Source organism: Amblyraja radiata, chromosome 4 (genome assembly GCF_010909765.2).
Source record: "Amblyraja radiata isolate CabotCenter1 chromosome 4, sAmbRad1.1.pri, whole genome shotgun sequence".
Classification (NCBI taxonomy): Eukaryota; Metazoa; Chordata; class Chondrichthyes; order Rajiformes; family Rajidae; genus Amblyraja; species Amblyraja radiata.
In genome coordinates this window covers 113,347,795-113,419,883 of record NC_045959.1, presented here as the reverse complement: position 1 = coordinate 113,419,883, position 72,089 = coordinate 113,347,795, and the positions used below count along the sequence as shown (strand labels likewise).

The following is a 72,089-nucleotide window of genomic DNA, read 5'->3' as shown; positions in this document are numbered from 1 at the left end:
GCCCAGCCGCTCCATTCACTCAGCATATGACAGTCCTGCCATCTCGAGAATTAACCTTGTAAATCTATGACACAATGCTGGGTGGAAGTGTGAACTGTGAGGATACTATGGTCCCCTAATTTGAGGAAGGAAATTCTTGTGCTGAGGGACTGCAGCATAGATTTACAAGGTTAATTCCCGGGATGGCGGGATTGTCATATGCTGAGAGAATGGAGCGGCTGGGATTGTATGCTCTGTAGTTTAGAAGGATGAGAGTGGATCTTATTGAAACATATAAGATTATTAAAGGTTTGGACACGCTAGAGGCAGGAAACATGTTCCCGATATTGGGGGAGTCCAGAACCAGTGGCCACAGTTTAAGAATAAGGAGTAAGCCATTTAGAACGGAGACAAGGAAACACTATTTCTCAGAGAGTTGTGAGTCTGTGGAATTCTCTGCCTCAGAGGACGATGGAGATGGTTCTCTGAATTCTTTCAAGAGAGAGCTAGATAGGGCTCTTAAAGTTAGCAGTCATGTGATATGGGGAGAAGGCAGGAACAGGGTACTGATTGGGGTTGAACAGCCTTGATCACATTGAATGGCAGTGCTGGCTCAAAGGGCCGAATGGCCTACTCCTGCACTTATTGTCTATTGTCTCAGCAGGATAGACAGCATTTCTGGAGGGAAGGAATTGGTTACGTTTCAGCTCGAGACCCTTCTTCACACATATCAAGAGTCAAGAGTGTTTTATTGTCATATGTCCCAGATAGGACAATGAAATTCTTACTTGCTGCAGCACAACAGAATATGTAAACACAATACATAACGGGAGAAGAAGAAAAGATTCAGTGTGTGTATGCACATGCACACATACTCAATAAATAGCGAATATAGTGCAATAATAGTAATAGTTTGTTGCAGTTCAGAGCTTATTTGTTGTTGTGTTTAATAGCCTGATGGCTGTAGGGAAGAAGCTAACTAGAACTAGGGGACATAGTTGCAGAATAAGGGGGGGCTCTTTTAAAACTGAGATGAGGAAGAACTTCTTCACCCAGAGGGTGGTTAATTTATGGAATTCACTGCCCCAGGGAGCAGTGGAAGCAGAAACATTAAATATATTTAAGTCTAAAATAGATGTTTTTTTAGCTGCCAAGGGGATAAGGGGCTACGGGGAGAGGGCAGGGATATGGACCTAGGTATGGTTAGTATAGTAAGACCTGAGTGATCTCCTGGACAAGTGTCGATCGCCTGGATTGGGGTCGGAGAGGAATTTCCCGGATTTTTTTCCCGAATTGGACCTGGGTTTTTATCCGTTTTTTTGCCTCCCCCAGGAGATCACGCGGTTCTTGGGGTGGAGAGGGGTGATAGCGGTATAAAGGGGAGGGTAGTGTCTTGTGTTCTGTGTCTTGTGTCTACTGTTTGTGGGTAAGGGTGTCTGTTTAGTGTTCAGCCATGAGCGAATGGCGGTGCGGGCTCGACGGACCTGGTGGTCTACTCTCGCACCTACTTTCTATGAAGCTGTTCCTGAACTTGGACCTTAGTTTTCAGGCTCCTGTACCTTCTTCCCGATAGCAATGGTGAAATGAGTGTGTGGCCAGGATGGGTCTTTGATGATGTTGGCTGCCTTTCTGTGGCAGTGACCTCGATAGATCCCTTCGATGGTGCGGAGGTCAGAGTCGGCGATGGCCTGGGCAGTGTTTACAACTTTTTGATTTCCTCTCCTGACAATCACTGCCATGAAGGCCACGCCCCTTCTGGTGGGAGGGACTATAAAACCCGGAAGTGTGGGCGTGGCTCAGTCTATCTGCAAGATGGCGAGGGAGAGGTCACAACTCTCTGTCTGAGCTGGGAAACTACAGAACACTGTAAGTCTGCAATGTACTTGAATAAATGATTTGTTATCCCTTAATGAAAATGAAATGAGTTGTTTGGCCTGTCCTGTGCTTGAAACGGCAATGGCAATGGAAATGAAGTGAAAATGCAATCAGCTGTTTAGCTTGAGCCTGCCCTGTGCTTGAAAGTGCAATGGCAATGGAAATGAAGTGAAAATGCAATCAGCTATTTGGCTTGGGCCTGCCCTGTGCTTGAAACTACAATGGCAATGGAAATGAAGTGAAAATGCCATCAATTGTTTGTCTTCGCCTGCCCTGTGCTTGAAACTGCAATGGCAATGGAAATGAAGTGAAAATGCAATGAGCTGTTTGGCTTGAGCCTGTCCTGTGCTTGAAAGTGCAGTGGCAATGGAAATGAAGTGAAAAAGCAATCGACTATTTGGCTTGAGCCTGCCCTGTGTTGAATGTGCAATGGCAATGGAAGTGAAGTGAAAATGCAATCAGCTGTTTAGCTTGAGCCTGCCCAGCGCTTGAAACTGCAATGGCAATGGAAATGAAGTGAAAATGCAATCAGCTGTTTGGCTTAGGCCTGGCCTGTGCTTGAAACTGCAATGGCAATGGAAATGAAGTGAAAATGCAATCAGGTGTTTGGCTTGGGCCTGCCCTGTGCTTGAAACTACAATGGCAATGGAAATGAAATGAAAATGCAATGAGCTATTCAGCCTGCCCTGAGCTTGAATCTGCAATGCAATTGGAAATGAAATGAAGGTAGTTGTTTGCCCTGCCTGAAGCCATTAATTTCGGCCCACAAGGCCCCTATTAGTCGAGAAACTAGTCCCTTTAGCCCCAAATGCCCTTATTAGCCCAGGAGGAGCATTTTGGCCCAAAAGGCCCGTGCCAGGCCAGGAAAAGTCCAGAAAAATTGCCTTTCACTGAGAATCTGCTCAGATCTTTTTTAAAGAGCTCATTCGGCCCATCAGGCATGTACTAGCCCAGGCTCATCAGTAAGTATTCTCCCTGCAAGTATTAAACCTCACCCCAGTATTTTTCTCCCTCCCTTCATTTGCTCCCCGTGAGATCCAGGGCAGGATATCGTTTCCTCCTTCATTGCTGTGATTAATATTAAAGTTCTGATCTTGAGAATATCACATTTTTGAATTTTTAAAGCAGTCTGGGTGTTTATTACTATTTCCGTCACAACGGTTAATTTTGTAATTAGCTACTTAATTAGGTAATTAAATAATTATATACTTTAATTTCAGTCCATCAAAGTAAGATGCATCATATTTGTTTCAGGATGCTTCAATCTATAATAACTGAACATTTTATTCAGTTCTCTTAATTTTTATTAAAGTTATGGGCTTTTATGTCAATTGACTGTCCTTGATCACAGCTTTTGTGTTAAATGAATGGAAAAGCAATAGGGAACAAGATGCTAATTTCTGAGTATGGAAATGACCATAACTTTTTTAATACTGAAGATACGAAAGTGAATTAGGTATCAAGTTTTTTTGTGCTTTATCTGATGAGATAAATTACAGGCTTGATTTTTAAAATCTCAAAATGTTGTAACATTCCTACTGACTGACTGACCCTAATCCTAATCCTAACCCCAGCTCTACATTTGTTATTTATCATTTTTATTTAACAGTTCACATCATAACTTTATAAAGATAAATCAATTCTAAAACAAAATTATCAGCAAGGTTAGCATTACCTTTATTCCTTGGAAACCTTGCTATTGTTTTGATGTAATTCGGAGGCAGCCATGATCTCAGAGTGCTCGCTACCTAGCGACCATGAAACAAAGCGAGTGAATGGTCAATTGGCGTCTGATCTCAATGTCAAAGGTGCTTTGATTGGACAATTACTACTCGGAAAACTGGAGGTTTTTCTCATATTTTTTAAATGTGCAGGTTTTGTTCTTGACGAGTTTCAGGTATGAATTCTATAATATTTTTACACAATATGTTAAAAATTCAGGTAGTTACGTGATTTGGGTCACAAACTTAAACAAAAAAGCACTTTGGCCCACAGCCTAAAACAGGGAATTATAGACCAGTAGTGGGGAAGATGTTATAGCAGTGCATCTGGAAAGCAGTAACAGGATCGGTCAAAGCCAGCATGGATTTATGAAGGGGAAATCTTCCTTGACTAATCTTCTGGAATTTTTGAGGATGTAACAAGTAGAATGGATAAGGGAGAGCCAGTGGATGTGGCGCATTTGGACTTTCAAAAAGTCTTTGATAAGGTCCCACACAAGAGATTAGTATGCAAAATAAGAGCACATGCTATTGGGGGTAGGGTATTGACATGGATAGAGAACTGGTTCGCAGACAGAATGCAAAGAGTAGGAATTACCAGGTCCTTTACATAATGACACACAGTGACTAAAACTCAGTGCTGGGACCCAAGTTATTTACAATATAAATGATTTAGATAGATAGATAGATAGATAAATACTTTATTAATCCCCTTATTCAGGGGAAATTCTGATGTCCATGCAGCACACTAATAAAAATACAACACAGTATTCAAAGAAATTCAACACCAAAACATCCCCCCACAGTGATTCCCACTGTGGGGGAAGGCACAAAGTCCTTCCACAAGATAATTAAATGTGACATCTCCAAGTTTGCGGATGACACAAAGCTGGGTGGCAGCATGAGCTGCGATGAGGATGCTATGAGGCTGCAGGGTGACTTGGATTGGTTGGGTGAGTGGGCAGATGCATGGTAGATGCAGTATAATGTGGATAAATGTGAGGCCATCCTTTTTGGTGGCAAGAACAGAATGGCAGATAATTACCTGAATAGTATCAGATTAGGAAAAAGGGAGGTGCAACGAGACCTGGGTGTGCTTGTACACGGGGCCTCTGAGAGGAATTTTATCAGTGGGTACAAAGTTTCTTTCGGGCCCCGTCCCTTCTCCATTAGTCATCCTGTTTTTATCCACTGCCGGTTTACGCCATAAGCTGTAGGCTGAAAGGCAAAAAGGGGTATGAAAGATGAGAGGGGTGGAATGGAGCGCTCTGTTGATTTTCTGCATTTCATGCTCCTGTACTCCCTCCATGATGAATATAAATAAAATAAAATGATCAGAAAGAAGAAAGCACATTTGTTTTGAACATCTTTTTTTATGCTACAATACTGATAAGGAGGAAGAATTCACACAAAAAAATCTGTATTTCAAAGCAGATCAGATCATGAAAAGACATCATTATTTACTTTAATTAAAGAGCTTTCCTGGCCTTTTTTTGTGAACATTTTTGATCACAGCACAAACATGTATTGTTCTGGCAATGATTGATTCAATACTTAGCCTGGCTAAATCCACAAGACATTTCTGAGACATTGTAGAAACATAGAAACATAGAAAATAGATGCAGGAGTAGGCCATTCGGCCCTTCGAGGCTGATCATCCAACTCAGTATCCTGTACCTGCCTTCTCTCCATACCCCCTGATCCTTTTAGCCACAAGGGCCACATCTAACTCCTTCTTAAATATAGCCAATGAACTGGCCTCAACTTCCTTTGGTGGCAGAGAATTCCACAGATTCACCACTCTCTGTGTAAAAAATGTTTTTCTCATCTCGGTCCTAAAAGATTTCCCCCTTATCCTTAAACTGTGACCCCTTGTTCTGGACTTCCCCAACATCGGGAACAATCTTCCTGCATCTAGCCTGTCCAACCCCTTAAGAATTTTGTAAGTTTCTATAAGATCCCCCCTCAATCTTCTAAATGCTAGCGAGTACAAGCCGAGTCTATCCAGTCTTTCTTCATATGAAATCCTGACATCCCTGGAATCAGTCTAGTGAACCTTCTTTGGACTCCCTCTATGGCAAGAATTGCTTTCCTCAGATTAGGAGACCAAAACTGTACGCAATACTCCAGGTGTGGTCTCACCAAGACCCTGTACAACTACAGTAGAACCTCGAAGGTACACAAAATTGCTGGGGAAACTCAGCGGGTGCAGCAGCATCTATGGAGCGAAGGAAATAGGCGACGTTTCGGGCCGAAACCCTTCTTCAGACTGAGGCGACGTTTCGGGCCGAAACCCTTCTTCAGACTGAAGAAGGGTTTCGGCCCGAAACGTCGCCTATTTCCTTCGCTCCATAGATGCTGCTGCACCCGCTGAGTTTCCCCAGCAATTTTGTGTACCTTCGATATTCCAGCATCTGCAGTTCCCTTTTGAATACAGTAGAACCTCCCTGTACTCCTATACTCAAATCCTTTTGCTATGAATGCTAACATACCATTCGCTTTGTAGACCTTAATTGTAGACCTTAAATAATTCTTAGTCAGCTTGAGGTTGCTAAATGACCTCTCTGCAGAAGCTACTGTGGCTGGAATTGTTAAGAGTATTATTAAGCTAACACAAACATTTGGAAACAGGTCACCAAGTGTATACTCTGTTAACAAGTTCAACAGATCTAATGTTTTAACAGTGCATTTACAAAATTCACCCTACCACTAACACACACACTCAGACACACACTCAGACACATATTCACTCACCCACACACACCCACTCACACTCACACCCACTCCCTACTCACCCACACCCACTCCAGAACAAGGGGTCACAGTTTAAGGATCCAGAACAAGGGGTCACAGTTAAAGGATCCAGAACAAGGGGTCACAGTTTAAGGATAAGGTGGAAATCTTTTAGGACCAATATGAGAAAACTCACTCCCAAACCCATTTACACCCACTCACCCACACCCTCACAGCCACTCACAAACACACCCACACACTCACAACCACACTAAATCACCCACACCCACTCACTAACACCCACTCACTAACACACACTAACACACACACACTAACACACACACACTCCCACACACCCACACACTCACTCACACCCACTCACTCCCACTCACTAACACCCACTCACTAACACACACACACACCCTTGCACACACCCACACTCACTCCCACACACTAACACACCCACTCACTAACACACACACACACCCTTGCACACACCCACACACACTCCCACACACTAACACACACACTGACACACCCACACACTGACACACCCACTCACCCACACACCCCCCCCGGGCCCGGGCCACTACAACTCACCATCTCCCCGGGCGAAGCCACCATCGCCGACCTTCAGCATCTTCAGAAAGCCACCGATGCTTCATCCCGTTTCTCTACTCCAGCCCCCACGGTCCCTCCCTCCCTCCCTCCACCAGCGACTCCACCCACCGACCCTCCCTCGTCTCTCCCTCCACCGGCCCCCAGCGCAGGGCCCAGAGCCGTCACCTCACCACAGGTCCAGGCTCAGCACGAGGCCCACAACCTGCACCATGTAGACAGGCAACACGTGGCCTGATGCTGCTGGGTCCTAGTGCCCCCCCCCCCTACAGGGAAGACCCAACAGTAGTGATGATGCTGCTGGGTCCTAGTGCCCCCCCCCCCCTACAGGGAAGACCCATCAGTAGTGATCCTTGGTTCTTGGTTTCTTGGTCCTCCAAAATATTCCAAATCCGATTCAGATTCAACTTTAATTGTCATTGTCAGTGTACAGTACAGTGTACAGTACAGAGACAACGAAATGCAGTTAGCATCTCCCTGGAAGAGCGACATAGAAATGGAATTTAAACTGGAGGTGGTGGACTTAAGCCAGAAAGGGTTATTGGGAAGAAAGAGCTACTTTAAATTTAGTTGCATCTGGTTGGGTAACTATAGTTGGGTGGAGATTATTCCATGCTTTAATTGTGCGGGGGAAGAACGAATTGCTGTACACATCTGTCTTTGTAGCTGGGATCACAAATTGGATCGAATGCCCTCGTCTGCTCCTAATTGGTTTGGGTTTGGTGTAGGTCTTGTAATCTATGTCGAGCTGACCATTTAACATTTTGTAAAAACAAGTCAAACGGTGAGCTTCACGTCTGTCTTGGAGAGGGTTCCACCCCAGAGAATTCAGAAGTTTGGTGACACTCGCTTCTCTCTCATAGATGACTCTGCTGGGTCCCTAATTCTATGAATTACGATATATAAAACTATATAGGCTCATACAAAATGTGAATGCTAAAATTCACAAAATATTTGCAAACATTTTCTGAGATTTCAGGAAATTCCGGGCCCGCTTTTGGACTCTGGGCCCGGGTACGATGTACCCTTGCACCCCGCTCTCATAGGCCTTGCTTGTACATCAGTCACTGAAAGTAAGCATGCAGGTAGAGCAGGCAGTTCATGCAGGAGATGCCACTTTTAATGCCTTCCCTCACCCAGATCTGCCAACTCTCACACATTGAGCGTGAGACTCACGCAGTTCGCCCAATTCTCACGCTCTCACGCTGATCACAGAATTTCTCACACTCGTGAGAAATTCTGTGATCAATGAGAATTTCAAAACTAATATCAACTGCTTGTGTGCGCGTCTGTTGACATGACAGCAGCATTCTTATTCTCCGTTATTCTCACTTGACCGAACTGTCACACACCTCCAAAGCATGTCCCCCATGCAAATTTACATTGAAAGACACGGACTGGGCAGTGAATGAGTGTCACCCAGCGCAGCAAGTGAGGCCAAGTCCTGTTCCCGGTGGCAGTCGGAATTTAAGGATTTGCGGGGGGCTACAGCCCCCCTCCTAAGAATTAAGGGGCTGTAGCCCACTTTGGCTAGACATATTTTAATATCTCCGGTTTTGGACAAGGCGCTGCTGTGCTCTGAGCAACCTGGTCATGGGTGTTGGAGAGCTGGGGCAGAGGGAAGGATGGAAGCAGAAACAGCAGCGGGGGCAAATGTGGACGGGGTGCCGGCGCTGGCGTGTGTTTGCGGGGCCCTCCCACACCCTCCTCCCACTCGGTCGCTCCACTCTCTCGCCGGGTACCCCCAAGGCCAGTGATTAGTGATCGCTCAGCCCTCCCACTTTCAAAAATGCCCCGTGGCCCCTGGTTCAGATGGAGAGCACTGCCAGATGTGAGCGGGGAACTGAGGCCAATTGTCCGTGATAACTGGATCCCAATGCACAGCGCTTGATGTTTTGGAGTTGGCTAATGTTATTGATTTTTAATTAGCCTGATTTGTAATTAGTTGACAATTCCCGTAATTTATTAATCGGGAATATCCAGGGGGATGGGATAAGTGTAATATTAAAATTCCACGCAAGGTGGAATTTCCCCAATCGCGTCGTTTTATTAATTGAACACGCAGATGAACATCCTCGAAGAGTGTAATCAGATGTAAACTGATTCAGATGCGATGTTATCAGCTTATTCAAAGAAGGGGCATATTTTAAAGGAGTATCAGAGATACTTGCAGGGAAATGTGTGAGGAGGTTATTATTTGTCTTTAGTTTTAGCTTGAACCTGGACATCTGAAGATTCAAAGTTTAATATAGTATTTGTGCTGATACTTGACTCCAACCAACCACGTAATGAATATCATCCATTCCGGAGGTTTTATTTTTCTAATGCCATTTGAACTTCACTTGGATTTCAATCACTTCAATGCAAAAGTAATTTTTGAAAGGGGAGCATTGGAACAAAAATTTGCCCTCGGTACACATTAACTCTAATATAACAATGTATGCATGTTGGTAGGTGCAATCAAAATAAAGATCTTTTTATCATTGGTACACAAAAAAGCTGGAGAAACTCAGCGGGTGCAGCAGCATCTATGGAGCAAAGGAAATAGGCAATGTTTCGGGCCGAAACCGTTCTTCAGACTGATCGGGGGTGTGGGGGCGGGGAGAAGAAAGGAAAAAACCCCGCAAGGCACTGGAACAGTGGGCGCATGACAACTGCCGCTGATGGCACGAATCGGTGGAAAAAATTTACCATACCGATGAATTCTTGGAGGCCTTTGATGGTCAGCGGCCGAGGCAACCGGCAGATGGTGTCGACCTTCTCGGGCAGCGGCTGAGAGCGTTGGGGGGTGACTCTGTGCCCTAAGAAGGAAATGCAGCGCAATCTGAACTGGCACTTCACAGGATTAATCACCAAGCCGTGTTTGCGCAACCGCTCAAACAAAAGGCGAAGATGCTTAACGTGCTCTGCCTGCAAACCGCTGACCACCAGAATATCATCCAGATAGATGAAAATGAAAGGTAAACCCCGCCCAACCTGATCCATGTGCCGTTGGAACGCTTGAGCTGCGTTCTTCAGGCCAAACGGCATTCATAGCCACTCGAAAAGGCCGAACGAGGTAATGGTGGCTGTCTTGGGGACGTCGTCAGGATCGACCGGGATCTGGTTATAACCCCGGACCAGGTCAGGACAAGAGGATTTTTCCCATTGATGAAAAATAAAAGATTTATTAATGTTTAAAAAACGTTGAGTTTCTTTCTCCTGAAGGCCACGCCCCTTCCGGTGAGACTATAAAACCAGGAAGTGTGGAGGTGCCTCAGTTCTCTGCAAGATGGGGGAGCAAGAGGTCGCAATTCTCAGTCTGAGCTGTGAATAACACTGAACACATGTCTACTAAGTGAGTGGTTTTACTGACCTGTCAATGCCCTTAATGTGGTTTGAAAATGTAGTTTGAAAATCCAAAAATGTTTTTTGGTTTGAGAATGCAAAAGTTGCCTTGCCTAATTGAAAAGTTGGTTTGAGAATGCTAAAGATGCCTTGCCGCCGATATTATTAAAAGTCTAATCTTTTATGTCCAATTTTACATTTACAGCAAGCCAATTAACTTACTAACCTGTATGTCTTTGAAGTGTGGAAGGAAACCGAAGATCTCAGGGAAAACCCCTGCAGTTCCCGGGAGGAACATACAAACTCTGTACCGACAAGCACCCGTAGTCAGGATCGAACCTGGGTCACTGGCGCTGTAAGGCTGTAGCTCTACCACTGCGCCACCTAATAGCCCTGTCCCACGGTGTGAGTTCATTCCAAGAGCTCTCCCGAGTTTAAAAAAAATCAAACTCGTGGTAGGCACGGTGAATGAACGTAGCGGGTATGTCGGAGCTCGGGGACGTCTCTTAGCGCTAACGGCGGGTACTCGGGAAGACTCGCTAACGGCAGGTAAGCACAGGAAGACTCGTGAAGATTTTTCAACATGATGAAAAATGTCCACGAGAGCCCCGAGTACCGACGATTGGCCAGTATCGTATATCTCCGAGTTCGAATCAGGGCAAACTCGGGAGAACTCATGTTATTTGTTATTTGCACTTTATCAGTTTATTTATTCATGTGTTTTGTAGTAAATGCCTATTATGTTCTGTGTGCTGAAGCAAAGCAAGAATTTCATTGTCCTATCAGGGACACATGACAATAAACTTGAACTTGAAGTTGAACGCCGACCAGCGATCCCCGCACACTAACACTCTACTACTCACACTAGGGACTATTAACAATTATACCAAGCCAATTAACCTACATACATGTATGTCTTTGGAATACCTTTATTCAGACCGATGAAAAGTAAAGTCAATGAAATCAACAAGTCTTGCACGGGTGCAGAAGACAGCTCTGATGCAGCCATCAACTGAGTGGAGAACGAGTTGGGCTCTGGTTTGGGGGTATATTTGGAACAAGGGCTGTTCAACGTAAGCAACAAAATGACAGCCATAGCTCCGTGCTGGTGACTACTGCTTTGACGTGGAGAAAATGAGTGAAGTCGAAAGAGAAGTTGTAATGGGTGTGGCCAAGTTCCGTCAGGCGGAGGAGAGAATTGGTCGAGGAGAACTGAACGGTCACTGTTCAAGGAAGAACCAGAGGGCCTTGAGGAGTAGGGATTGAGATGCAAAGGTACTTGCCATCCATGGAAAAGATGAGGTGATGGGGGCCCAGGAATTAAACCTATGTCCTCTGGTCCACAATTCACCTACTCTGGGCAAGAGACTCTGTGCGTCTATCTGATCCATCCCTCACCCAAGTTCACCCCACACTTTGTTTGTTGTTCCATATTACAACATCTACAGTCTCTTGTGTCCCCAATCTGGAAGGATATAATCCCGTCAATGCTTTTGGAGGTTAAATCCCAGAGTGAGTTCACCATCCACAGAGCGTCTTAAACAAAGTACCTCTGTTGATTCATGTGGACAGATCTAATCCCAACCATCTGTGTGGTCCCAGATGTCTCTGTCTCTGTCCCTCTTGCCTCCAAGGCATGTCTGTTATCAATTCAGATAAAGAGCTCATGATGTCAAACTGGTCCTAATTAGTACAACCAGGAATCGTTGGTCAACTTCGACTGTGGAGATGCACTAAAGATAAACCGTGTTATTGTCCCAAGTAAAGATCTTTCCATCAGAACCTGCCCAGAATAATTTAGTTAGAGCTGAACCAGGGAAAGCAGATGCAGAGCAGGAGCATTGAAACAGACCACCCTCGGACTATCTTTGATTGGACTTTACTGACGTTAAATTGCACTAAACGTTATTCCCTCATCATGTATCCATACACTGTAAATGGCGCGATTGTAATCATGTATTAACCATATAACAATTATAGCACGGAAACAGGCCATCTCGGCCCTACAAGTCCGTGCCGAACAACTTTTTTCCCTTAGTCCCACCTGCCTGCACTCATACCATAACCCTCCATTCCCTTCTCATCCATATGCCTATCCAATTTATTTTTAAATGATACCAACGAACCTGCCTCCACCACTTCCACTGGAAGCTCATTCCACACCGCTACCACTCTCTGAGTAAAGAAGTTCCCCCTCATGTTACCCCTAAACTTCTGTCCCTTAATTCTGAAGTCATGTCCTCTTGTTTGAATCTTCCCTTTTCTCAAAGGGAAAAGCTGATCCACATCAACTCTGTCTATCTCTCTCATCATTTTAAAGACCTTTATCATGTCCCCCCTTAACCTTCTGCGCTCCAGAGAATAAAGACCTAACTTATTCAACCTTTCTCTGCAACTTAGTTGTTGAAACCCAGGCAACATTCTAGTAAATCTCCTCTGTACTCTCTCTATTTTGTTGACATCCTTCCTATAATTGGGCGACCAAAATTGTACACCATACTCCAGATTTGGTCTCACCAATGCCTTGTACAATTTTAACATTACATCCCAGCTTCTATACTCAATGCTCTGATTTATAAAGGCTAGCATACCAAAAGCTTTCTTTACCACCCTATCTATATGAGATTCCACCTTCAAGGAACTATGCACGGTTATTCCCAGATCCCTCTGTTCAACTGTATTCTTCAATTCCCTACCATTTACCATGTACGTCCTATTTTGATTTGTCCTGCCAAGGTGTAGCACCTCACATTTATCAGCATTAAACTCCATCTGCCATCTTTCAGCCCATTCTTCCAAATGGCCTAAATCACTCTGTAGACTTTGGAAATCCTCTTCATTATCCACAACATCCCCTATCTTGGTATCATCTGCATACTTACTAATCCAATTTACCACACCATCATCCAGATCATTGATGTACATGACAAACAACAAAGGACCCAACACCGATCCCTGAGGCACCCCACTAGTCACCTGCCTCCAACCCGACAAACAACCATCCACCATTACCCTCTGGCTTCTCCCATTCAGCCACTGTTGAATCCATCTTGCTACTCCTGCATTTATACCCAACAGTTGAACCTTCTTAACCAACCTTCCATGAGGAACCTTGTCAAAGGCCTTACTAAAGTCCATATAGACAACATCCACTGCTTTACCCTCGTCAATTTCCCTAGTAACCTCTTCAAAAAATTCAAGAAGATTAGTCAAACATGACCTTCCAGGCACAAATCCATGCTAACTGTTCCTAATCAGACCCTGTTTATCCAGATGCTTATATATATTATCTCTAAGTATCTTTTCCATTAATTTGCCCACCACTGAAGTCAAACTAACAGGCCTATAATTGCTAGGTTTACTCTTAGAACCCTTTTTAAACAATGGAACAACATGCGCAGTACGCGAATCCTCGGGGACTATTCCCGTTTCTAATGACATTTGAAATATTTCTGTCATAGCCCCGGCTATTTCTACACTAACTTCCCTCAATGTCCTAGAGAATATCCTGTCAGGACCTGGAGACTTATCTACTTTTATATTTTTCAAAAGTGTCAGTACTTCTTTTACTTTGAAACTCATAGTATCCATAGCTACTCTACTAGTTTCCCTAACCTCACATAATTCAATATCCTTCTCCTTGGTGAATACCGAAGAAAAGAAATTGTTCAATATCTCCCCCATCTCTTTTGGCTCTGCAGATAGCTGTCCACTCCGTCTCTCCAATGGACCAATTTTATCCCTCGTTATCCTTTTGCTATTAATATAGCTGTAGAAACCCTTTGGATTTACTTTCACCTTACTTGCCAAAGCAACCTCATGTCTTCTTTTAGCTTTTCTAATTTCTTTCTTAAGATTCTTTTTACATTCCTTATACTCCTCAAGCACGTCATTTACTTCATGCTGCCTATAATTATTGTAGATCTCCCTCTTTTTCCGAACATGTCCAATTTCCCTTGAAAACCAGGGCTCTTTCCACTTTTTACTGTTTCCTTTCAACCGAACAGGAACATAAAGATTCTGTACTCTTAAAATTCCCCCTTTAAATGTCCTCCATTTCTCTTCTACATCCTTCCCATAAAACAAAATGTCCCAGTTCACTCCTTTTAAATCATTTCGCATCTCATCAAAGTTAGCCTTTCTCCAATCAAAAATCTCAACCCTAGGTCCAGTTCTGACCCTCTCCATAATTATATTGAAATTAATGGTATTGTGATCACTGGACCCGAAGTGTTCCCCAACGCATACCTCCGCCACCTGTCCCGTCTCATTTCCTAACAGGAGGTCCAACACTGCCCCTCCTCTAGTAGGTACCTCTATGTATTGCTGCAAAAAACTATCCTGCACACATTTTACAAACTCCAAACCATCCAGCCCATTTACCGAATGTGTTTCCCAGTCTATGTGTGGAAAGTTGAAATCTCCCACAATCACTACTTTGTGCTTACTACTAATATCTGCTATCTCCTTACATATTTGCTCTTCCAATTCCCGATCCCCATTTGGCGGTCTATAATACACCCCTATAAGTGTTGCTACCCCTTTCCCATTTCTCAGTTCCACCCAAATAGCCTCCCTAGATGAGCCCTCCAATCTATCCTGCCAAAGCACTGCTGTAATATCTTCCCTGACTAGTAATGCAACACCTCAACCTCTTGCCCCTCCAATTCTATCACACCTGAAGCAACGAAATCCTGGAATATTTAGTTTACAATCACAGCCCTTCTGCAACCATGTTTCACTGATCACCACAACATCATACTTCCAGGTGTCTATCCAGACTCTAAGCTCATCCACCTTTTACAATGCTCCTAGCATTAAAATATGCACATTTAAGAAACCCCCCGCCTGTTATTCTGTTTATTTCCTTTTTTTTCTTTCTCCTCTTGTGCCCGAGTGCTTCCCTTTTCTGCTTCCTGCCTCCCATTCTGTCTACTAGCTTTCTCTATTTGAGTCCCTCGCCCCAACCGTTCTAGTTTAAAGTCTCCCCAGTAGCCTTTGCGAATTTCCCCGCCAGGATATTGGTCCCCCTCGGGTTCAAGTGCAATCCATCCTTTCTGTACAGGTCCCACAAATGTATTGCCTTTCTGCTGAATGGTTAGCAGTGAACAAAAGCTTTTCACTCCACCTCAGTACATGGGACAATAAACTAAACTGAACAGTTTTAATTCCAGACTAATTAAATTAAAATCCTATGTATCCACGATGGGTTTTGAACCCTTGCCTCCAGCTCGATAAACCAATAAACTTGCGGTAAAGTGAAGCTGCGGTCTCAATTAATAAGCGGCCGATTCGCGAACGCGGAGCCGCGGATCATCTCCGCGGGCGGGGGGGAGGCTGTACATAGTGCCATCTGTAGCGGTCGTTTTCAGACCCCGATAACGGGAGAAAAACGGAGGGATATCGATCGCTATTTACCGCGAGTACCTAGGCCCCGCGATCGGAGCACTTTTTCCCGGTAAGTTTTCGCAGGCAGCTCCGAGATTAGCTGTTAAAGACTTATTACTCTACAACAGGCTGGCATTAGTGACAATGTTTAATTGACTGTGTTATAGTTTAGGCCCTCAATTTCATGAATGAATGAATACGTGAGTGAATGAATGAATAAGGAATGAATGAATGAATTTATTCACATTATAAAATGGTGCAATTAAATTAATTAAAGTCCATACAGATAGATTTTCATAAATTCAGACTTTAATCTTACCTTTCAGTTAGTTGATTCATGGGGGCCTTCTTTGTGTTCCAGCACATCAGCTGGGACTTTGAAGGCTTTCTTGCACTTTAATTCACTTCGCAGCACTTTCTTCAGCCTTTTTAATGCTTTTCCCACTAAATACAATTAACCTGCTGCAAGTTTCCACAACATTTATTCCACAGAACAACAAATCGGAATCTCCAGTAAAACAGGCATCTGTGAAGCCCCCTCAGCCATTTTGTGTGCTAGCCTGAAACAAAGCACGTGATTGGCCAACTGGCAGACAACTCGATGTTAAACGTGCTTTGATTGGACTAAAAAATACCCAACATTTTTCCGGTTTTTCTCTAATTTAATAAAAAAATGTGCAAATCTTCTTCATATCGAGTTTCAGGAGTGATTTATATAAATATTTTTACACAATATGTGAAAATTTCATGTAGTTTGGTGACTTGGGTCACGAAACTGCAGAATAAAGCTCCTCGGCCCACAGCCTATTTACATTTGTTATAAGAATAGCACAACAAAACAGACTACATACATATATACATGTAGCCCTCACTCAGAGGACGTCAGGAAAGGCTTGGGAGTATAGATAAGTCTTTAGTCTTGACTTAAAAGAGTCGATGGAGGGGGTAGTTCTGATGGGAAAGGGGAGCAAAATTAGGAGCAGAATGAGGCCATTCGGCCCATCAAGTCTGCCCATGGATCATCTATCTCTCCCTGCCTTCTCCCCCCAAAACCCTTGCCACCCGTACGAAGCAAGAATCTGTCAACTTCTGCTTTAAAAATATCTGAAGAAGGGTTTCGGCCCGAAACGTTTCCTATTTCCTTCGCTCCATAGATGCTGCTGCACCGGCTGAGTTTCTCCAGCATTTTTGTCTACTTTAAAAATATCCACTGACTTGCCCTCCAGTCTCCTGTGGCAAAGAATTCCACAGATTCACCACCTGCTGGCTAAAGAAACGTCAAGTGTTGCAGAGTTATTGAGTCATACATATATACATGTCCCACCTACATTAGTCCCTCTGTTACGTAAACTCTTCTAGTCTGATCTGTTTTGATAACATCCAAAACATAGAAAATAGGTGCAAGAATAGGCCATTCAATATGATCATGGCTGATCATCCAGATCAGTACCCCATTCCAGAAACAGCTTTTCATTGCACCTCAGTGCACGTGACAATAATAATAAACCCAAATTTAGCTATTGCAGATGCCCTTTTTTAAATATACTGCCTGCGTTTGGTCCATATCCCTCTAATCCTGTCCCAAATCCCACTAAACCTGTCCCATCCATGTACCTGTCCAAATGTCTTTTAACGTTGCGATAGTGTCTGCCTCAACTACCTCCTCTGGCAGCTCGTTCCATACACCCACTGCCCTCTGTGTGGACGTTTCCTCAGATTTATCTATCCCCTCTCATCTTAAGCACATGCCCTCTAGTTCTTAATTCTCCTACTCTGGATCAGACTGTGCATTCCTCTACTCTCTGAGTCACCTGCTCTGAATAAAAGACTGCGCATTTACCCATCTCCATCCCTTTTTGCCTTCTGCAGGGACAGCTCCCTCCGCAATTTCATGGTTCACTCGTCCTTTCCCATCCAAACCACCTTGTCCACCTGTGCTTTCCCCTGCAATTGCAGAAGATACCACACCTGTCCTTATACCTCCTCCCTCGACTCCATCCAGGCCGCTATAAATTGCCCCTAATTTGTAGGGAGTGGATGAAAAAGTGGTTTTAACATAGAAATAGACTGAGGGGTGATCAATGGTCAGTATGGACTGGAACCCATTTCTATGCTGTATCTCTGAACTGAAACTAAATTTTGTTATTCTATCTGCCTTAAGTATCTCCTCTGGCATCTCGTTCCCTATACCTACCACCATGTGTGTGAAGAAGGTACACAAAATGCTGGAGAAACTCAGCGGGTGCAGCAGCATCTATGGAGCGAAGGAAATAGGCGACGTTTCGGGCCGAAACCCTTCTTCAGACGTGAAGACGTTGCCACTCAGATTCTAAATAAGACCAATCTAGGTGGTCCTACCCCCACCCTCCCCCAGAGTGCAGCATTAGGCAGTCAGCCACAAAAAGATTATTAATGCTGCATTTTATTCATAGACCTCAGTACAGAAATAGAAAACTACCATCTTGAATTATCTAATAATCTGAGGAACATCAAAAAATATATCTTGTACCAAAACAATTGATTAAAGACACATAGCACATTATTTCTTACATAAACGTAAACATTGCCCCACAGAACATTCAGACATGATTTACATTTACTCAACATGTATCATCGGGCAGTTTTGTTTCTTATACAATGATTTTTTGTAATTAGTTTGGCTACAGTCCACGGTTACTCCTACATCTACCTCTGGGAATTAAAAAATAGCAACTTAATTTTGCATTGTATTTGTAAACCACAAATTAAATGTTAGAAGCAAACATTCTCTCTAAAAACTGTCCTATTTATTAAAAACTGGAATGGAGATCTGGCAAGTTACAGGTGTGTAGCTTAAACAACTGTTATAACATCAGTCTGCAGTCTAGCTCAGTGAAGAATAATACTGGCAAGAGTTTTACAACAGAGCAGATTACAAATTCCAGCCCCCAGAGTACAATGTACAACAAATGGGGTTAAGATGCAATACAGTGAGAGGGCACTATATTCTTAGCAGCAAGGTGTGTTGAGAATGATTGCAAAGTAGCTGTGACACGTTATACCCAATTATTTTCTACTGTTTCTAACAAAATCTCATTCATCCCATTCACAGCACAACAATAGAGTCTAAATTCTGGAATATCCAGCCCATTTTCAACAATAGCAGTTAAAAATAAAAGGACTACCGCCACTTTCTCAAGGAAAAATAGGAATGAGCAATAAAAGGTAGCCTGATATCCATATTGTGAGAATGAACAGCTAGCAGGAACACATTGGCTGCCTATGCTGCTGGTCTTTGATTCATACAGATATATATATTTTGAAAACAATAGATTGGAGAAGGCAGAATTGGAAATATTAAAACATTATTTTGATCTGTAGTCCCCAAAATGTATCTAATAAATAATCATTTGGTCCAAATGAAAATGCCAGGTTTAGCATTTATCTATGATGACAATTAAATGTGTCAAAAGAGGCTTTAAGATTATGTTCAACAAACAAATGTTTGCGATTTACCAGAAGTATATTCAGCTTTGTGTTATAAATTTGATAGTGTTCAGTACCATAAATACTCTCGTCACCCCCCACACTCTAAACAACTAGAAAATGTAGACAATTAAACCTTGCACAACCATAAATCTATAGCTAGACACAAATTGCTGGAGTAACTCAGCGGGTCAGGCAGCGTCTCTGGAGAAAAGGATTAAGTGACGTTTCGAGTCCTCAGTCTGAAGAAGGGTTCCGACCCGAAACGTCACCTATTTCAGAGATCTTGCCTGACCGGCTGAGTTACTCTAGCATTTAGCGTCTATCTTTGGTGTAAACCAGCATCTGCTGCTCCTTCGTACACCATAAATCTATACCCGCATTAGGTCTATGGTCGTGGTTTTGAAGGGACTATTCAAAATGTGCATTTATCCTACCCGTTTCATTGTATTAAATGGTTCACTAAATATTATAATTATGCACTGGTCTAAATTAAACCATACAATTAAAGAATTATCAATGCTAAAATAACTGATTACATTTGAATCTGGAGTGGGCTTTCAATAACCAATGAGATTGTGTTACTTCATAAAACTGACGATTACCTATGCAGAAACTGTCCCATTCTTCATCACAACTCCAATCAAAATTATCTAAATTTTAATCTCTCAGCACTTAGGTTTGATATATGCAGGCAGTACTAAATAACTCGTGCTGTTATTTATTTTGATATAATTTTGCAGAATTGCTGCATTTTTGTCTTTATTGAAGTGGAAATTATTTTCTTTCCAGTCACATCTGATGGAAAATTAATGTTCAGGGATAATGTCATTTGATGTTTCTTTGAATTAATTTGATTTTCACTACGGAATTATATTCAAAATGTCTGCAGCGACTGAGAGCCAACTGTGATTCATCCAAACATTAGTTAGTAATGAACAAAAGCTGTAGCCAATGGCAGTTAGATTTTTCTTCTATCTAAGGGAAGTGTTGAACAACCTTGCCTATACCTCTAGGCAATTCTCACTCTTCTCTACATACTCACTTTTTAAGTACAGAATGATGTGTTAATCAACTTAATCATATGTGCATGGCAGAATATAACTGCAAAATCAGACATTTTCTCATTATTTTCTCTACATTCTCCAGGAATTCTGTCATGGATAAAATTAAATAAACTGGTCAAAATGCCAATCAAAAATTTCAAATGTTCAACCAAATTTTGTTTTGTAATTCAGCAGCAAGTTCAGGGTTACAACGTCAGCAACGAAATAAGAAACAAATCTATACCATGTCTAAAAATGGAGAAAGAACTCAAGTTGCCCAGTCAACCTATAAATCAGGTTCACCATTTGGGAAGGACTAAGATATATCATGGAACATGTTCTCTTTAAAAAAATAAATACCAAGTAGAATGCTTTCGCATAGGGGCATAAGGGAAGCACAATCCAGTGAATCTCTGCACCATAAGCGATAGAAATGATATTATAATATTGGATCCTCATTAAGTTCGTTTTGACATTAGATGGACCTCTGTCTCAACATAATTATGGACAGAATAACTGCTTTTGGCTGTGCTATTAATTACTTTACATGAAATTTGCTGTCAAGTTTACAATCTAAAGCATTAACTATCTAAATGTTTGCAGAAATAACAAAATATATCCCATTTTAAAAAATAACATGAAAAAATGTCAGTAGATTGTTATGAAAAGACTGAAACAATGCTGTTTGAGGTTTAAAGTCTTCCATGGTTTGAGGTTTAAAGTCTTCCAATCCTGCTCAAGTCAGAACAACCATCATTAATTTAGGCATAATTTTTAAAGACAATCTTGAATTGTCTAAAAGTACTATTTTGTCCTTTAAATAAAATCTATATCAAACTGAGAGCATAGGATCAATTCTACCAAGCCAAACCTTGCAAGGTTTCCCAGTGCAGCTTGTATTTGTCAGTAAGTGGTGGGAGGGAGTAAACAATAGTGTTTCTGGATCTTAAAGTGCAAATTTTGTGAATGAAGTTAAAAGTGAGACATAATAAAGGAAATTCAATATGGGGGCAGAAAGTAATGCAGGGATGTAGGGGATGAGAGAGGTTTTGCAATGTTGGATCCAGTACTAAAACAGGTTAATGATACTATTTTAATGTAAAGAATATAGTCTTTTGATCATTTGCTTGTTAGATCTTCAGCAACTTGTGAAAATGAATCATTACAAATGTAAGGAAAGTTTTGCTCTTGATTGGCTTGAAATGAACCAAAGATCCATCACAATGACAGGTACGAAGAGTATCTCATCCTGAAGCAGCAGGTTCAGAATAGTCATTCATTAATTATTAACCACAAATGCTTTGTAAATTCTCATAGAGTGAATGAAAAACAAACCCAGAGATGCACCTTGAGAAAGGCAATGTCATGGACATAATGGACAAAGGATGTATTTCCGTACCAGTGTCCCTGTTCTGTCAGTGTTTTCAGTGGAAGCCTGTAGCAAATCAGGCATGGAGAACTCTTCCATTTCACCTCACTGGTATCAGTGAATGATACTGAAACCAAGTCCATTTTTGCACCGCACTTTACCTTGACACTGTTTTTCTATCACACCACCTGTGGTTTCCACAAATGAGGCTTTGAATAAAAGTATCCACAGGGTTTTAAATTCTAGTGTGCATAATTGACAAGGTTCTGAGTGAAATGAACTTCTATACCACTGCTCTGTACTCAGACTTGTGATGGCTATGTTTGTGAAACTGATGAATATTTTCCATAGACAGAACTGATAATACTCTTCAGTAAAATGATCCATCATCTGTCACGGCACTGAATGGTACGCTGTGAGTGCTGCCATCCTTGTTTGTATTTTTCCTCTTGTTCCAGGTTGTCAGCAAACCTGAACCCTTACTAGAATCAGCAATTTTCCTGCTGTTCTCTTTATCACTCCCGGAGAAGATGCTTGCCGAGGACATTGTACCAAGAAGTGATTTCCTGTCAGCCTGGAAGAAAGAGAAAGCAGAATGATGATAACCAACTCTGGCAAACAATTAAATGAGATGTCTGTCAGAGAGTACGGGCTGAAGAAGTCCAGGTACCAAAGTGCTTAAGTTATTTTGAATGGTACACTACAGACTCACAATTTAACACTGCAACCAAATCCCAGAAAAGAGCTTTGAAACTAGATAGAAAGGTTTTCATGTTACAAGGTACGATACTGCCTAGGACATTAATGTGTCCCTTTGATATTGTGCACAATCTGCTACTGATTTTATCTACATCAACATTAGAAAATGGGGGCTGGTGGGCTACCTGGCCCCACAATTCAATATGATCACAGCTGATAGGCCCAGACTGAGCACAATGCAGCACTGTGTCACAACTCAAACATCCCAGTTAAGATCATCTAACAATTATTTGACATTGTTTTGGAAGTTATCACAAATTTAAAGAAAGACATCAACTGCAGATGAGGCTTCGAGTGTTAGGCAGCAGTGCAGCACTAGGGGGATGACCCGCATCTAGATTTGCAACCAGACTGTGGTGAAGACATACGATTGATTATGATGGGGCTAATGTTAAAGATTCTTGTTTGGATGCTGCTGACGGGGCGTGGGGATGGTGCAAACACAACCAAGTGGCTTGGATAGAGTGGATGATTCCACTAGTGGTTGAGTCCAGGATTAGAGGGCACAGCCTCAGTATAAAAGGACGTACCTTTAGAACGATGAGCAGGAGTTTCTTTAGCCAGAAGGTGGTGAATCTGTGGAATTCATTGCCTCATACAGCTGTGGAGGCCAAGTCAGTGGGGATTTTTAAAGCCAACATTTGACAGATTCTTGATTAGCAAGGGTGTCAAAGGCCACGGGGAGAAGGCAGGAGAATGGGGTTGAAAGGGAATGATAGATCAGCCATGATCGAATGGTGAAGTAGATCAATGGGCTGAATGGCCCAATTCTGTTCCTATGACTTAAGCGCTCATGAAGTGATGATGGGGATATTTTTGGATAAGTGTTTAGGTGGCAGTTTTGGGAAGGTGGGAAAGAAATGGTAGTGGAGGTTAATTAGACATGCAGCTAGCTCTAGGACCAGGGGTAGTGGGGAGAGATCAGATAGACAAGCAAGCAGGGGAATTAGAGATACCCCCTGCAAGTGAATAACAAGGAGTATACTATGTTAAGGAAACCAATACAGCAAGGCAAGAGACACTTCAGATTTCACTTCAATTAAGCAGATTTGCATTGTATTAGAAATGTTCTCTGGTTTTAGTTTTATTTGCTGCGAGGAAATATGTATTTAACTTGAATTGGTATATGCTAGCAGAAGCTATTTGTACAGAGATTAGCTCTCAATACACACTATTCCAGGAACCTCAGTAGGCAGAGTTGCTGCACGTTTCCCATGAAGTAATTAACGTTAGATTGTTTATTGTGGCGATATCCTAATTGATCTATTGACTTTACACAACCACTTGTCATTAAATGTCACACCTGAATATTCAACACTCACATTATTCTGATGTTCAGTAGTATTTAGTGTTATCACCCCAATCTTGATGCTTTCTGTGCTGACAATTTTCAGTAGCTGAACTACTTCTGAATGCTTGGACCACTTGCAATCCTGTTCATTCACGGACACAATATATTCTCCTTCTCCGAGACCGGCTTTCTGAGAAAATAAACAAGTCACATCAATTCCAATTAATTTATCATTATAACACTGTAGTACAAGTTTAAAAAAATCACAAAAAATACACACACACACACACACACTCTCTCTCCAAATGGGGGGACTATGTATAAACACTGCTGTAATTTCTACATGGTGAAACCAAAATGTATAAAAATGGCCTTTAATAAAATCTGACAATGTTCACTTTAACCACATGAGATTTTTTCTATTACAAATCTCAAATTGTGGAGTACAGAGGAAAATAAATAAATGATGGGTCTTTGTCCCAAACATTATGGAGGGCACTGTAGATTTTTATAAAGTACGTTTAAAAAAAGGAAATATTCCATCTTGTTACTTAATGTATTTCTATTATCTTCAAACCTGCTTTTGAAAAGATTTTCTGTTGAAAAGTAACAAAAGCAGGAATATAAATTTAAAAAAATGATACATCACTAATGATTTGGTGTAAGGTGTACTTACATCTGCAGAGCCATCAGGGACTACTCCTGCAATAAGGACAGGAGAATCACCACGCAGTGTGAATCCAAATCCTTTCTCACTTTTCTCAAGATCAACGTCTCTGACGGAGCTCCATCGGTTCTTAGCGGAGAAAACCGACAAAGGGCCCTGCAAAGGGAGGAAGAGGAAATGAATGAAACGGCAAGACACAAGAGTAAGGTACTCACAGTGTGATCTCCAATTACTGTTTTGACAGGTAACATATGAGATGAAGTTGCTCTCAGATGGCCTTTTTCTAACTAGTTATGCTATAAAATCAAACAAGGCCTCCAGTTTCACCCCAATGGAAATGTTTCACTGCTGGATAATGGAGAGGGTAAATCAAAGTGTTGGAGTAACTCAGCGGGTCAGGCAACATCTCCGAAGAACATGGACAGCTGACATTTCGGGTCAGGGAACCTTGCTCAGACTGATTGTGGTGGTGGGGTCAAGACAAAGCCTGGTAAGTGATTGGTGGATATAGGTGAGGGAGGTTTTGGTTAGGATGAGGCAGGAACGGGGTACTGATTGTGGATGATCAGCCATGATCACAGATCAAAGGGCCGAATGGCCTACTCCGGCACCTATTGCCTATTGTCTAAAGGCTAGGGATTAAAAGATTAAAGATGTGAGAATGTGAGATAAGGACAGAAGAGTTGCAAATTGCGAAGCCAGAGGTAGGAATTTTGGTAAAAAGGAGAAATGGGTGCGAGTCCAAGTGGGACACAGGGAGGAGTGAGGGGAGGAGAGTGGGGGGGGGAGGGGGGAGAAGATGTGGAGGGGGTATATTATCTAAAATTGGAGAATTTAACATTCTTATTGTTGGGTTGTAAACAAAGGTGAGTATTGAAATGGGAAAAGGTGGTTAGCAACCAGGTGGACTGAGCAGGGAACATCGGAAGTGGAGGTGCCGTTAGTGGAGGTGGTTATGAAATTCTCTCACCTGGAAGGACTGCTGAAGTCCCTGGATGGAGGAGATAGAGGGACAGTTGCAGGGGAAGGTACCTGGGGAGGGGATGGTTTGGGTGTGAAGGGATCAGTGAACCAAGGAGTTATGGAGGGAGCAGTTTTTGCAGAAGGCGGAAAGGGGTGGAGGTGGGAAGATGTGATGGGTGGTGCAATCACGTTCGAGGTGCTGGAAATGTTGGAGGTTGATGTGTAGGATGAGGAGGCTGGTGGGATGAAAAGCAAGGTCCATGGGAACTCAATCCTTGTTCTGTCTCGGGTGAGAAGGGAGTGAGAGCAGAAATATGGGGCACATACGAAACATACAAGGGGCCCATCTATGACAGCAGGGGTGAAAACACGTTTACTACAGAAAGAGGAGATTTTGGATGTCCTAGAAGGGAAAGCCTCATCTAGGGAGCAGATGTGGCGGAGATGGTAAAATGATAAAGACCTTGTTGTAAATTTAGTCATGGAATAAACCAGGTATAGAAAATGATATATTCTTTAAGTATTATTTTCTCTACTTGGGTTATTCCATAACCATAATCAGGAAAATAAACTATAGTCAATTTATTTCACATAATTCTCAAAGGAAGCTGACCATTTGCTTTCTAGAGCAGCACCTTAGCACGGCTGCCTCACAGCACCAGAGACCTGGGTTCAATCCTGACCTCAGGTGCTGTCTGTACAGAGTTTGTACATTCTCCCTGTGACTGCATGAGTTTCCTCTAGGTGCTCTGGTTTCCTCCCACATCTCATCCACTCCCCGAGTGCATAGGGAACCAAGGAAGGCAAATTGGATGCAAATTAAATCTCTAAAGTCAGAAATGATAAAGATACAAAGTGACTTTCTTGAGAAGGTAGATGAAGTAGTGCAAACAGATTCAAGAATCAACTCAATCAATTCCTCAAAACAAATGGAAAAGAATGATAAGAGAAACATTCCATGAGATCCATTAAAAATGTAGTCTTTGGCGGCAACTAAGCTTTCTCTATCCTTCTAACTCTGAATAATGTGATCAAACAAAATGCCATTTTAAGTTTTCACTTATTTCAAAGTTGATCAAACTGAAACAAAAAGAAAAGTAGAATTCAAATGATGATGAATTACCAATATGCTTACCAATCTGTGAAAAATATCTGTGACTTTCACTTTGGAAAAGTTTGGAGTTTTAATTTCTGGTTTCTGCTGTGTTTTTGCTGCAAAGAGAAAGTGACATCCATAAATGTATGTGCTACAGATAGTCAGAGGACTGAGACCATCTCCTCTCATGTAGGAAAGTGTTCAGAGATCTGGATGATGCTCATACACAATCCCAGAGGCTGAGGCTCAGTTCTGCCGGTCAACGCTGCTTGGAGAAATGCAACCCATCACACTGCATCGGTTCAATCCAAAATGTAACCCTTCCCAACCCATGCTAAAAGAATGCAGAACCTGCCATTTTTCAATACTGAATTTACTATTAAATGCTTCAAGAAATGTGGATGGAAAAAATGGTGTAATTAGCTATGGTGGAACAGATTAAAAAGAAAGAGATTGAGTCCAATCCCTCATGAAATCCCTGCATTAGTGAGAGAAGCAGAATTAGGCCATTTGGCCCTTCAAGTCTACTCCACCATTCAATCATGGCTGATCTATCTTTCCCTTCTAACCCCATTCTCCTGCCTTCTCCCCATAACCTCTGACAATCAAGAATCGATCTATCTCTCCATAAAAATATCCACCGACGGCCTCCACAGCCTTCTGTAGCAAAGAATTCTACAGATTCACCACCCTCTGACTAAAGAAATTCCTCCTCATTTTCCTTCCTAAAAGAGCGTCCTTTAATTCTGAGGTTATGAGCTCTAGTACTAAACTCTCCCACTAGTGGAAATATCCTCTCCACATCCAAACTTCCACTATTCTGTACATTTCAATGAGGTGCCAAATGCAATATTGGGACCCAGAGTGGTCAGGTGCAGGTCGTATTCTTTGGCAGCTGATAATAGCAGCTCACCATCAATATTAAAAGACTCTTGACTTACGATGAATGTCTGGAGCTTCAACTGTTTCAAAAAAGTCATCTTCACGATCAATCTCAGAGTACTTCTTCAATGATCGTTTGTGGGCAACAGCGAGCACCTCCTGCAGGATATCCATCTTGCGCAGGATCCGACACAAGCTGTGAATCCTCATCGCTTCTTCATGCTTAATTATTGCTTTCTTTAAATGAGCCTTGCCTTTAGAAATCAAGGGGAAAATAAAGGATAGAAAAGGATTTGTTATATTAATTACTTAAAATAAACCATAATTCTGGAGAAAGTTAGTGGTGACTGGGTTCACTTGCATTTTGCATACTGCAATTCTAATTCTAACTGATGGAATGCAATTCTCTTCAAAGTTCAAAACAAATGAATTAGCTTTAACAAAATGACCTTTGATCACTTGAATCAGTTCATCATTATCACAAACCTATCATTTAGTATATATTTTGGAATTTTGTTTGGCAAGGCCAGATTTGGTGCTGGATACGGGAAGTTGCTTCAGCACAGTTTCACATTATAGCCCTAACTATGCAGAGCTCTCTGCGTTAGTACTACCACAATGGGAAGGGAAGGAGAATAGATCCCATTAATGTGTTATCAGTGACATAATCAAGTTGTCCTACAACTTTAGGCTGTGCATGCCATACGCAAGAAGAAAAAGAAGTAGCAATGTTACAAAATTTTGAGATTTTAAAAATCAAGTCTGTAATTTATCCCATCAGATAAAGCATAAAAATAAGTTTAATTTGACACCTAATTCACTTTCATATCTCAAGTATTTAAAAAGTTATGGCCATTTTCATACTGGGAAATTAGCATCTTGTTCCCTATTGATTTTCTATGGACATAACAAAAAAGCTGTGATCGTGAACAGTCAAAAGCCCATAACTTTCTTAAAAATTAAGAGAACTGAATGAAATTTTCAGTTATCATAGATTGAAGCATTCTGAAACAAATATAAAATAATCTTACTTGGATGACCTGAAATTAAAGCATATAATTAGTTAGTTACCTAATTGTAGCTAATTTCAGACTTCAATTACTAGATCTAAACATCTATCCATTTCTTAATAAATGATTAACATTTTTAAATAGCCTAAATGTCCAAATAATATTCACAAATAATTCACAATAAAACATGATTTTTAAATCTCATTTACATTAATTTATAGGCCAAATGGAAGGAATTTAGTGTTTAATTGCTGTAAATAAATGCCCATTTAAATCAGCTTTCCAGTGGGTCCCTGTGGAACGCGCTGGTTTAGAATGTTCACATTGCGGTAGATTTGTGCCCCAAATGCCGAGAAAAATACTGCGGGATATAATGGGCCCAAATTGAGCTACTCGCAATATTAAACTTTGTATAAAGGGATCTTTAGAAGCCCTTTTTAATGTAAAAATATACAACCTAACTTCTGCTATTTGCTTTATGAAACCCTGCGGTTGCTGGCGGTCGCGGGTTTAGAGATTGATTTTTAAACTACTATAACTATTATTCAAGGCCTTTAAACCTAATAATAGCTTTTGCGACGGGGTCTTCCAGCGATTTTTCGTTAATAATTAACTAGGCTGAACATTTTCGATTGGAACAGCTTAGAGAAAATCGCGTTTTAAACCCGCCCCCTCTAAACGGCGCCAAAATCGCGCACACCCGCAACGGCAGATTTTCAAGGACGCTTCAGGTATGCTTTGCAACATACCTAAAAGAAGTAGTGACATAATTTACCCTGAGCCATTCTCAAATACCTGCTTCCAAATAGTTCCAGGAGAGTATGAGAAATTAAGAAGGATCCAGAAGGTAACAAGTTACTGAAAACAGTCAGAACGTAGGCTGTTCAAATTTCAAGATGGTGAAGCACAAAGCAAAATCAAGGCATCACTGTTCACTGATTTTTAAAAGACCAGGAAGAAAAATGGTAAGAATATTCATGCTGCTTTCCCATTGTGTGTGAACTTGATCTGGCAACATTTATAACTTGCTCAAATGGATGAATTGCATTGCAAGGACATTTTAAAACTAGAACACAACTAAAATACACAGCAAGCAAAGTAAAATAAACAAATGAACAGTTCAGATCCACTGCTTGTTAGAATTTCTAACCCATGTTATATTTCAGTAAATTTCTTTTGCTTCTTGCGATGGCATGGTAATAGTGTTTTGGTACACTAGATGGCACTAAAGGATGGAAAACGAACATTTATTAGCTCCAGGGAGGTATTAGCTACAGGGACTGATTGCACAGACTTGGATTGTTTTCTCAGGAATTCCGGAAGTTGCAGGAAGGCCTGACAGTATATAAAATTATGAAAGGCATAAATAGGGTACAGTCGGACAGTCAGAACCTTTTTTCAATAAATTATTTTAAATATTTTTTAACAAAGCCAAATTAAAAAACCACCCTAAGCAGAACAATGGTATCTTTATTAAAGCCAGGACTGTTGCCAGGACTCAAAGACCTGAGATAAAGGTGTTGTTCAGGCTGGAAATCTAGTCTTTGGATTGCAGGAAGCTGGGGGGGGGGGGGGAGAGAAGGAGAAATTCTGATTCTTATAGTGTATAAACTCACGAGGGGAATAGCTAGTGTGAATGCCTAGTCCTGAATGCTTGGCGAGGAACAGCATCTCATATTTCACTTGGACAGCTTACAACACAGTGGTATGAATTTTGATTTCTCTAACTTCAAGTGACCCCTGCATTCCCTCTCTCTCCATCCCCTCCCCCACACAAGTCGCACCAGCTTCTCGTTTTCACCCAGCAAACAGCTAACAATGGCCTGTTTCCTTTATCATCGTTATTTTTTATGCATATCTTTCATTCATTGTTCTCTATCTCTCTACATCATCGTCTATATCTCCAGTTTTCCTTTCCTGTGACTTTCAGTCTGAAGAAGGGTCTCGACCCGAAATGTCACCCATTCTTTCTCTCCAGTGATGCTGCCTGCCTGCTGAGTTACTCCAGCATTTTGTGTCTATGTCCTGTACCCAGGGTTGGGGAAATCCAGAGGACATAGGCTGAAGGTGAGGGGCAAGATTTAATAGGAACCCAAAGGGCAAAGTTTTCACTCAGAAGGTGATGTGCATATGGAACAAGCAGTCAGGGGACGTAGTTGAGGCAGGTCTAACAGCATTTAATAGACCTAATTTTCATGCAACTGTTTGAATGTAAGAACTTTGTGGCATGAGGATATAGATGCAGTGTAGGATGCTGAATGGATATCTTATTGAGGTGTACAAAATTATGAGGGGCATGCAAAGTGAATGCTCACAGTTCAACAACAGATTCTAAAACTGGAAGGTATAGGCTTAAGGTGAGATGGAAGAGATTTAAGAGGAACATCAGGGGTCAACAGAAAGCTGCAGAAGCGGACACAATGACCAATTTCAAAAGGCATTTGGACAGATATATGGATGGTAAAGGTTTTAGAGGGGTGTGGCGCAAATCCAGGCAACTGGGACTAGCACAGATCGCCAACTTGATGGCACGTGGACATGTTGCTCTAAAGGGCATGTTTTTATGTTGTATAGCTCCATGACTCCATAATACTCTTTACCTGGAGTATTGTGTGTAGTTCTGGTCTCCTAATTTGAGGAGGGACATTCTTGCTATTGAGGGAGTGCAGCGTAGGTTCACCAGGTTAATTCCCGGGATGGCGGGACTGACATCCGATAGAAGAATGAATCGACTGGGCTTATATTCACTGGAATTTAGAAGGATGAGAGGGTATTTTATAGAAACATTTAACATTCTTAAGGAATTGGACAGGGTAGATGCAGCAAAAATGTTCCCCATGTTGGGGGTGTCCAGAACCAGGGGTCACAGCTTAAGAATAAGGGGTAGGCCATTTAGGACTGAGATGAGGAAATTTTTTTTCACCCAGAGAGTTGTGAATCTGTGGAATGTTCTGTCATTGAAGACAATGGATGGAAATTCACTGGATGTATTCAAGAGAGAGTTAGATATAGCTCTTAGGTCTAACGGAATCAAAGGATTTGGGGAAAAACAGGAACAGGGTACTGACTCTGGATGATCAGCCATGATCATATTGAATGGCTCAAAGGTCCGAATGGCCTACTTTCTATGCTTCTATAATTGCAGATATATTCAGGATAGAAGAGTTTAAATTGAAGTCGTATTTGGCTGCAGAATCAAGGAACTGCAGATGCTAGTTTACATAAAAAGGGCACAAAATGATGGATTAAAGGTCAGGCAACCAACATCTCTGAAGATGGGCCCCGACCTGAAATGAAACCTATCCATGAGCTCCAGAGAAGCTGCCTGACCCGCTGAGTTACTCCAGCACTTTGTGTCATTTTCCATTTGGCTGTTCGAGTACAAAGACACCAAAGACCTATCACCTGAAAATCACTTTGGCCAACAGCTCTTGCTTTACAAACCCGAGACAAAGTCATCCATCTTATCTGAAAATCAAATCCTGCACATGCTGAATATTTGAAATAAAAACAGAAAATTAAAAAAAACTAAAATTGAGTATTTCCATATTTTCTGTTTATATTTCATCCAACATCTTATTGTATGCTGCTGGTGAACAATGTAAATTTAGTTTTGTGCTAAATAGCTCAGTCACCGCAATGCAAAAGCAATTTGTTAAATTGTATGTAACATGAGTTTGTTTATAAATGTATGGATTACATTCTTTCTGTAGTAAACTAAAATTCGGAATCATTGAATGGTCACAGCCATAAGAAATCCTCTTTCTTTCCTACCTAATTTGCGTCGTTCCTCATTATCCTTCAGTACTGTGATTAACGAGGGACCCTCTGGCATTGTTACATGAAGTTGCTGTAGGGCCTTTACATGTTCACTTTCGTCAGCGTCAGGACCCACTGAAAGAGAACATGCACAAAGAATCCATTCATAAACACTGAAATATTAACTTTCCACACATCTCCCCAAGTATCCACCTCTTGCAAGTCCATTGTTGATTCGTTGTCTACCTAGATTCAACAAAATGGCACGCTGTCTTAATTTTCTTTCTGAAATTTAGCCAAGCTTTCTGTCAAGTATGTATCCAGCCCACTCAGACTTGCTTCTTCCACTGCTGGACCTTTCACTTCCAATATCAGCATCGTTGCTCAAATAATTTTGGCGTTGATGTCTTCAGCTTGACAGCTTTACATTGTCATCCTTGCAGAAGTGTATTAATGAGCTTTGCAATGGTTTCATCACATGCTTTGGTTTTGGACTATTATGGTCTGATTTCCCAATGTTACTGATTTGACCATTTCCCCAAATACATTCACTGCCTCATAATAATTACGCAAACTACAGAACAAAAATATAAATTCAATTAAAACTATTTTCTGATTAGTGTGGTGCTTGTGCATAAACTAATGGTAATCCACATTTGAAATACTGCAGGGTATCTATATTGAGAACTACAGTTAGTGAAGGCAAAATCAAAAGGTTAGAACTCATTCAAATAACTAGAGCCAGGATGTTTGGGCACTAAAAAACTCTGAAATAAGCAGGCAAAAAAAAAGGCATAATAAAATGACAAAAAAGGCACAAAAAGGCATTTATTTAAAAAAAAAAGGCATAACATGTCATGTATTTCCACCACCAAAATATTGTTAAAGATGATAATATAAAGGTACGGTAGACAAAAATGCTGTCAAAACTCAGCGGGTGAGGCAGCATCTATGGAGCAGAATAGGTGACGTTTTGGGTCGAGACACTTCTTCGGATTACATTAAATAGGTATACTACATTAAATGAACAAAGTTGCCTGGTTGCACATAATTACTAGCATTTTTTTCAAATTATCTGGTGTTAAACTATGCCTCTGTCAAACAGAATATGCTTCAGTTGTGAAAAACTTCTTTCTACCTCAGCTGAGGTCACTGGTGCATACCCAAAACAAGCTACCGACTCTATATTCATGTCGATATCTTGTGAATTACAACTATCTTCGAGAACTTTAGCTATGTTTTATATTTCTTCAAGATCTTTGTTAGCTAAAATCACGCTCTCACATTTTCCTTGTATGTCTTTACCTTCATCGCCAGGAACTTTACAAATATCGTCCTTAACTTTGTTGAAAACCTGCAAGTTATTCACTAATGTTTCGCCACGTTTCTCAAGGGAAGTGATAGCTTGTGGGAAGTTTGCAAAATTGGAAGCAATAAACAGAAGATCGCGGTGGAGGGACTTTTTCTGCATGATTTCACTGACGATCCTGACTGCAGCAGATTCTTCTTCTTCAAAACAGTTGACGATTTAATTTATCTTTTCAAAATTTGCAGCATAGTAGAGTACAGCAGAGAGCCATGTACCCCACCTAGTCAAAAACAGGCTGAGGAGGTAGGGGAATCTCGGGTGCCATTTCCTTGAACAACTGCACATGTGATGTGTGCTTTGAGGAAGATTTTCTTGACATTGGAAACTAGGCGATTGACATTTCGAAACAAGCTACGTATGTGCTTGGCAATTCTATGGAGTCCGTGAGATAAGCATGTCAAATGCAACATTTTGGGGAATAAAACTTTAAGAGCATGAGCAGCTTATTTCATGTACAGAGCTGCATCAGTCACAAACAGAAGAACATTCTCGTGTTTTATACCTTCTTGCCAAAGTACAGCAAGTGAAGATATAAACAACTGAGCAATAGTTGAGCTGTTTGACTTCTCCAATACTTCCGATGTCAACAAATACTCCTTTGATGGTTGACCTGCCTCCAGTGTACCGATGAACACATGGGCAACATATCTCCCCACAGCATCGGTTGTCTTGTTTATTGAGATCCATATTTTGTTGCATGCAACTTCATCTCTAATTCTCTGCACAACAATGTTGAAGTTGCTGTCAACATAATGTTTCCGTAATGATGGCTCGCTTGGTATATGTTCCTCTGTGTATTTCTCTAAAAAAACAGTGAGAGATTTGTTTTCCAATTTCCATAGTGGAATTCCAGCATTAATAAATGCCTTGCACAGATCAGTCGAAAACTCAGATGTGCGACTGGAGCCAGCAGTAAATGTAGTGTGGAGACAAGCTTGGGTATTTCGCTTGGGTAGTCTACACCCTAGTGGTATCAACATTGACTTCTCTAATTTTAGCTAGCCCTTGTCTTCTCCCTCCTCCCCCTCCCCCTCCCCAGCTCTCCTTCTAGTCCTACTGTCTCCGCCTCTTCCTTTCTTTTTCCCGCTCCTGCCCATCAGTCTGAAGGGTCTCGACCTAAAACGTCACCTATTCCTTCTCTCCATTGATGCTGCTTCACCCGCTGAGTTTCTCCAGCATTTTTTGTCTACCTTCGATTTTTCCAGCATCTGCAGTTCTTTCTTAAATAGATCTTGGAGAAGACTGAACCAGCGGGCAGCGGCACGAACGAATGAATGACCGACGGCGGTGCCCCCGGTATCGCCCCGGTGGTGGAAATTTTCTTGTAACTTATACTATGTAAACACGTTAATAATAAGATTAATATTAATGTGATAATAGAAAATGTCATTGTAATCATGGTACAACTAGAGAAAATAGCACGACTTTTTAGCAAAACGGCAAAAAAAAGGCTGATTTAGGCACTCGATCGTGAAAAAGGCATTATCCTGGTGAAATCACCAAAAAAGGTATGAAAAGGCACATGGCATTTATGGCAAAATCCTGGCTCTACAAATAACATTAGCAGAATATGCTCGTGGAAAAATAATCATCTATCCAGTTTCATGGGAAAATTAACTGAAAATCATGGACAGGCTTTGCTTGCTTGATTCTCTTCAACTTGAGAGAGGAATAAGTATATTGCCTTTCTTTACATTAGCTTTATGTTGTGGATATCCCAGGGTCTCATTCCAGTGATGCTCCACTTAGAAAAGCATGGATGTAGATTAAAATCGTAATTCAGAAATTGGCTGCGGTATGGGGAAGGGGTGATTTTGGGAAGTCAGTGGGGGTTTGTTGGTGGGGCAGGCAGACACAAAAGACAAGCCCTGAGCAGGAGAATTATCTGGATTGGGTTTGCAGCAATATGCTGAGACTTGCTCCAGGAGCCTCTGAAACAGCTACCCATCCAGGAACCTAGGAACCCCAGGAGTACACTTCGATATACAGTCATAGGAACGAAAGAGCCCAAATTCTCAGGATCAATGCGCACACAGTATCATAAGCACAACCGTGAATAATGACTGGACCTGTCTAATCCAGTTTTTGGAGTGCTGCCATTCAACAAGAAAATGGCTGTAAACACATTTCACATAAACATGTTCCAAAGTGATTTTTTTTTAGATGAGTAACTTGGAAAAAATGAACAATGCCGTGTGCCTCAATTTCTAAGTGCACATTTACAATAGGTGGAATTTCATATTTACATATTTCCACCTGTCCATAGGTGCTGCTGCTGAGTTTCTACAGCACTTTTGTCTACCTTGCATAAACATCATGTTAACTTTGTAATGTATGACTTTGATAATTATATTTGCTCCTGTATTTGTGTTCAATGCAAAAATAAAACATCCCTTCTTTCATTTAAAACATTATACAAAAGCAGCAATTACCACAGAAGTGCAGCCAATTTGGTAAAAGACTTACTTGTATGGTCACACAGTGCAACAGCAGCAACATAGTGTGAAACTGCTTTGAAGTACTCAGATTTGACCTGGACCATAGTTGTCCAAGAGAATGGAACATAGTTTTTCACTGGGGGTTGTGTCATTGTCTGATAGACCAAGGAATAAACATCAGCCACCTACATAGTAACGTAAAGAATAACATAAACAGCCATGTTACTATAATTACTAACACTGGCCGAAACATATCACATCGATAAAATGGTACCATGAGTTTCCCATTTCCACAAAAAGAACTATTTGCTTGCACAATTCCATAAACTGGACGATGACAAAAATTACAAGCCATACCAACAATGCTCACATCCCAAAACTAAAGTTGCAAAAATTGCAAAGAATCTCATTATGAAAGCAATTGCACTTTAACAAGCTCAATAATTAAGTGAAATAACTTTATAATACAATTCTAAATGAGTAGCAGCCTCAGAATCAGAAAGCACAGGACAATTACTTACTAAACTAAAAGAAGCCTGGTGCTTTCAGTTCATTATCCAGTGGTTCTTTTGTCATTGATTCCCACATCAATAGCAAATGGTAAGCAGCATGTGATACAGGCAGAGTGAATGGTCTTACCCTGGCAGCCTCCTGTGCGCTCTGCAATTGCATCAAGAACTCGTCCTTAACTCCTGCCAGCATGACATTTTCAAAGACACATTCCTGTACCTGTGCAATCATCAGACGCACTAACATGTTCAGGGACGGTGTGCTCATATCAAGGCTTGGTGCATTGGAGAAGTTTTCTTTCAAGTAGTTCAAAGCACCTGGTGAGGACAGACATTATATATTTGACCATTCATTATGAAACACTGTCTCTGGGTCATAGAAACATAGAAACATAGAAATTAGGTGCAGGAATAGGCCATTCGGCCCTTCGAGCCTGCACCGCCATTCAATATGATCATGGCTGATCATCCAACTCAGTATCCCGTACCTGCCTTCTCTCCATACCCTCTGATCCCCTTAGCCACAAGGGCCACATCTAACTCCCTCTTAAATATAGCCAATGAACTGGCCTCGACTACCCTCTGTGGCAGGGAGTTCCAGAGATTCACCACTCTGTGTGAAAAAAGTTCTTCTCATCTCGGTTTTAAAGGATTTCCCCCTTATCCTTAAGCTGTGACCCCTTGTCCTGGACTTCCCCAACATCGGGAGCAATCTTCCTGCATCTAGCCTGTCCAACCCCTTAAGAATTTTGTAAGTTTCTATAAGATCCCCTCTCAATCTCCTAAATTCTAGAGAGTATAAACCAAGTCTATCCAGTCTTTCTTCATAAGACAGTCCTGACATCCCAGGGTCCAGAGCTTTGGCTTCTCAGATCCTCTCTCTCGCTCTCGCTGAGTGATTTTCTCATCTGTGCTGTTCCACAGGACTATTGGCACAGAAGGTAAAGGTAACAGCACCAGAGACCCGCATTCGATCCTGATCTCAGGTACTGTTTGTGTGGAGTTTGCACATTCTCCCTATGGCTGTGTGGGTTTCCTCCAGGTGCTTCGGTTTCCTCCCACATAAATTCATGTCAAAGAAGCAGTATTAGGCCATTCGGCCCATCGAGGCTACTCCACCATTCAATCATGGCTGATCTATCTTTCCCTCTCAACCCCATTTTCCTGCCATTGCCCCATAACCCGATACCCATACTAATCATGTATCTGTCCATCTTGCTTTAAAAATACCCAATGACATGGCCTCCACCAATATCTGTGGCAATTAATTCCAGATTCATCACCCTCTGACTATAGAAATTCTTCCTCATCTCCTTTCTAAAGGTATGTCCTTTTATTCTGAGGCTGTGCCCCCTGGTGCTATACTCTCTCACTAGTGGAAACATCCTCTCCACATCCAATCTATCCATGTCTTTCACTATTTGATGAGTTTCAATGAGATTTCCCCCCCCCCCCCCACCTCATCCTTCTAAACTCCGGTGAGTAGAGGCCCAGAGCCGTCAAATGCTAACATTAACCCAACTATCCTCTGCATTATCTCATAAACCTCTGCACCCTCTCTAATGCCAGCACATCCCTCCACAGATATGGGGCCCAAAACCGTTCGCAATACTCCAAATGCAGTATGAACAGTGGCCTCATCCCAAAGACATATGGGTTTGTAAGTTAATTGACTTCTGTAAATTGCCCCTAATGTGTTGTGCAGAAACAAAAAACTGCAGGTGCTGGTTTATACCAAAGATAAAAACAAAGTGCTAGATTAATCAGATGGTCAGGCAGCATCTCTGGAGAAAAAGGGGATGACGTTTCAGGTTCCAACCAGAAACATCACCAATCCTTTATCTCGAGATGTTGCCTCCAGCACTTTGTGCCTATCCTACTGTGTTGTGAGTGGATGAGAAAGTGGAATAACAGAACTAATGTGAACGGGTGATCAATAGGTAGACAAAAATGCTGGAGAAACTCAGCGGGTGAGGCAGCATCTATGGAGCGAGGGAAATAGGCAACGTTTCGGGTCGAAACCCTTCTTCAGACTGATGTGAGGGTGGGGGGGGCGGGAAGAAGAAAGGAAGAGGTGGAGCCAGTGGGCTGAGGGAGAGCTGAGAAGGGGAGGAAAAAGTAGGGACTACCTGAAATTGGAGAAGTCAATGTCCATACCGCTGAGGTGCAAACTGCCCAAGCGAAATATGAGGTGCTGCTCCTCCAATTTACGGTGGTCCTCAGTCTGGCCTTGGAGGAGGCCCAGGACAGAAAGGTCGGATTCGGAATGGGGAGTTGAAGTGCTGAGCACCGGGAGATCAGGTTGGTTATTGCGATCCATTCAGAGGTGTTTGGCGAAGCGATCGCCAAGCCCACGCTTGGTCTCACCGATGTAGAGCAGCTGACATCTAGAGCAGCGGATGCAATAGATGAGGTTGGAGGAGGTGCAGGTGAACCTCTGCCGCACATGGAAAGACTGCTTGGGTCCTTGAATGGAGTCAAGGGGGGAGGTAAAGAGACAAGTGTAGCATTTCCTGCGTTTGCAAGGGAAGGTAACCGGAGAGGGGGTGGTTCAGGTGGGAAGGAACAAATTGACCAGGTGATCAATAGTCGGAGGGGCCGAAGGGCCCATTTCCATGCTGTATCTCTAAAACTAAATCTATCTGAAAATATAATTTATAAATCAATGACATTAAATTAATATAAATCTAGAAAACCCTAATACAGGAGCTGCAAAATACTATAATAGTATGTATCTGAAAACTAAAATTTTTACTCCTAAATTTAATTTTACTTATTCAGTATCAACACAAAATAAAATAAAGCCTGATATTTAGGACACAGATGCTAAAATATGAGTGATTCTAGAAGCAAAATTGTAGAATTAGAAAATGCTATTTTCTTATAGCACAAAGATTATCGTAGCCAAAATCTGTGGCTCATAGAATGATCCATTCAGTCGTCAATTCAACTACTTAAAAAGTAATTCAAACAAATATTTTCCATGTTAATTCTATGTATTCAATTCCGACCTACCTGCAGCCTTTTGGAAAGCATCAATAGCCTGATCAATGCCTTCCTTAGTGGTTCGCTCCTGCCTGGCACCAATCTGAGTATATAGTGCACCGATATTGAAGAGTACACTTCCCTTTTCAAAAGCCAGAGCCCGTTGATACGAAGGAACACCAGTCAAAGAGTCATACCTATCAAAATATTGATAAAAGACAAAAGCTTATCAATAGATCACTTGATGAACACTAATCCACAATAAGGCACAATTTTTTCAGTACATGGATAGGAAAGGTTTGGAGGGATCTAGAACAAATTGTACTAACTTAGATGGGACACTTTGGTCAGCATGGACAAGTTGGGCCAAAGGACCTTTTTCTGTGCTTTATTACTCTATGACTCCAGTTAATCAGGACCTGGGTGTGAATACTGACCATAAAATAAAACTGGATCAACCATTTAAAGAGTGTGTTTACAAAGCAATTCTCAAGATGGAAAACTTGCAGTAAGTGACTCAGCTACTAGCTCCACAAAATCCTTTGCATACCTGGCATGCGACACAGATGATAGAATGGAATACTCTCAGCTCATATTAGTCCAGTTTCAATTTCACAGGAACCTGTTCACCATCCAGAATAAAGCAGTCTGTCTGATCGGTGCCCCATGTGCCACCCAATACATTTACTCCCTGTCATTGGTGCCACAAGGTTTTAGAGTGCATCATCTTAAACATCCACTGCTGATGCTTAAACATAGAACAATACAGCACATATGTAGGCCCTTCAGCCCATGTCTGTGGTGACCATGATGCTAATTTTTAATTTGCTCATCTGCCTGCAAGCATTACCAATGCTTCTTCATTAGGATCGACCAGCTAGTTGGACAAGGCCAATGTATGTAGAAACAAGAAAGAGCAGATGCTGGTTTATACCAAAGATAGAGACAAAGTGCTGGAGTAACTTAGCGGGTCAGGAAGCATCTCCGGAAAAAAAGTACAGAGGATGTTTCAGGTTGGGACTCTTCTTCGAATAAGGTTCTTTGGGTCCAGACCTGAAACAGCACCTACCCTTTTTCTCCAGAAATGTTACACGACCCACTGAGTTACTCCAGCACTTTGTGTCTTTCTTGTGCTGAGGAACAGCACCATCATCAACATGACCAGAAATATATGGCTGTACCTTTATTATTGCTGGGCCCTCCTGCAAACACCTTCCTTATTTCAGGATTTACCATCAATACTCGTGAAAAAAAAAGATCAAAATTATAAACGTGGGCACATTCTTTCAGCTATCTATAATTTCCAAATCCTTATTACTTCAAGAAAATTGATGTGCCTCGTTTCATCTGCGGCTTTTCATGCCCTGGCTTTGGACTAATGTGTGCTTTATCACATCTCTTAGAAATCATACAAAGCTCCGCTGTATTCATCAACCTACCTCAACACTTGGATAGGTATCAAATCTCTCAGTCAACCAATAGACGGTTTGGGAGTTTCTCATTCCCCTTTCAACACTTACTCTCAACAATAGATTAATTGTTCATCAATTTTAAGGCTGTTTGTAAAAATTGATGTTGACATCTACGTGTCAGTACATGCCACAGCAGTTCACGGATACATATCCAGAGACTTATGGTTTTAATTTCCCCATTGTTCTCTCTTGGGACTGTGCCTAAAACTGAAACATCTTCACTTTCAAGGCCTCCCATTTTGTTCAAATACAGTTTTGCCTGCTCAGCTTTGATTTCAATTTACCCTAACCAGATCTGTTCAAAATGGTCCTTCTTCAATTGCCTATTTTTGCCTTGAAGCAGTCCACAGCCCCTTCCATGGCACCTATATGATATTATGATCGCTGTTTCCTAGTCCACTTAGTCCACTTTTCCAACCCAAGTCCAGGAGTACTCCTTTCCTCCTCGATTCAGTAACATACTGATCAATTTAAATGACTTTGTTAGATTACAATGGCAATGACACTCAGAAACGACTTCACAAAATTGTAACCACTGGAATATCTTGGAGGAAGAATAAAAGGCACAATGTAATTACATTGGGGTGATATTATAGAGGTGCATAAAATCATGATGTGAATAGATAAGGTGAATGCACAGAGTCTTTTGCACCCAGAGTAGGAGAAATTGAGAACTTGAGGGCATAGGTTTAAATTGAGAGGGGAAAGATTTGAAATGTACCTGAGGGGCAACCTTTTCACACAGAGGATGGTGGGTATGTGGAACAAACTACCGAAGCAAGTAGTTGAGGCAGGTCCTTTATCAGCATTTTAAAAGACACTTGAAAAGGTACATGAATAAGAAAGGTTTAGAAGTTACAGGCAGTATCTCTGGAGGACATGGATAGGCAGCTTTTTGGATCGGGACCCTTCCTCAGGCTGAAGGACCCTGATCTGAAATGTCGCTTACCCATTGAGTATGGAAACGGGCCCTTCAGCCCAACTTGCCCACATTGACCAATATATCCCATCTACATTAGGCACACTTGCCTTCGTCTGGCCCATTCCCCTCTAAACTCATCCTATCCATGTACCTGTCTAATTGCTGCTTAAACATTGCAAGGTCCCTGCCTCAACTACCTCCTCCGGCAGCTCATTCCATACACTCACAACCCTTTCTTTGTGTGTTAGTTACCCCTCCTATAAAATTTTCCTGTAAAATCTTTCCTCCTTCACCATAAACCTATGCCCTCTGGTTCTCGAGTCCATGAGCAAGAGACTCCGCCTGAACAATTTCTCTTATGATTTTACATCCTCATCCTCCTGCTCTTCAGGGAATAGAGTCCCAGCCTGCTCAACCTCTCCTTGGAGCACAGAATTTTAAGGCAGGAAATCTGCTATGAAAATATTCACTATTTCATCAGACTTTTCAATTATTCACAGTTCAGACATTGATATAAACAAAAAGTTTAGAATGCAAAACTTACCAATGGAAAAAAATGCCCATATTTTTATTGGGTGGGAAAAATCGGTTATCAATGAAGTAAAGCTGGTTGTAGTATTCCATCAGAAGCTCAATTCCAGCATCATTCCTCGTTGGAGTTCGCATTGCCTGAATTAAAATTACTGACATAAATCCCTAGTCTAGTGAATAAACTTAAATTTTTCAAATTTAACACACTACTAAGCTCTGAGGTTCCAGCACATTGAGGTATGAAGTGTGAGGCTTAATATTCCTAACTATAATTCGCCATTACTGAACGAACAGAAATTCTCATAAGATGATACATTTTACAGTACAGTTAACTCTGAACCCTTTCACACACTCCCTGACAGGCATCATAGAACAACATTGGCAGAGAATTAGAGGCAGGGCATCAATCTATACTTTGAAACACAACTGTAGCACAAGGGAGAAGAGGAGTCAAAAGCAGAAACAACCAGGTCCTTTGCTTTTGAAGTTTCAAATGTTCACATCCGTTGCAATATTACATGTGATAATTTTAGCATTGTAATAAAGTGGTTCTCATTTTTCAGAAAATATCTTTATTTAATGTGAATATCTTGAATATGAACTTGATATGAAGCCTTATAATTTCACAGAAAGGTAAAATTATACCTAAAAAGACACATCATACCCTTCCTCTCTTTCCCCAAAACAATTATGCACTATTCCTACCATTTTACAAACTAAATTATACATGCTAATTAACCATCTATAACCTAAAACTAAATAGATTTTTGAATTATGATTAAAAAAAACTAACAATAGAGGTTTGTAACAGTTGAGTTGTTTATTTTTACTGGAACAAATGGAACAAGATGGAAAAGGTGTAGTGCCAGGACCAGTGGGTTTGAGCTCCAGGGAGAGGTTGAACAGGCTAAGACTTTATTCCTTGGAGCGCACCTTATAGAGGTTTACAAAATCATGAGGAGAATACATTAGGTAAATGCAGTCTTTGCCCAGATTAGGGGAATTGAGAACCAGAGGACATGGGTTTTAGGTGATGGGGAAAAGATTTAATAGCAACAATAGACAATAGGTGCAGGAGTAGGCCATTTGGCCCTTCGAGCCAGCACCATCATTCACTGTGATCATGGCTGATCATCCACAATCAGTACCCCGTTCCCACCTTCTCCCTATATCCCTTGACTCCGCTATCTTTAAGAGCTCTATCTAACTCTCATAAATCATAATCATACTTTATTAGCCAACAGGGGCGGAAAACCCGGGGGGGGGGCAGAGGGGACACATCCCCCCCATGTTTTGAGTGGTGGGGGACATCCCCCCAAGTTTTTGTGTTCCCGATTTTAAAATTGCCGTTTTTAGCGCTGGATTGAACCTCCGAAGCCTCGCGTGTGTGTGAGTGTGCGCATGGCCGTCAAAAAATTGTGTTCCCCGTCCCCTCCATGTTTTGATACTGAGTTCCGTTCTTGTTAGCCAAGCATGTTTTGCAACATACAAGGAATTTGATTTTCCATACAGTCATACCAATATAAAGCAATAAAACACAAAAAATACATAAACCAAACATACAAAAAACATAAACATCCACCAGTGATTCTTCCACATTCCTCACTGTGATGGAAGGTGAAAAAAAAGTTAAATCTCTTCCTATCTTTGTTCTCCCGGGGTCGGGGGCCTCGAGCCTTCTGTTGACGGGACGATCTTTACTCACGTAGCTGGTGGTCGGGCCCTCCGCGTCGTGGCGATCAAGCTCCTGCATCGGGGGGGGATCACAGTTCCCCGTGCCGGGGTGATCGGACACCGGGTCAGGGCTGGACGAACCTCTTGCAACTTTGGAGCTTCCCGACATCGGTCTCTACCTGAGGCGAGCTCCTCGATGGTGAAATGAGGAGCATGATACATGTCGGGGCGGCCCAGCCCGAGGGAGGTACGGTGCCCATGTCGGGGCGGCCCAGCCCGAGGGAGGTACGGCGCCCATGTCGGGGCGGCCCAGCCCGAGGCTGAAGACGGCACGATACTCACGTGAGGGTGGCTGGGACGGTGTTCTGGCGGTGGTGGCCTGAGTCCAGGGTTCGGCCGCGGGCCAGCGGCTGCGTCAGCAGGACTGGTGGGCGGCATCTTCGACCACCCCGGGGCGCGGTGATTGAGCCGCGGGACAGTTTTTAACATCGCCCGGTGGGGTATCACCTCAGCGCAGAGGGAGAAGAGGTGGGAAGAGACTGCAGACCTAAAGACTTTTGCCTCCATCACAGTGAGGAGATGCTGGGTGGACTCACTGTGGTGGATGTTAATATGTGTTTATTGTTGTTTTTTATTGTATTGTATTGTATGTATGACTGCTGCAATTTCGTTCAGACTTCGGTCTGAATGACAATAAAGGCTATCTAATCTAATCTAATGATCCCAGGCAAGGGATCGCAGGCTCCGATGGCAAGTCCACGGCCCCGCGTTGGGGCTCAAAGTCAGTCTGGAGCAAGGCCGCCAGCTCCATGATGTTAGGCCGCAGAGCGACCGGAGATACGATCCGGAAAACAATCGCATCTCCGGCAAGGTAAGAGATTGAAAAAAAAGTTTCCCCCGACCCACCCCCCCCCCCCCCCCCCAGATAAAACCAGAAAACATTAACACATACTTTTAAAACACACTAAAAATAACAAAAAATATAAAAAGATAGACAGACCGTCGGCGAGGCTGCCATCAGAGAATCAGATTCCACTGCCTTCTGAGGCAGAGATTTCCAGATTCACAACTCTCTGGGTGAAACAGTTTTTCCTCATCTCCGTTTTAAATGGCCTACCCCTTATTCTTAAACTGTGGCCCTTGGTTCTGGACTCCCCCACCATTGGGAACATGTTTCCTGCCTCTAGCGTGTCCAATCCCCTAATAATCGTATATGTATCAATAAGATCCCCTCTCATCCTTCTAATTCCAGTGTATACAAGCCCAGTCACTCCATACTTTCAACATATGACAGTCCCACCATCCTGGGAATTAACCTTGTGAACCTACGCTGCACTCCCTCAATAGCAAGAATGTCCTTCCTCAAATTTGGAGACCAAAGCTGCACACCTGACCTGTACAACTGCAGAAGGACCTCTTTGCTCCTATACTCAAATCCTCTTGTTATGAAGGTCACCATGCCATTAGCTTTCTTCACTGCCTGCTGTACCTGCATGCTTACTTTCAGTGACTGATGTACAAGGACACCCAGATCTCATTGTACTTCCCCTTTTCCTAATTTGACACCATTCAGATATTACCTGAGGGAGTAACTTTTTTGGTTTACACAAAGTGTGGTAGGTGTATGGAACGAGCTGCCGTAGAACGTAGTTGAGGCAAGTACCATCACAGTGTTTAAGAAACATTGTTTTAGGTAGGTACGTGCTTAGGACAGGTTTAGAGAGATATGGGCCAAAACAGGCAGGTGGGATTAGTGTACATGGGGCATGTTAACCGGCATGGGCATTTTGGGACGAAGAGTCTGTTTCTGTATCACTATAATATTACCCGTCAATCCTCAGTGGAACTAACCTGCCGGAGGTCTGCAAGTTCTTTTAGTTCCTTTTCGTACCTGCATGCTGGCTCATTGTAGTGCTCTTCAATAAGATCCTATCAAATACAAAAAAAATAAATAAAGCAGAGCATTCAACATAATAGTTTGAAATGTAACTGAAAATGAATGAAGACTAAAACAAAAAAAGATAATCACAATATTGAGTGGCAGGAACATTGTGTGAAGAACAATGGGGACCCGGCGAGGGGTGGGGGGACAGCTATGAGGGATGGTGGGAGAACAAAGATGGACCCGGTGTGGAGGGGGGGGGGGAACTCTAGTTTAGAATCCTCTGCCCAGGGGAAAAGTCTGTGTTTGTTTGTTCATTTGTACCGGCGAAGGCGCTGTGCACACGGCAGCTAGCCAACAGTCGCTTGTCCTTTTCTTTTATTTTCACTTTTAATATTTTTTTTGTAGTTGTGTGTTGTGACTGTTGGCAGACCAATTTCCGTCTGGGGATGAATAAGGTTTATCGTATCATATGATAATTAATATTTAAATTGGTGGAAAGAGTATCTATCAAATGGGTTGCTTTGTCTTAGATGTCTGACTGTTGTTGAAGCTGCACCCATCCAAGTAAATTGAAATCATTATACGCCTGACTTGAGCCTTGCAGATGGTGGAAAGTCTTGAGATTTCCATTGTGGCTGTACCTCAATGTACTTGTGTATACGACAATAAACTCAACTTGAATCAACTTGGGAAGTCACAATTTGCTACAAGATAGCCAGGCTCTAACCTACTTTTGTATCCACAATATTTATGTAACCAGTTGAGATTCTTCTCGAGAGTCAAGAGTGTTTAATTGTCAAGATAAATGGAACAATAAAATTCTTACTTGCAGCAGCATAAAAGGCCTGTTAACACCAGGCACATAGATAATAAAGAAAAATTCTGTAACTATAACCTGATAGTGCAAAAAGTTCAAAGTCTTTGGTACAACCAAAGACAGTCTATAGTTCCTAGATTAGTGTTGTGTAGTGTTCAAGACACTGATAGTTGATGGGAAGGAACTATTCTTAAACCTGGTGCTCACAGTTTTCAGACTCTTGTATCTTCACTGTGGTAGGAATGAAATGAGAGCATGGTCAAGGTGGTATGGGTCTTTTTTGAGGCAGCCCTTCAGCCCTACAAAACCCTTCTATGGTGGGGAGGTCAGTATCCACGATGGACCGGACAGTGTTCACCACTCTGTCGTCTCCTTAGTTCTTAGCTGGTCGAGTTGCCATGATGCAACCAGTCATTATGCTTGATACCATACACCTGTGGTTAGTCCCACGATGCAGTTGGAATACAATGCTGGCCACTGTTGAAAACATTGATCATCAAGGGAAGGAGATAATAGAACATATGATAATGCCCTTTCTTAAAAAAAACACCTTCATGACTACTCACTTGTGAAACAAAATAGTTTTAAGAATTGCATAATGTCGTCGGATAATCATTAAAATTCTCATTTTATATAATTCTCAGCAACTCATCCTCATTGAATCCTCATGCAACTTTGATGAAGATTTTCACTTGGGTGGGTGGCAAGAGCTTTGTACTAGCCAAGCACAGCAGAATGAAATTGGAACACTGCAAAGCTTTGCGACGGCAGTAGGATAAAAATATTATACAGATGTATTTCTTATCAAGATCCTCAATTATGTCATTATAGGTGATTACCAACCTTCAAAGGCATCGTCAGTTCAACGTCTTTTGTCTCCTTCAGACCAAGAGGAATCATGGGAACACTAACAGACTCACTGCAATACAAAAATAGATAATTACATGTTTATGTTACCTTTACTTTCACTTATGGTTAGCTTTAAATGTTCATAATTGTTACTAAACCCTACTAAATGGACAGGTACATGGATCGGAAAGGTTTAGAGGGATATGGGCCAAAAGCGGTCAGCTAGGACTAGTATAGATGAGGCACCTTGCTCAGTTAGGCCAAAGGGCCTGTTTCAGTGCTGTATGTGCAAGGTCATGTGCTGTTTCAGTGCTAAACCCCGCCAGCACCAGGGTGTCAGATGTCCTTGCACATCAATCTTACTAAAATCCTCCCTGGTGACCACATTTTCTGGCACAATGGGGGTCTCCCTGAAGATTACAGTTGCCGTGCTTGTGTTCTGAGAGGTTGTGACTGCCGAGTCTGTCGGGTGCTTTTAGCGATCAAATTATGTCGCCATTCCTTCATAAACATTGCATCATATTCTTGGAGCCCTATCTTATGACAATGTTGTTGTATCTTCACCAATCTTCAAAAAGGTAAACTACATCCTACTCCTATCACATGAATAGAATCACATGAAGAGCAGATGCAGAAGTTGATGATGAGAAAAGGATGCACCATGGGTAGGATGTTCAATTTGAAGACAGTATCCCCATGTTGTTAATCCTCATGTTTTGGTTAGAATCGTTAGAAATTTACATCAATTTACATGAAATCCAGCTTCAATTTTAGTCTAAAATGAATGGTAACATGAATGCTAACACCCAAAGTGACTGCATCATGATCCAACACTGGATTCTGATCACCTAACAACATAATTACAGTAAACTCATTTATCTGGTATTTATGTGTTCAGAGTTCTCATGCAACATTCTAAAATTTCTAATATCAAGCAATTTTATAACAAATTTTCCAGAACTTAATACAAGGCTTTCTTGTTTATATGTTTAAATGCAAGTATACCACTCTTGTAGGCTAATTATGACAAATATCCTCCTTAAGCATTTGGCACTTCATATGATGGTGATTAGTTATGATCATTTTTGTTGTATTTTAAACAAATATTAATCGAAGCACCATAGCATCATAGAGCACAGAAACGGGCCTTTCAGCCCAACTTGCCCGTGCTGACCAAGATGTCCCATCTACACTAGTCCCACCAGCTCAGGTTTGTCCCAAATGTTTAAACCTTTCCTATCCACGTACCTGTCAAAATGTTTGTTAAATGTTGTTATAGTATCTCCTAATCAGTGAGGTTTCCCCTCATCCTTCTGAACTCCAATGATTTGAAAACCAGCGCCATCAAACACTATACTCCTTGATCCATTTGCTCTAAAGTAGGTGCAGCACATACTTTAGTGTCATCTTCAAACTTACTAATCATGCCTTGTACATTCTCATACAAATCGTTGATATAAACCACAAAATGGGCCCATCACTGATCCGAGGCACACCACTAGTCAGTTTCTGGTCCAAAAAACAACCTTCCACCATCATCCTCCATTTACTTCCATTAAGCCAACTCATCATAGAGTCAGCTCAGTCTCCCTGGATCACATGCAATCTAATCTTCCAGAACAGGCACTATGCGGAAACTTATCAAATGCTGTGCTGATGTCCATATAGACAACTTTTATGCCTTTGCCCTCAAAAACGTTTTTAGTTACTTTAAAAAAAAAAATTTTTATATAAAGTTCAGCAATTCATTTAAAATATTTATGCAATGAATACCAGTTTGTAATTTATAGTTTTTTTTTTGTAGAAACAATTTTTATACATTCGGCAAACCATACCTCAGCCCCCCTCATCTATCACCAGAGGACATTGTTGTACAGTGACCACTGGCCGAGTGGACACTGCATGTCAACGGCAAAAATGAAAAACTTTGCACAAGAGGCAGTAATGCTCAGTTAACCAATCGTGGAGAAGGTACTGATTTTGTGAAAGGCTACACCAAATTTATAGCCTGCTTTTAATTTTCAAGTGCTAAACTAGCTGTTCTCAGTTTGAACAGCAGTCACGGATCTACAATTAGTATCAGTTTTGCTGAGGCTGGAGAATGGAGGAATGTGGTAAATCAAGACAAAGTAGTAGGGGGTAGAGAAAATGCTTCTTCTTGATTGCTATTCAGTGACATTAGCTTGTTATGTTGAGCAGGGTTAGCTGTGATATTTTCTATAGTGATTTATCACTCAGTCCGTTTTCACATCTCCAAAATGGGCCCAAGACTGCACAGTGCACTATGGAACCGCACTCCAGAAAGTTTAAAGGAACAAATAGTTCAGAAAATAAGTTTCAGAAACAAATAATGCACCAGAAACATTTTGCAGTTTCCCTTTCATAAGTCATGGGAGTAGAATTAGGCCATTCGGCCCATCAAGTCTACTCCGCCATTCAATCATGGCTGTCTATCTTTCCCTCTGAACCCCTATTCTCCTGCCTTCTCCCCATAACCTCTGACACCCGTACTAATCAAGAATCTATCCATCTCTGCCTTAGAAATATATCAACTGATTTGGTCTCCACAGCCTTCTGTGGCAAAGAATTCTAGAGATTCACCACCCTCTGACTAAAGGAATTTCTCCTCATCTCCTTCCTAAAAGAACGTCCTCGAATTCTGAGCCAATGACCTTTAGTTCTAGACTTTCCCACTAGTGGAAACACCCTCTCCACACACAAGAATAGTGAAAGTGCATAGAGTGTATGGTTCAATGAGGCCCTACCTCATTTTCCTAAATTCCAGCGAGTGCAGGCCTAGTGCTGACAAATGCTCATCATAGGTTCATCTATTCATTCCTGGGATAATTCTTGTAAACCTCCTCTGGACGCTCTCCAGAGCTAGCACATCCTTCCTCAGATATGGTGCCGAAAATTGCTCATAATATTCTAAATGCGGCCTTACCAGCGCCTTAGAGCCTCAACATTACATGCCTGTTTTTATATACAAGCCCTTTCGAAATAAATGCTAGCATTGAATTTGCTTTCTTTACTACCAATTCAACTTGCAGATTAACTTTTTATGAATCCTGCACCAGCGATCCCAAGTTCCTTTGCATCTCCAATTTCTGGATTCTCTTCCCATTTAGAAAATAGTCTACGCCCCGATTTCTACTACCACTACGATACACTATATTCCATCTGTCACTTCTCTGCCCACTCTCCTAAATGTCCAAGTCCTTCTGCAGTCCCTGCTTTCCCTACACTACCTGTAGGGGAGGGGAGAGAGAAGGGGAGGGGAGAGGAAAGAAAAGGGGAGGGAAGGGGAGAGGAGGGAAGGGAGGGGAGAGGAGAGAGAGAAGGGGAGGGGAGAGAGAGAAGGAGAGGAGAGAGAGAGAAGGGGAGGGGAGAGAGAGAAGGGGAGGGGAGAGAGAGAAGGGGAGGGGAGAGAGAGAGAGGGGGGGGAGAGAGAGAGGGAGGGGGGGGGGAGAGAGAGGGGGGGGGGGGAGAGAGAAGGGGAGGGGAGAGAGAGAAGGGGAGGGGAGAGAGAGAAGGGGAGGGAGAGAGAGAGGGAGAGAGAAGGAGAGGGAGAGAGAGAGGGGGGATAGAGGGGAGAGAGAGAAGGGGAGGGGAGAGAGAGGAGGGGAGAGAGAGAAGGGGAGGGGAGAGAGAGAAGGGGAGGGGAGAGAGAGAAGGGGAGGGGAGAGAGAGAAGGGGAGGGGAGAGAGAGAAGGGGGGGGGGGAGAGAGAGAAGGGGAGGGGAGAGAGAGAAGGGAGGGGAGAGAGAGAAGGGAGGGGAGAGAGAGAAGGGAGGGGAGAGAGAAGGGGAGGGGATGAGAGAAGGGGAGGGGAGGGGAGAGAGAAGGGGGGGAGAGAGAAGGGGAGAGAAGGGGAGAGAGAGAAGGGGAGGGGAGAGAGAAGGGGAGGGGAGAGAGAAGGGGAGGGGAGAGAGAAGGGGAGGGGAGAGAGAAGGGGAGGGGAGAGAGAAGGGGAGGGAAGAGAGAAGGGGAGGGAAGAGAGAAGGGGAGGGGAGAGAGAAGGGGGGGGGGAGAAGGGGGGGGAAGAAGGGGGGGGGGGAAAGAAGGGGAGGGGGGGGGAAGAAGGGGAGGGGGGGGAAGAAGGGGAGGGGGGGAAGAAGGGGAGGGGGGAAGAAGGGGAGGGGGGAAGAAGGGGAGGGGGGAAGGGGAGGGGGGGGGGAAGAAGGGGAGGGGGGGAAGAAGGGGAGGGGGGGAAGAAGGAGAGGGGGGGAAGAAGGAGAGGGGGGGAAGAAGGAGGGAGGGGGGGGGGGGGGGGGGTGGAGAAGGAGTGGAGAAACTTTTAAGAAGCCAGAAAACTTTTAATAAGCCAGAGATACACAGCTGCGAAGTTTGGCGGGCATTTAACATTACCAGTCGGTTATTCTTGGTTCTGAAAACTCGTGCTTACGTATTTTTCCCCTCAATGAGCCAATGAAAATGCCCGGTCAGCAAAGGTGATTAACTAAAACTACCAAAAACGACCTCGACTACCCATAACTACATGGCGACCCCACTACCACTGCACCTACGACTACAGGATTATCGATTTTCTCCATGGCGACCAATTTTTGGTCGCAGAAAAATTCTCAACATGTTGACAAATTTGCATCGACCATACTGAAGCCCCGACTAGTTCCCAGAATGCAAGGAACTCCTCACGACCATGAAGGAGACTCGCCAGAGACTACCAGCGAACATGTGGTGACCATGAGGCGAGTGCAGAGTCTCCTGCACTTGCCTAAAAAGTCGCCTATGTGGGACAGGCCCTTTACGCTACGATTTTCCCAGTCTATATTGGGAAAGTTAAAATCCCCTACTTTAACAACCTTATTTGACCTGCAGCTGTCTGCAATGTCCCAGCACATTTGTTCTTCTAATTCCCATTAACTAATTGGGAGTCTGTAGTATACCCCCAACAAGGCGATCATCTATTTCTTGTTCCTCAGCTCCACCCATATAGCCTCACTAGACGAACCATCCATAATGTCACCTCTGAACACAGCTATGGCATCCTCCTTCACCAGCAATGCTACCCCCCCCTCCTCTTTTTCCCTCTCCTGAAGCTCCTGTACCCCGGAACATTGAGCTGTCAGTCCTGCCCATCCATCTAGTTCTATGTTTCATTCCCATCTTCCTTTCTTATCAGATTCCATCATTTATACTCTTTAATCTTCTCCACTTATCACCTCCAGCCTTGCCAACAACCTTCATCTTTCTCTCCCCTACCTGATTCGTCAGCTAATCAAATTCCCACTCACCTATATCCACCTATCACTTGTCAGGCTTTACCCTTTCCCCACCCCTCTTTTCCAGCTTACCCCGCTACTCCCATCAGTCTGAAGAAGGGTCCTGTCCTAAAATGTCGCCCATCCGTTTCCCACCGCAGACACTGTCTGACCCACTGAGTTCCTCCAGAAGTTTGTTTTTTAACTTATTTTTTTTAAGTGCTGCACAATTATAGTGATGGACCTTGCTTAACAATTCCATATGTACATGAGATAATCAGGTTTTTGCTTGTTTTAGCAGTGCTGCTTGTTTATTTATGTATTGTATTTATTTACCTTTCTTGTACATCAGTGGAGCTGCATACTAAATCTCGTTGACAATAAAAGATATATTATTATATTATTATTATTGTCATGTGCCACTGAGTCATTAAGATAAAGAAAGTCCATTGTAACACACTAGAATTATAATAAAAAGAAAAAAATGGCAAATGTTGCTGATCTTCATCTAATTATCCTGTATTAAGTTACCTTATAACCATATAACAATTACAGCACGGAAACAGGCCATCTCGGCCCTTCTAGTCCGTGCCGAACACTTATTCTCCCCTAGTCCCACTCAGCACTCAGACCATAATCCTCCATTCCTTTCCCGTCCATATACCTATCCAATTTATTTTTAAATGATAAAATCCACTGGGAGCTCATTCAATACAGCTACCATTCTCTGAGTAAAGAAGTTCCCCCTCATGTTACCCCTAAACTTTTGTCCCTTAATTCTCAAATCATGTCCTCTTGTTTGAATCTTCCCTACTCTCAATGGAAAAAGCTTATCCACGTCAACTCTCTATCCCTCTCATCATTTTAAAGACCTCTATCAAGTCCCCCCTTAACCATCTGCGCTCCAAAGAATAAAGACCTATCTTGTTCAGCCTTTCTCTGTAACTTGGGTGCTGAAACCCAGGCAACATTCTAGTAAATCTACTCTGTACTCTCTCCATTTTGTTGACATTTTTCCTATAATTTGGCGACCAAAATTGTACACCATACTCCAGAATTGGCCTCACCAATGCCTTGGACAACTTTAACATTACATCCCAACTTCTATACTCAATGTTCTGATTTATAAAGGCTAGCACACCAAAAGCTTTCTTTACCACCCTATCTACATGAAACTCCAGGGAACTATGCAGTTATTCCTAGATCCCTCTGTTCAACTGCATTCCTCAATTCGCTACCATTTACCATGTAGCAAATTACCTTTGAGATTCTGTCTTAACAGTTCCTGTAATTAGGCAAAAAAAAGAATGGCAACTGGAAGATTAATTCTCTGTGATTTCTGCAATACTGACCCATCCAGCAATGATGCCTTGTGGAGGCTGCCATGTAGCTCCTATATTCATGTAGTTGCTTGAGAATATGATTATTGATTTTCAAATTAAAAGAAAAGGGTAATGGGAGAATGAAGAAGTGAATGGTGGTGGGAGTAGTGGAAAGTGCACTTCTGTAACAAGGCTATTCCAATTTATATTTGTGTTCCATAACAAGTGAAAATGAAAGCAAAATTGTATAATGTGGAAACAATATGTCAAGCAGCAAATAAACAGCGATAAACACTGGTCTATGGAAATTATGGATGCAATTGGACTTGCCATGAAGATAAAGGATTTGTTGAAAAGTTTTAGGTGTGTCCCTCCCATTATAACTCTGTCACGGGGTGAGTACATACATAAAAAGTCAACTTGACCTTTCTGTAAATTTGGATTGGTGTCAAAGTTGCATTCTACTATTGCTAAATTTTGTACTCGGCACGGACTTGTAGGGCCGAGATGGCCTGTTTCCGTGCTGTAATTGTTATATGGCTATTGCAAAGGATAGCTTATCTTTTGTAAAGCTGTTAAATATTAAAAAATAAAAAGTCAGTTTGAAAGCAAGCTATCCAAAATTGACATGGATTTGCAAAAATAAAGCCATGGACTTTAATGAGCTTGTTATTCTTGAATAAGTTTACAAAATTCTTTAGCAGGAATTATAGAATATTGATTAAAAAAACTATTTGGTTATGATTTAGCATGATCTTCAAAAAGTAGTTGTTAATATATTAGATAATGATAACATAAATAGCGCAGAGTAAAACAGAATGTGACTGCTTCTATAAAGATGCTGTAAGATCAATAGGCTTTGAATGTGAAAAGAGTAAGTTCCTTAGACTAGAAGAATGTAAGTGATTTACTATGAGGATCGTATGACTAATGTTCTGACATACATATTCAGGACTTGAATTCGGAAACTAAGGAAATAACATAAACACTTGTAGTGTTTAGGATATTGTCAGAGATGTCTCTATTCCATCTCTTACTAAAGGGATAGAAAGATTGGATGGGATAAAACTACTTAAAAATGTGCTTAAAAGGGTGCAGTATAACGTGGATAAATGTGAGGTTATCCACTTTGGTAGCAAGAACAAGGCGGCAAATTATTATCTGAATGGTGTCAGATTAGGTAAAGGGGAGGTGCAACGAGACCTGGGTGTCGTTGTACATCAGTCACTGAAAGTAAGCATGCAGGTAAAGCAGGCAGTGAAGAAAGCTAATGGAATAGCGAGAGGATTTGAGTTTAGGAGCAAGGAGGTCCTATTGCAGTTGTACAGGGCCCTGGTGTATTGTGTGCAGTTTTGGTCTCCTAATTTGAGGAAGGACATTTTTGCTATTGAGTGAGTGCAATTTAGGTTCACCAGGTTAATTCCCATGATGGCGGAACTGACAAATGATGAAAGAATGGATCGACTGGGCTTATATTCATTGGATGAGAGGGGATCTTATAGAAACATTAAAAATTCTTAAGGGATTGGACAGGTTAGATGCATGAAAAATGTTCCCCATGTTGGGAGAGCCCAGAACCATGGGACACAGATTAAGAATAAGGGGTAGCATTTAGGACTGAGGAAAAATGTTTTCACGCAGAGAGTTGTGAATCTATGGAATTTTCTGCCACAGAAAGCAGTGGAGGCCAATTCACTGGATGTATTCAACAAAGAGTTAGATATAGCTCTTAGGGATCACAGACTCAAGGGGTATGGGGAAAAACAGGAACAGGGTACTGATTCGGGATGATAAGCCATGATCATATTGAATGGCAGTGTTGGCTTGAAGGGCCAACACCCAGTAAAGTAATGTGGCCCAAATGGGAAAATGCATTGCCGTGGAAAGTAAGGGCAGAAACAGGCTGTAGGCTGTGGCTGCAATGTATCATTTACTCTTTTGACTGTAGGATTGTGAACATTCCAATCAAATTGAAAAACAGTATAATATTATATCCTGTGTAAACAAGACATTGCAGTTCACGATGAGCAAATGTTTAGGTGGCCAAGTCTTGGAAGAATTTTAATTTGTGACAGTTGAGATTTTCAAAGGTTGGTTTGGGTGTAATTGATTGCTTGGAATTTCAGGTGTTCAGCATAGACAATAGACAATAGGTGCAGGAGTAGGCAATTCGGCCCTTCGAGCCAGCACTGCAATTCAATGTGATCATGGCTGATCATCCCCAATCAGTATCCCACTCCTGCCTTCTCCCCATATCCCCTGACTCCACTATCTTTAAGAGCCCTATCTAGCTCTCTCTTGAAAGTATCCAGAGAACCAGCCTCCACCTCAGCCTCTGAGGCAGAGAATTCCACAGACTCACAACTCTCTGTGAGAAAAAGTGTTTCCTCGTCTCCGTTCTAAATGGCTTACCCCTTATTCTAAAACTGTGGCCCCTGGTTCTGGACTCCCCCAACATTGGGAACATGTTTCCTGCCTCTAGCGTGTCCAAAAACCTTAACAACCTTATATGTTTCAATAAGATCCCTTCTCATCCTTCTAAAGCCCAGCCGCTCCACTCTCTCAGCATATGGCAGTCCCGCCATCCCGGGAATTAACCTTGTACTCCCTCAATAGCAAGAATGTCCTTCCTCAAATTAGGGGACCAAAACTGCACACAATACTCCAGGTGTGGTCTCACTAGGGCTCTGTACAACTGCAGAAGGACCTCTTTGCTCCTATACTGAACTCCTCTTGTTATAAAGGCCAACATGCCATTCGCTTTCTTCACTGCCTGCTGTACCTGCATGCTTACTTTCATAGACTGATGAACAAGGACCCCCAGATCCCGTTGTACTTCCCCTTTTCCCAACTTGATGCCATTTAGATAGTAATCTGCCTTCCTGTTTTTGATACCAAAGTGGATAACCTCATTTATCCACATTAAACTTCATCTGCCATGCATCTGCCCACTCCTCCAACCTGTCCAAGTCACCCTGCATTCTCAAAGCATCCCCCTCACAGTTCACACTGCCACCCAGCTTTGTGTCATGTGCAAATTTGCTAATGTTACTTTGAATCCCTTTATCCAAATCATCCAAACCTAGAACAGTATAGCACAACAACAAAGTCCCATTCCCTCTCTTTCCCGCCCCCTTCCCTCGCTTGTGCCCCACCTATTTCTCCTTCCAGCATTTCCCCCCTCCCCCCGCTATTTTCCTCCACCTGGCTTCATCATCCACAACTCTTTAAACCTGTCTCACACCTACTGTTTTTATTTCTGGCCTTTGTTTCAATCATTTGCCTGTCGCCCCTCACTTGTGTCAACCCATTACCTGTTTAATTTAGTTTAATAGAGCCTCTCGCCTTTTCTAGCTTACTTCTCCCCCCCCCCGACAATTAGTCTGAAGATGGCCCTTGATCTGAAACGTTGCCTGTCCATTTTCTCCAGATATACTGCTTGACCTGCTGAGTTACTCCAGCACTTTGTGTCCTTCGGCCCAGAATGTCCATGCTGAACATAATGCCTAAATAAACTAATCTCATCTGCCTGCACATGATCCAGGTCCCTCCAATCCCAGCATATCCATGTGCCTATCCAAAAGCCTCTTAAATGCCACTTGCGTATCTGTCTTCACCACCACCCCTCTAGCAGTGTGTTCCGGCACACAACATGTGTACATGCAAAATGCCCCTTGCGTCTCCTTTGTCCTTCTCACTTTAAAACTGTGACAATTCTGGGAGAAAAGGCACAGATTTTTCACTTTACCATACAATATGATATGATCAATTTTATTAATCTCAGGAGGGAAATTGGCCTGCCAACCGTCATAAAACACAACAGGATACATGAAACATGAAATTGTATATACTTCCACCAGGTCTCCCCTCAACCTCCTGTGTTCTTGAGAAAACTAACTAATACCCCCTAATCCAGGCAGCATTCTGGTACACCTCTTCTGCACCCTCTCCAAAAACTCATCTAGTCAAATATCAGCAGGCATGAAGCTGTTCCTGAATCAGACAATATTTAAGGTGCCGAAATGAAGAGTGACAAAGACGCTACTGGGAGATCAAGCAAAAAGGAGCTTTCAAGAGACAAAAGCATTCAGTGAAAGCAATAATTAAACTACTAATGGGTGTATGGTATTTTTTTGGATAATTCTGGCAGCATTTCAACCAAGCAGTAATCTGTAAGAACATTAGTTTTGATCTACAAGAGACAAGAGACATTTATTGTCACATGCACCAATTGGTACAGTGAAATTTGTGGTTACCATACAGCCATACGAATAAAAAAAAAGGACACAGAACACGATAGTCTTTAACACAAACATCCCCACACAGCGGAATCAAAGTTTCCCACTGTGAGGGAAGGCACCAAAGTTCAGTCGGAAGGCACAGTTGTTCACCCGTGGTCGGAGCCTCCCGAGCCCCCCGCTGTCACCGCTACGGGCCGCCCGATGCTCAGGCCCTCTCGCCGAGATGATGGAACTCCGACGTCGGAACGGGAGAACATTCTCAGCGGCTTGGACCTCCGAATCGGCCACTTCCTACCGCTCCTGAAGTCCACAGCGCCCCCGCAATGGGATCCCAGGACTCCACGAGGTTGGTCAGCTCCGCCCACGGCTGTGCTCCGCAAACCACAGCTCCCCGATGCTGAAACAGCAGGCCCAACACCCCGGAGCTTCAACGACGATCCGGGTACGGCATCGCCCACTCCACGGTGTATCCAGCGCTGCGCCGCTGCTGAAGCTTTGGCCGGTCTCCGGCAGAAAAGGCAGCGCCAATCCAGTTGTGATGCCACGAAGGGGGGGCAAGGACGTGACTCGGAGAATAGACGCATCCTCGCCAGGAGGTGACTGGGAAACGGTTTCCCCCTTACCTTACCCCCCCCCCCCCCGCCCCCACATAGAATTACTAAAAAAATCCTCCAAAACATACTTTTAAACAAAAAATTTAAAAAAGATAGAAAAACAGATGGACTATAGGCAGAGGCTGTCATCATGCGGCGCCCCTAGTGGCTAACGAGAGTCTGGGCAAAAACGCAGTCAGGAGGAAGAGGAAGGAGATTCTGCAACGCGAGTTTAGAGAGTTAGGAAGAAGACTGAAAAGCAGGACTTCTAGGGTTGTTATCTCTGGATTGCTTCCAGTACCTCATGCTGTTGAGGGCAGGAACAGGGCGATAAGGGATCTTAATGTGTGGCTGAGGGGCTGGTGCAGGGATTTAGATTTATAGACCACTGGGATCTCTTATGGGTTAGGGGACCTGTGCTTGACTTAACATGAAATGGATTGTTGGCCCTGCACTCACTGTACTTGACTTGTCTTGACCCACAACACCCATGCTAGCGCTCCAGAACCCTATTGGAATTGGAATTGGTGGAGAGGTGGAATATTGCGTTGGGGACCAGCCCTCCCGTGTGAACCTGGGACCCAACGGATCCCACTTAGTCTAGTATCCTATGTAAATGTGCTGCATGACAATGCCTAAATCTAAGTACAGCTGGTAATTCACAAATGTCTTCATCACCAGCTGTGCTCAATTACAAGAAGCAATACAACAAAGTAGTAAACTAATGTAAAATCATAAAGTTGGGTGAGGCTAATCTTTAAACTCATCCACTGTAATTTTTTATTTGATCAAAATTAACAACTCAGTGATTGCTCAGTATTTTATTGTACTGTAAACAAGTTCTACCTTCTCTTAAACACGTCAAATATTTTGCTCCCAACACCCACCAATGTCCCAGCCACCCATCGTCCTCCAGCTTGTGGACCTGGAGCCCAAGGATGCCCTTGATTTTTAAAATTTACATTATTCTTTCAAACTCCTTTACAGCCTTTTTCAATTTTCCTTTTGCGATCCCCTCATCCAGTTTGAAGCATCCTCCAACCTATCAGATGCTTTCAATTCTAGCCTCATCATCACCAAATTTAATAACTGCACCACAAATTACTGTATATTCAATTCCCAGTCTTCTAGACTTCTCTTAAAAACACTTAAAACCTCTTTGACCAGGATTGTTGTCAGATAACATCCACCAAATGTTCTTTGAAAGGTGCTCCCAAGCGACACCTTTGTTTTATGACAGAACATCATAATTTTCGTACCTTTATTTGAAAACAGAACTACAGATAGAGTCGTATAGTCAGAGAGCCCTACAGCATGGAAACAGGCTCTTTGGTCCACCTTGAACATGCCGATCAAGTTGACATTCTGGGCTAGTCCCATTTGCCCGCATTTGGAAGGAAAAGGTTGAGAATGATATGGGCCAAACACAAGCAATGCGACTAGCTCAGGTAAATATCTTGAATGGCATTGATGAGCTAGGATGAAGAGCCTGTTTCCATGCTCTATTACTCTATGACATCAACATGAAATAAGTTTTATAATTGTAAATCTTTCATTTTACAATAAAGCCGAAGGTTGCATTCTATTGACATATTATGTTATATTGCTGAGATTAAGAATTTAATGAAGCAATGGCATACTGATTCATGGAAATAGACCACAAGATATTGCTGACTTTACCTTGCACTAAATGTTATTCCCTTATCATATATCTATACACTGTAAATGGTTTGATTGTAATCATGTAGTGTCTTTCCCTTGACTGCACAGCAGACACAAAAGATTTTCACTGTACCTTCCGGAAGTGGCGGCGCTGTTAACAGCTGCGGCTCGCCTGCAGTCCGTCTCTTTTTACTTTTTTCTGTTGTTTTTTTGTGTCTTGTTTTGGTTACGTTTTAGTTTGTTGGGTTGTGTTAGGGAGGGGGGGGGGGGGGGGGTGGTGAAACATGTTCTCTGTCTCTTCCTTCGGAGGAATGCGACTTTTTCGTGTCATATCCCTCTTCTCGGCCTCTGTCTGCGCTGAGGCCTAATGGCGGAGCTGGCGGCCTCCAGCCTGCGACTGACCCCGAGGCACCGGAGGCAGAGCCAGCCAGGACTCACCAACGAGAGGCTGGTCGTCTTCAGGGCTGAGGCAGCGGTGGCCCGACTTGCTGGTGCGGCGTTCTGGCTGTCGGCGGCGGCCTGGAGCTGATGCAGCGGGGCTCGGAGCTGAGACTGCGGGACCCGGAGCTGGGGCGGCGGCCTGGAGCTGGGGCGGCTGCCCGGAGCTGGGGCAGCGGCCGGGAGTGGAGACTGCGGGACCCGGAGCTGGGGCGGCGGCCCGGAGCGGAGACTGCGGGACCCGGAGCTGGGGCAGCGGCCCGGAGCGGAGACTGCGGGAGCTGGGGCAGCGGCCCGGAGCGGAGACTGTGGGACCCGGAGCTGGGGCAGCGGCCCGGAGCGGAGACTGCGGGACCCGGAGCTGGGACAGCGGCCCGGAGCGGAGACTGCGGGACCCGGAGCTGGGGCAGCGGCCCGGAGCGGAGACTGCGGGACCCGGAGCTGGGGCGGCGGCCCGGAGCAGAGACTGCGGGACCCGGAGCTGGGGCAGCGGGCCGGAGCAGAGACTGCGGGACCCGGAGCTGGGGCGGCGGCCCGGAGCGGAGACTGCGGGACCCGGAGCTGGGGCGGCGGCCCGGAGCGGAGACTGCGGGACCCGGAGCAGCGGCCCGGAGCGGAGACAGCGGGACCCGGAGCTGGGGCGGCGGCTCGGAGCTGAGACTGCGCGAGCTGGGGCAGCGGCCCGGAGCGGAGACTGCGGGACCCGGAGCTGGGGCAGCGGCCCGGAGCGGTGACTGCGGGAGCTGGGGCGGCGGCCCGGAGCGGAGACTGCGGGACCCGTAGCTGGGGCAGCGGCCCGGAGCGGAGACTGCGGGACCCGGAGCTGGGGCGGCGGCCTGGAGATGGGGCGGCTGCCCGGAGCTGATGCTGTGGTGGGCCGTCTCGGAGCGGAGACTGCGTTCCGGCTTTCGGCGGTGGCGACATCACCACGGAGGTCCGCTGGACTGGAGGGCGGCATCTCCGTCCTGGATCGATCGCCTCAGCGCAGAGGGAGAACAAGGAGGGAAGAGACGGAGACTAAGACTTTGCCTCCATCAGAGTGAGGATGTGCTTGGTGAACTCACTGTGGTGGATGTTTAATTTGTGTTTATTGTATGTTTTGTTTTTATTGGTTCTGTGTATGACTGCAGGCAACGTAATTTTGTTCAGACCGAAAGGTCTGAATGACAATAAAGGAATCTAATCTAATCGAATCTACACATGACAATAAACTAAACATTCCCTACAAATTTCCATTAATTTCACATTTTTGTTTTATAGAATTTCCACGAATACCACAATAGGATCACCCAGACTTACACCACAGGGTGCAATAAAAGAATGATAGAAAGCTTAATTTGCAATGAATAGACAATAGGTGCAGGAGTAGGCCATTCAGCCCTTCGAGCCAGCTCCGCCATTCAATGTGATCATGGCTGATCATCCACAATCAGTACCCCATTCCTGCCTTCTCCCCATATCCCCTGACTCTGCTATCTTTAAGAGCCCTATCTAGCTCTCTCTTGATAGTATCCAGTGAACCGGCCTCCACCGCCCCCTGAGGCAGAGAATTCCAAAGACTCACAACTCTCTGTGTGAAAAAGTGTTTCCTGATCTCTGTTCTAAATGGCTTATCCCTTATTCTTATACTGTGGCCGCTGGTTCTGGACACCCCCAACATCGGGAATATGTTTCCTGCCTCTAGCGTGTTCAAACCATTAATAATCTTACATGTTTCAATAAGATCCTCTCTCATCCTTCTAAACTCCAGCGTATACAAGCCCAGCCGCTCCATTCTCTCAGCATATGACAGTCCCGCCATCCCGGGAATTAACCTTGTGCACCTACGCTGCACCTCAATAGCAAGAATGTCCTTCCTCAAATCTGGAGACCAAAACTGTACACAATACTCCAGCTGTGGTCTCACTGGAGCCCTGTACGGTTGTTACATGGACCTCACAGCTAGGAGACACTATTAACTAAACAGTCAAAGCAAACAAAAAACCATTTGAATAATGAAAAGAAATGGAACCAAGGTATTTAAATTTTTCTCCAAGCGACAGTGAAACATTACTCTTTTATTGCCAGTAGTTTTGATATACTACCTAGTTTTTTTAAACATGCAACCTTCATCTCAAATTATATTTCAATAGCTAATTAAAATAGATATTAAATAAACAAATCACAAATTAAAATACAACAGGCTCTAAAATTATTGAGAGATGCAGCATAGAAACTGGCCCTTCAGCCCACTGAGTATGCACCAATGTAACTCAAGAGAGAGTTAGATTTAGCTCTTAGGGCTAAAGGAATCAAGGTATATGGGGAAAAAGCAGGAACAGGGTACTGATTTTAGATGATCAGCCATGATCATATTGAATAGCAGTGCTCGCTCGAAGGGCCGAATGGTCTACTGCACCTACTTTTCTATGTTTCTAACCCATTTTATTCTTCCCATGTTCAGATTTGTCCCGTCCTAGACTTTACCATTTACTTACAAACATCTAGTGGTCAGTTATCCTACAAACCCGTATGTCTTTGGGATATGGGAGGAAACCAGAGCACTCTGGAGGAAACCCATGTTATCATAGGGAGAATGCGCAAACTCCACATAGACAGCCTCCAAGGTTAAGATTGATTCAGAGTATCTGGAGTAGTGAAACAGCAGGTCCACTGACTGAAGAACAGTGAAACTTTTTTTGATACAATCATTTTATATGACAGCCTGTAGCTGACATACCATGTGCTTCCAACGTGGCAAATTAAATGTCATCATAATAAAATTTCCTGGGAAAATATCAACAACAAATTACAGGAATAGGATAAAATAAACATGAATAAATTACTTCTCGTTCTGATATACTTCCACTGAGCTGTTCAGTTCCTCAAGTTCCTCCTTCAGCAGCTGCAAGTTAGAGTTCACAAAACTCAGTTCCAAAGCCACAGTCTCCTTCACTTTGTTGTTGGTCGTAGCTCTGCAATATTATTAGACATTTAAAATTATTCAAAAGTGAGCACGATAACAATTTTAATATTCATCCTTTGTAAATCCACAATCAATAAAAAAAACACTACAGCCCAAGACCTTAAGTACAAGTTGAGCAAATTCTTGCAACCAATCAGATGTTTATAGCCAACAACAAAATTGAGCATACAATTTGAAATGCAATTTATTACAGTACTGAGGCAATGTCAAGTTATCAGAGGTAAATGTAAAAGATACTACACAACATGGAAGAAATAAACACACCATAACACAAGTTCACAGTCTAATCTATGTTAATAAATAAATAAATATACAAGGGATGTGAATTCCAGAAACTAACAGTATACATAAATTGATATTGTTTTTGGTTCTCTAGATGTCATGAGTGGGTGTATCATAGGGTTCAGGCTTTTACTATTTATTGGTTTCTTCAAAATGATTTGGTGAAGAAATCAAAAGATCCAGTCAATAAATTTGGAGCTGACTTTGGAGGTTGGAAGGCAAGTTGTAAAGTGGATAAAAGGAGGCGACAAAGGGACATAGATAGAGTGGACAAAGATCAATTCTCTCAATCAAGTATCTCTGAGAGGAAGCATCAGAATTGGAAAGGCCAATTTCTAGTCATGCAGTACTGAAATACATATGGTGTCACACATGAATTTCCAAGTCATTGTTTTGTGTACAGACTGGATTATTGGAACTTAGTTTATGTTTTTGATAAAGTTATAGGTTTTTTTCCTTAAATATCCCAGTTAATTTTACATTTTCAAAAAAATATTCATAAGGTAACATGAAAAGTCACCATAATTCATTTAATTCCATGGGATTAACAGGAATATTCAATTCTGCATGCTTACTGAACACATAACAGGCTAAATTCTTAGACAGAAGGAAATTATTTCCCATTGCAGTTACATGTGGAAATCACTGTTGAGTGGATGCCTATAGAGATGGCATTTGAGTCACTACTCCTCACCATTGTCATCAATGGTTTGAATAAAGTACGGGAATAGTGTAGGGGAAATGTCCACAAAGTCCCAGATGACAAGAAAGATATGAATGTTCAAAGCATTTTGCATACCAGAGAAAAGCCAGTACCACATATAGGTACATCATGAATCTGTTGAGTGCAAGGTCAAGGTGTTAAAATGAATGTTTACTTTGGAGATACAGTGTAGAAACAGGCCCTTCGGCCTATCAGTCCACGCCGATCACCCCAACACTAGTTCTATCCTACACACAAGGGATAATTTACAGAAGCCAATTAACCTACAAGCCCGCACGTCTTTGGAATGTGGGAGGAAAATGGAGCAGCCAGAGAAAACCCATGCGGTCACAGGAAGAACGTACAAACAGCACCCGTGGTCAGGGTTGAACCCGGGTCACTGGCGCTGGAAGGCAGAAACTCTGCGACACTGAGCCGCCCGCCTAAATGAATCAATGAATAATTGAAGGTCATAAACAGAGGATTGTGGCTTTAAAAATACATAGCTTTTCAGTACTTTGTCAAGATGACAAAATTCTTCAGGGGTTGGACAGGCTAGATGCAGGAAGATTATTCCCGATGTTGGGGAAGTCCAGAACTAGGGGTCATAGTTTAAGGATAAGAGATGAGAAAATCATTTTTTACACAGAGAGTGGTGAATCTGTGGAATTCTCTGCCACAGAAAGTAGTGGAGGCCAGATCATTGGCTATATTTAAGAGGGAGTTAGATGTGGCCCTTGTGGCTAAAGGGATCAGGGGGTATGGAGAGAAGGCAGGGATGGGATACTGAGTTGGATAATCAGCCATGATCATATCGAATGGCGGTGCAGGCTCGAAGGGCCGAATGGTCTACTCCTGCACATATTTTCTATGTTTCTATGATCAAATACGAAAAGAAATACAATCACATCTTTGTAAAAGTTCCTTTTAGGCCTCATTTAATATATTGTGTCTAGTTGAACTCCCATTGGTGAGCAATAGAGCTCCTGCAGACATTTCAGATCATAGTAAATATCAATAACATCTTAAAAATTCATAATAGACGAGGGAAGCTGGAGCTGTTTTTGTTTGAAAAAAATGTCACATGTTAAAAGTCAAGAATTTGGTTAACTTTATAAAATAAGATTTTGGTTAATATGGATAGTTTATCTGTTTCACAGTATTTTATTTGTAAAGTATTTAAATTTGCTATACCAGCATAGAACTACGAAGATGTTAGAATGATGTTATGTAACCTCTCCTAAATAAAAAATAAAGTACTAATGACCCAATAGATTCAAAAGGGACATAGATGAGTTTCTAAAAGTGGTCAGTATAATTCTGAACAGAAGTCTTGCTATGTTGTTCTTCTAAAGTGGACAAAAATAGCCTTCTGACCAATTCATTAAACTTTGTATGAATGAGAACTTTCACATGACCATCATGTATGGGAAGATATTTGTGTTCATCATAATACTGCACAAAACTGGGTTTCTTTAAAAAAAAAAATACACTCATACATACATCCAAAGTAATCTGTTAATCGTGACAAAACACCAACACTCACCGAAATAGATTTTCAGCTCCAGCTCGCATTAGCATCTCCTTATTAATCTGCAGGTTAATCCGGGCTCGGCGGTTTTGCAGTTTGCTCCTCTGAGTCTGAGCAAAGGGATCACATCCCTATAATCAAATTATAATGGAGAAGAACATCCATTCAGTCCACAGTGCTTGCCAGCTCCTGAGTAAAACCATGCTATTTGTCTCATCCTGGTTCTTTTTTCTACTCTCCTATAAAAACTGTCCTGTCACTTACAGTGCATTCAGAAAGTATTCAGACCCCTTCACTTTTCCCCATTTTGTTACTTTTGAGCCTTATTCTAAAATGGATTAAATTCATTTATTTTTAAATCATCAATATACACACAATACCCCATAATAAAAATGCAAAAACAGGTGTTTAGATATTTTTGCAAAGTAATTAAAAAAAAAAAACTGAAATAAGTATTCAGACCCTTTACTCAGTACTTTGACGAGACACCTTTGGCAGCGATTACAGTCTCAAGTCTTCTTGGGTATGACGCTACAAGCTTGGCACACCTGTATTTGGGTAATTTCTCACACTCTTCTCTGCAGATCCTCTCAAGCTCTGTCAGGTTGGATGGGGAGCGTCGATGCACAGCTACTTTCAGGTCCCTTCAGAGATGTTCGATCGGGTTCAAGTCTGGGTTCTGGTTGGGCCACTCAAGGACATTCACACACTTGTCACGAAGAAACTCCTGCGTTGCCTTGGATGTGTGCTTAGGGTCGTTGTCCTGTTGTAAGGTGAACCTCCGCCCCAGTCTGAAGTCCAGAACGTTCGGGAGCAAGTTTTCATCAAGGATCTCTCTGTACTTTGCTCCGTTCATCCTTCCCTCGATCCTGACTAGTCTCCCAGTTCCTGCCGCTGAAAAACATCCCCATAGCAAGATGCTGCCACCACCATGCTTCACCGTAGTTCTGGTATTGGCCAGGTGGTGAGCAGTGCCTGGTTTCCTCCAGATTTGACGCTTGGCATTCAGGCCAAACAGTTCAATCTTGGTTTCATCTGATCAGAGAATCTTGTTTCTCATGCCTTTTGGCAAACTCAAAGTGGGCTGTCATGTGCCTTTTACTGAGGAGTGGCTTCCGTCTGGCCACTCTTCCATAAAGGCCTGATTGGTGGAGTGCTGCAGATATAGTTGTCCTTCTGGAAGGTTCTCCCATCTTCACAGAGGAACTCTGGAGCTCTGTCAGAGTGACCATCTCCTCCCTGACCAATGCCCTTCTCCCCCGATTGCTCAATTTGGCCGGGCGGCCAGGTCTAATAGTCATGGTGGTTCCAAAGTTCTTCCATTTAAGAATAACAGAGGCCGCTGTGCTCTTCGGGACCTGCAATGCTGCAGAAATAGTTTTATACCCTTCCTCAGATCTGTGTCTTGACACAATCCTGTCTCGGAGGTCTATGGACAATTCCTTCATCTTCATAGCTTGGTTTTTGCTCTGACGTGCACTGTCAACTGTGGGACCATATATAGACAGGTGTGTGCCTTTCCAAATCATATCCAATCAATTTAATTTACCATTGGTGGACTCCAATCAGGTTGTAGAAACATCTCAAGGATAATCAATGGAAACTGGATGAACCTAAGCTCAATTTTGAGTGTCACAGCAAAGGGTCTGAATACTTATGTAAATGTTATATTTCAGTTATTTCTTTTTATTTACTTTACAAACATTTCTAAACACCCGTTTTCGCTTTTTCATTCTGGGGTATTGTGTGTAGATTGATGATAAAAAAAAATGAATTTCATCAATTTTTAAATAAGGCTGTAACATAACAAAAGGTGGAATAAGTGAAGGGGTCTGAATACTTTCAGAATGCACTGTACCTTGTGAAAATTATTAACTACTAGACCAAGTGCAGACACGTTGGGTCTGTTCCCCCAACGTGCGGTTGTGGGGGGGGGGGAGGCGGCATGCAGCATCACACACTAACTACCCCCCCCCTCCCGCACTCACGCTAATGGAGGGGAGGAGAGGGGAGAGAGAGAGAGAGGGGGGAGAGGGGGAGAGAGAGAGACGGGGAGAGAGAGGGAAGAGAGAGAGAGAGGGGGAGAGAGAGAGAGGGGGCGAGAGGGAAGAGAGAGAGGAGAGAGAGGGAGGGAGAGGAGGAGAGGAGGACTCGAGGGGAGAGAGGGAAGAGAGGGGAGAGTGGAGAGGGTGGAGAGGGCGGACGAGGGGAGAGGGGGCGGAGAGAGAGAGAGGGGGGGAGAGAGAGGAGAGAGAGGAGAGAGAGAGGGGGGGGAGGACTGAGAGGGGGGAGGAGAGGGGGGAGAGAGGGGGGGGGGGAGAGAGAGGGGGGAGAGAGGGAGGGGGGGAGAGAGAGAGAGGGGAGAGGGGGGGGATAGAGAGAGAGATGCAGGAGAAGAAGAGAGAGAGAGAGGGGGAGGGAGAGGGGGGAGGATGAGACGAGAGAGGGGCGGGAGGGAGGGGGGGAGACAGAGCAGAGAGGGGGGAGGAGAGAGAGAGATGGGGGGGAGGAGAGGGGAGAGAGAGGGGGGAAGGAGAGAGAGCGAGGGGGGGGAGGAGAGAGAGAAGGGGGGAGGAGGAGAGAGGGGGGGAGGAAGGGAGAGAGAGGGGGGGAGGAGGAGAGGAGGGGGGGAGGAGAGAGAGAGGGGGGGAGGAGAGAGAGAGGGGGGGAGGAGAGAGAGAGGGGGGAGGAGAGAGAGAGGGGGGGGAGGAGAGAGAGGGGGGAGGAGAGAGAGAGGGGGGGAGGAGAGGGAGGGGGGAGGAGAGTAGAGAGGCGGGGGAGGAGGACGAGGAGAGGGGGGAGGAGAGAGAGAGAGGGGGGAGGAGAGAGAGAGGGGGGGAGAGAGACACAGAGGGGGGGAGAGAGAGAGCGGGGGGAGGAGAGAGAGAGGGGGAGGCAGAGAGAGGGCGGGAGGAGAGAGAGAGGGGGGGAGGACGAGAGAGAAGGGCGGGCGGAGGAGAGAGAGGGGGGGCGGAGAGAGAGAGGGGGGGAGGGAGAGAGAGAGGGGGGGAGAGAGAGAGAGCGAGGAGGGAGGAGAGAGAGAGGGGGGAGAGAGAGAGGGGGGGGGGGAGGAGAGAGAGAGGGGGGCAGGAGAGTAGGAGAGAGGGGGGGGGAGTAGAGAGAGAGAGGGGGGGAGGAGAGAGAGAGAGGGCGGGGAGGAGAGAGAGAGAGGGGGGGAGGAGAGACGAGGGGGGAGGATGAGAGAGGGGGAGAGAGAGAGAGAGGGGGGGAGGAGAGGGAGAGGGGGAGGAGAGGGAGGGGGAGAGGAGAGGGAGGGGGGAGAGGAGAGGGAGGGGAGAGGAGAGGGAGGGGGGAGAGGAGAGGGAGGGGGGAGAGGAGAGGGAGGGGGGAGAGGGAGGGGGGAGAGGAGAGGGAGGGGGGAGAGGAGAGGGAGGGGGGAGAGGAGAGGGAGGGGGGAGAGGAGAGGGAGGGGGGAGAGGAGAGGGAGGGGGGAGAGGAGAGGGAGGGGGAGAGGAGAGGGAGGGGGGAGAGGAGAGGGAGGGGGGAGAGGAGAGGGAGGGGGGAGAGGAGAGGGAGGGGGGAGAGGAGAGGGGGGAGAGGAGAGGGAGAGGGGAGAGGAGAGGGAGGGGGGAGAGGAGAGGGAGGGGAGGGGAGAGGAGGGGGAGGGGGAGAGGAGAGGGAGGGGTGGGGAGAGGAGATGGAGGAGGGGGGAGAGGAGATGGAGGAGGGGGGGAGAGGAGAGGGAGGAGGGGGGGAGAGGAGATGGAGGAGGGGGGAGAGGAGATGGAGGAGAGGAGATGGAGGAGGGGGGGAGAGGAGATGGAGGAGGGGAGGGGAGAGGGGGGGGGAGAGGAGAGGGGGGGGGGAGAGGAGAGGGGGGGGGGAGAGGAGAGGGGGGGGGGAGAGGAGAGGGGGGGGGGGAGAGGAGAGGGGGGGGGGAAGAGGAGAGGGAGGGGGGGGAGAGGGTGCCTTTTTACTTCAACCCAAACCACCATTTGCAGGCAGTGCTTTTTTACCTCTAACCATATTTTCATTTTCAAACCAAATTAAGGGTACTCACAGTGCTGTAGACATTTGTCTGTGTCATTCAAAGCTCTGATTGAGGCACACCACTTGCAGAGACTGATTGAGGCACACCACTTCCTGGTTTTATAGTCCCTCCCCCTCCCTCCAGCAGGGGCAGAAGAGAGAATGGGGAATGTTGTAAAAACATTAATATCTCTGTCAATTTTCATCTACGGGAAAAATCCTCGGCACACATGTGGCGGAGGGGGGCTCTGAGCGAGGTGGCCAAAAATGACGGCCGTAGGTGGCGGCGTACTCTCGGAAACCGCAGCACAGAAAGCCAAAACCGGTCAAGAACAGAGTTTTAGTAATATAGATAGATAGATAGATAGATAGATAGATAGATAGATAGATAGATAGATAGATTCACCCATCCTTTCCACTGAATTCTGGGTCAAAACAATCACTTTGTAAAACAAAAACTCTTCATCCCCTCCAATTCCTGTTGCCCCCTTTCCTCGCAGCACCAACATAACATTTGATGATAAGAACCAAAACACATATAGAGCATTATTGTCATGACTATAAACTGTACTTTATGCATTTATATAAAGTTTCAAGTAAATGGAACCCATTCCAGTCTGTAGATTGGTTATTTCCTACTAACCAATTGTAGTGCTTGTTAGTAGTTGCTCCGCTTAATATGCGATTTATATTACCAAGATCTTGCTTACGTAATTCAGTCTGAGTAGCTGCTAGTTACTGTAATTCCCTGCAGACCAATGCTGTAAGTGGACTTTAATAAATATGTGTTGTATCTTGACGTGTGTACGACTCGACTCATTACACAGTCTATGAAGGGAATGCATTCTTTGTTAAAGCAATCTAAAACTAGTTATTTTCTTTCTTCATTTTCTACTACAACTACTCTCCAATTAATTCCTAAATGATCAAAAAGGCCCCTGCATCCACTGCATGGTGTAACATTCCATGTGACAAATCTTCATCTTCTCTTTAAGCTCGAACATTTATTTCACATGCAAATTTAATAATGAATGGAAATTAATGTTCCTGAAAATAATCTAAAAATTATATTCAAAAAATAAAGAGACTTACAAATCTCTAGTAATTCATATAGCACTACAATTATTCGATTGAAGTTCCAAGCCCACAATTTTTAAGCCCTCAAACCAGTTCTTGTCTATACAAATATGCAGTGCATTTCCTCAGTTCTCAAAAGTCAGAACTCATTTTCTCCCCTGGATCTATCTACAGGCTATTAACTACACCCCCTCCCCTATCATTATCTTTGCTACACAGTTTTATTGATGAAGAGAAACTAGGTAGTAATATCAAGAGCACAGTCCTTAATAGAACATAGAACAGAACAGCACAGCACAAGAATAGGCCCTTCAGCCCACAATGTTTGTGCCGAACATGATGCCAAGACCAACTTTCATCGGCCTGCACATTATGCAGCCTTATAATAGGCCTCTAGACACAGTATTCAATAACTAACATAATAAACAAACAATTTAATAAATTAAGCCATTATTTATGCCAAAAAAAACCTGAAGTCCCTAGTGCAACCAATACTGTCCGTAGTTCCCCCCCCCCCCCCCTCCCCTTCTCATACTGACGTTTATGTACTGGGGTTCCTCCATTGCCAGAGGGAGGCTACAAGCAAACTGGAGGAATAGCATCTCTTGGGTAGCTTACAACCCTTTGTATGAGGGGGGGGGGACTCTGTTAGTGTAAAACTGGGA

The 72,089-nt window shown here is 43.3% G+C and overlaps 1 protein-coding gene across 1 annotated transcript; it reads right to left on the bottom strand.

The window, feature by feature from the left end:
• Positions 1-20,887: 20,887 nt before the first annotated feature.
• Positions 20,888-66,663, bottom strand: rhpn1 (rhophilin Rho GTPase binding protein 1). Its single transcript, XM_033020415.1, has 15 exons — positions 66,646-66,663; positions 66,373-66,488; positions 63,702-63,830; positions 47,394-47,469; positions 45,700-45,777; positions 42,188-42,312; positions 39,280-39,446; positions 36,395-36,582; positions 35,784-35,940; positions 31,964-32,083; positions 27,239-27,433; positions 26,337-26,413; positions 24,248-24,394; positions 23,603-23,761; positions 20,888-22,095 (listed from the first exon to the last, which is right to left on the bottom strand). The coding sequence occupies exons 1-15, from the start codon at positions 66,661-66,663 to the stop codon at positions 21,892-21,894; spliced, it is 1,956 nt and encodes a 651-aa protein (XP_032876306.1). The 3' UTR covers positions 20,888-21,891.
• Between the last annotated feature and the right edge of the window lie 5,426 nt (positions 66,664-72,089).

Coding starts and splice junctions, on each gene's coding strand:
- rhpn1 (XM_033020415.1), bottom strand. Junction 32,084..35,783: donor TGCACTGTGTGACCATACAA/GTAAGTCTTTTA, acceptor GTTCTCTTTCAG/TGGGTCCTGACGCTGACGAA. Junction 22,096..23,602: donor CTACTGAACATCAGAATAAT/GTGAGTGTTGAA, acceptor TCTTTCTTCCAG/GCTGACAGGAAATCACTTCT.